Raw genomic sequence first — 72,089 nt, 5'->3', positions numbered from 1 at the left:
GTTGAGCCAAGCGTCGGCTGTGTACCAGCCATGAAGATCGCGACCCTATTCGGCGGCTCGTAGGGGTCCGGAATACCGTCGCCATCGGAACAGCCCCCAAGTCGGTCGTCTTGCAGTTGATACATTGAATTAGTCTCGCATGTGGACGATTCACCGTCAGAGTAGATGAGTGTCTCACCACCAGACACAGATCCTTCTTCAACTTCCGCCCCATGGATGAACCCAACAAAGGCACATTTCACGGCGGGTTGAACTCGGGCGGGTCGTGCACGCTGAGCCGTCTCGATGATGTTGGTGTAGACGTTCAGCTCAGGGCCCGATTCGCCGATCTTTCCGATGAAGAAATGGATTCCACCGAAGGGGACCCGGTACCCGTACTCCATTGAGCCGGCTTCAGGGCCCCAGCCTGCATCATCGATGTAGAGCTTGCTGCGGCGACTCTTGGTCATCGGGCCCACAGCGTATCCCTTGATCCCTTCAAAGCTGCCATGTAAGAACACGAAACCACCATGCGCTGGCCCCATGGTGGGCGCCAACTGTCGTGGAATTGTCACGGCAGATGTCCTAGCGGAAGGACTTAGTCATGGAGCCATCGCAACTAGGTTAGCTTAAAGGGGTTAATCAGGACAAAGGACACATAGTTTTATACTGGTTCGGCCCCTTGCGGTGAAGGTAAAAGCCTAATCCATTTTGAGGTGGTATTGCTAGGGTTTTGATTACCAGGGAGCGAATACGCTTGACCTAGTTCTCGATCTCTTCTTTCTTGCCCTAAACCACCGTCGGGTCGTCCCTTTATATACACAGGTTGATGCCCGGTGGTCCACAGAGTCCCGTCCGGCTCATACACAACATGTCCGGCTCGGTGACTAACTACATTTGCCTTACAATACAAATCATACATACATGGCGGTTCATCCCCCTGGGCATTAAGTCACCTCTGGGTCTTGGGCCATCAACGGGCTCGCATGATCCGCCATCTTCGTTGGTAAGACGCCAGTGGTATGACCCGGCCCCTCCTAGGCGGTTCATATCTAGTAGTCATATCCCCAACAAGAGGTATGAGACCTCTGAGAAGTACTTTGCCTACAAGATGGAGCAGAATAGCTCAGGCAGTGAGCATGTGCTCAGAATGTCTGGGTACTACAATCGCTTGAATCAAGTGGGAGTTAATCTTCTAGATAAGATAGTGATTGACAGAGTTCTCTAGTCACTATCACCAAGTTACTAGAACTTCATGATGAACTATAATATGCAAGGGATGACGAAAATGATTCCCAAGCTCTTCGCAATGCTGAAATCGGCGAAGGTAGAAATCAAGAAATAGCATCAAGTGTTGATGGTTAACAAGGCCACTAATTTCAATAAAAAGGGCAAGGGAAAGAAAGGGAACTTCAAGAAGAATGGCAAGCAAGTTGCCACTCCCGTGAAGAAGCCCAAAGCTAGACCTAAGCCTGAAACCGAGCGCTTCTACTAAAAAGGGAATGGTCACTGAAAGCGGAACTACACCAAATACTTGGCGGATAAGAAGGATGGCAAAGTGAACAAAAGGTATATTTGATATACATGTTATTGATGTGTACTTTACTAGTGTTCATAGTAACCACTGAGTATTTTATACTGGTTCAGTTGCTAAGATTAGTAACTCGAAACAGGAGTTGCGGAGACTAGTTAAAAGCGAGGTGACGATGTGTGTTGGAAGTGGTTCCAAGGTTGATATGATCACCATCGCACACTCCCTCTACCTTCGGGATTAGTGTTGAACCTAAATAAATGTTATTTGGTGTCTGCGTTGAGCATGAATATGATTAGATCATGTTTATTGCTATACGTTTATTCATTTAAGTCGGAGAATAATTATTGTCCTGTTTACATGAATAAAACCTTCCATGGTCAGACACCCAATGTGAATGGTTTATTGAATCTCGATCGTAGTGATACACATATTCATAATATTAATGCCAAAAGATGCAAAGTTAATAATGATAGTGCAACATACTTGTGGCACTATTGTTTAGGTCATATTGGTGTAAATCGCATGAAGAAACTCCATGCAGATGGACTTTTGGGATCACTTGATTATGAATCATTTGATACTTGTGAACCATGCCTCATGGGCAAGATGACTAAAACTCCGTTCTCCGGAACAATGGAGCGAGCCACTGACTTATTGGAAATAATACATCCGATGTATGCGGTCCGATGAGTGTTGAGGCTCGCGGCGAGTATCGTTATTTTCTGACCTTCATAGATGATTTGAGAAGATATGGGTATATATACTTAATGAAACACAAGTCTGAAACATTTGAAAAGTCCAAAGAATTTTAGAGTGAAGTGGAGAATCATCATAACAAGAAAATAAAGTTTCTATGATCTGATCGCGGAGGCGAATATTTGAGTTACGAGTTTGGTCCTCATTTAAAACAATGTGGAATAGTTTCAAAACTCACGCCACCTGGAACACCACAGCGTAATTGTGTGCCTGAACATCGTAACCGTACTTTATTAGATATGGTGCGATCTATGCTGTCTCTTACCGATTTACCACTAACATTTTGGGGTTATGCATTAGAGACAGCTGCATTCACGTTAAATAGGGCACCGTATAAATCTGTTGAGACGACCCCATATGAACTGTGGTTTGGCAAGAAACCTAAGCTGTTGTTTCTTAAAGTTTGGAGTTGTGATGCTTATGTGAAAAAGCTTCAGCCTGATAAGCTCGAACCCAAATTGGAGAAGTGCTTCTTCATAGGATACCCAAAAGAACTTGTTGGGTACACCTTTGATACGTCTCCAACGTATCTACTTTTCTCACGCTTTTCCTCTTGTTTCGGACTCTAATTTGCTTGATTTTAATGAAACTAACCCCAGACTGACGTTGTTTTCAACAGAACTACCATGGTGTTGTTTTTGTGCAGGAATAAAAGTTTTTGGAATGGAACGAAACTTTGCGAGGATTTTTTATATCAATAATAATAATTTCTGGAGCCAAGACCCACCGGAGAGGGGCCCCTGGTTGGGCACAACCCACCAGGGCGCGCCCCCCTCTCCTAGCGCGCCCAAGTTGGTTGTACCCACCTGGTGGCCTCATTGACGACCCCCTGATACTATAAAATCACATATTTTGAGAGAAAATCAGGGAGAAAGAATTATCGCGATCCACGAGACGGAGCCGCCGCCAAGCCCTATTCTTCCTCGGGAGGGCAGATCTAGAGTCCGTTTGGGGCTCCGGGGAGGGGGATGTTTGTTCTTCGTCATCACCAACCCATCTCCATCACCAATTCCATGATGCTCCCCGCCGGGAGTGAGTAATTCCTTCGTAGGCTCGCTGGTCGGTGAGGAGTTGTATGAGATTCGTCATGTAATCGAGTTAGTTTTGTTAGGGCATGATCCCTAGTATCCACTATGTTCTTAGATTGATGTTGCTATGACTTTGCCATGCTTAATGCTTGTCACTTTGGGCCCGGGTGCCATGATTTCAGATCTGAACCGTTTATGTTATCATCATTATATCCATGTTCTAGATCTGATCTTGCAAGCTATAGTCACCTACTATGCGTTATGATCTGACAACCCCGGAGTGACAACAACCGGGCCCACTCTCGGTGATGACCGTAGTTTGAGGAGTTCATGTATTCACTATGTTTTAATGCTTTATTCCAATTCTCTATTAAAAGTAGGCCTTAATATCCCTTAGTTTCCAATATGGACCCCGCTGCCACGGGAGGGTAGGACAAAAGATGGCATGCAAGTTCTTTTAATAAAGCACGTATGACTATTTACGGAATACATGCCTACATTATATTGATGAATTGGAGCTAGTGCCGTATCGCCCTAGGTTATAACTGTCACATGATGAATATCATCCAACAAGTCATCGATCCAATGCCTATGAATTTATCTTATATTGTTCTTGCTAAGTTACTACTTCTATCATCACTATTACACTTGCTATAAAATATTGCTATCACCGTTACTCTCACCGTTGTTGTTGTCACTACTATCAAAACTATCATATTACTGTGCTACTGATTACTTGCTGCAGATAATTAATCTCCAGGTGTGGTTGAATTGACAACTCAGCTGCTAATACCATCAAATATTCTTTGGCTCCCCTTGTATCGAATCTATAAATTTGGGTTGAATACTCTACCCTCGAAAACTGTTGCGATCCCCTATACTTGTGGGTTATCAAGACCTCTTTCTGGTGCTCTTGCCGGGGAGCATAGCTATATTTGTTGAGTCACTTGGGATTATTATCATATTATCACTATGAAGAATCTGAAGGATCCAAAGACTAAGAAATTTCCCTCTAAGATGAGGGGAGGTAAGGAACTGTCATCCAGTTATGCTTTAGATTCACCTTCTGTTATGAGTAAACTTGCAACACCACCACATTCTATTAATTCTGATATGTCGCAAGTTATTGATGATGCTACTTCTACTATGAATGATGCTTATGATGATGCTAGTACCTTGCTCGATAATGATGATGTGCCACTTGGTGAATTTCTTGATAAACAAATTGCTAGAGTAATACAACATGATGTTGATGATGAGCTTGAAACTGGAACTCCTGAAACACCTGCTAGAACTAGCCCTCCTAGATATGAATTGCCTAAGGTACCAAAAGGTTATGTTATGAGTGAAGAAACAACTAGAGATATTATTTTTGCTTGCAGAGATAGAGATGATCTAGAGAAATTACTATGCAAGTATAAAGAAAATTCTTTGAATGCTAGAATGAAATGTGATCCTAAGTTTGCTACTTCACCTATCATTATTGATGATAAGGATTATGAATTCTCTGTCGACCCAGAGTTAATTAATTTGGTTGAATCTGATCCTTTCCATGGTTATGAAACTGAAACTGTTGTGGCACATCTTACTAAGTTGAATGATATAGCTACCCTTTTTGCTCATGATGAGAAAACTCGCTACTACTTTATTCTCAAATTATTTCCTTTCTCATTAAAGGATGATGCTAAAGCTTGGTACAATACTCTTGCTCCTAGTTGTGTGCGTAGTCCCCAGGATATGGTTTATTACTTCTCTAAAAAATATTTTCCTGCTCATATGAAACAAGATGCCTTACAGGAAATATTTAACTTTTTTCAAACTAAATAAGAAATTATCCCACAAGCTTGGGGGAGGCTTTGCCAATTACTTCATTCTTTTCCTGATCATCCTCTTAATAAAAATGAAATACTTGGTATCTTCTATAATGGACTAACCGATGCTTCTAGGGACTTCATAGATAGTTGTGCTGGTTGTGTTTTCAGGGAACGAACTATTGCTCAAGCTGAAGAATTATTGAATAACATAATGAAAAATTATGATGATTGGACTATTCCTGAACCACCGCCTAAGCCCACTCTGAAGAAGAGGGGTATATTATATCTCAGTCCTGAAGATATGCATGAGGCAAAGAAATCTATGAAGGAAAAAGGTATTAAAGCCGAGGATCTTAAAAATTTACCTCCTATTGAAGAAATACATGGGCTTAATACACCACCACTGCCTAAGGTGGTAGAGGTAAATTCTCTTATGAAGTTCAGTGATAATGATAATCCTCACAATATGGATCCTATCCAATGCCTTGATGAGTTTGAAAACTACATTAGAAAACAAGATCACTTCAATGCAAATGTTATGAAACAATTGAAATACAATTCTGGTATGATTGTTTGCTTGAGTGACTTGTTATTTAGAGTCTCAAATGATGTTAGAGGTGTTGGAAAACATGCTTATATGGTTCAAACTCAACTAGAACAAGTTGCTAAATCACAAAGATAATTACTTGATGAAATGAATCATAATATGCATGACTTTGCTGTTAGAGTTGCAACTAGAGGAGGTAAAATGACTCAGGAACCACTTTATCCTGAGGGACACCCAAAAAGAATTGAACAAGATTCACAAAGAGCTAACACTAGTGCACCTAGTCCTTCTAAGAAGAAAAAGAAGAAGAAAAATGATAGGACTTTGCACACTTCTAGTGAACCTGAAATAGAAAAACCTCTTGATACTGGAAATGAAACTTCTATCTCTGATGCTGAAACTCAATCTGGTAATGAACGTTCACCTAGTGATAATGAAAAATATAATGTTGATGTTCATGAAGACACTCAACCAAACAATGATAAGGAACCAGAGAATAATGTTGACATAGAACCACCTGTTGATCTTGATAACCCACAACCTAAGAATAAAAGGTGTGATAAAAGTGACTTCATTGCTAGAAAACATGGTAAAGAAAGAGAATCATGGGTTCAAAAACCTATGCCTTTTCCACCCAAGTCAACTAAAAAGAATGATGATGAAGAATTTGAATGCTTTGCTGAAATGCTGAGGCCGGTCTTTTTGCGTACTCGCTTGACTGATACCTTGAAAATGCCTCCTTATGCAAAGTATATGAAAGGCATCATCACAAACAAGAGAAAAATACCGAAAGTTGAAATCTCCACTATGCTTGATAATTATACTTTCAAAGATGGAGTACCTAAAAAACTTGGAGATCCGGGAATACCAACTATACCTTGCTCTATTAAAAAGAATTATGTGAAAACTGCTTTGTGTGATTTAGGAGGTGGCATTAGTGTTATGCCTTTCTCTTTATATAAAAGACTTGACTTGAATAAACTCACACCTACTGAAATATCTTTGCAAATGGCTGACAAATCAACAGCCATACCTATCGGTATCTGTGAGGATGTGCTCGTTGTTGTTGCTAATGTTACTATTTTGACTGACTTTGTTATACTTGAGATGCCCGAGGACGACAACATGTCGATTATCCTTGGTAGACCCTTCTTGAATACTGCAGGGGCTGTTATTGATTGCAATAAAATCAAGGTCACTTTTCATATCAATGGTAATGAGCATACGGTGCACTTTCCGAAGAAACAATTCCAAGTGAATGGTATTAATGTTATTGAAAAATCTCCGACAATCACTATTGGATGTTTTCAAATACCTCTACCTACTGTCAAAAAGAAATATGAAATGCTTATTGTTGGGGATATCCATATCCCCATTGAGGTAACTTAGTGATTTACGAAAGTTCTTCGGTTTCATGCTAATCGAAAGTGGTTGTTAATCTGACCTGATCAACCTTATTAATGAATCATTTTTTAGCGGTATGAAGTTGATGAATTTAGTAAGCACTACCTTCTGTCTTTACCTTTTTTGTTTTTTCTTTCTATTAGTTAAATAAAATAAAATGTCATGTTTTATCTGTTTTGTGAATTTCCTGTGCAATAAAAAAATGACCTAAAAATAAAAGTTCTCAGAATGCCTTGAAAATTTTATATGATTTTTTCTGAATATTTCTGATTTTTTTGTGCGCATAATACCATAGGGAGGTGCACCAGGTGGGCACAACCCATCTGGGCACGCCAGGACCCCCAGGCGCGCCCTGGTGGGTTGTGGTCCCCACGTGGGCCCCCTCACTTATCCCTTCATCTCACATCATCACTTACCTCCCAAAAAAATGCCCATTGCTCTCTCTCACGTGTTCTTGAGCTCAAACCCATGGATTTTGATCTCTTTGCTCGAAGCTCTGATTCCGAAACTGTTTCGGGGGATTGTTGCTTGGTATGTGACTCCATCATTTGTTCAATTAGTTTTTGTTTTAGTGGTTTATACTTTGAATAATTAGCTACTCTTGGTGTTGTTGTAGATGTGCTTGCATGTTGAATTCTTAGTGTTCTAAGTAGTTTGAATGCTTGCTATGACCTCTATGTATCTCCATGAGCAGTTGCTATCAATTTTATAAAGTTTTGTTGACAAATTTTTGTCACCTGAAAAATTTTATTTTCAGAAAATTGTACGCGGACATGAATATCTTCAGGAAGTTTGGCTCTAAGAAGAACTCCAAGGGTGTTATTGGGGAGTCTTCTGACAGTGATCTCCACCCTCGGAGGTTGGCGGAGGTACGGCCGTGTGAATGGCCTCCCACCCCGTTCCTGCAAGAGGCTGGAATTCTTTCGGAGTTCATGCAATATATTGCTAATGCCGGCCTCATCGACTTCATCGCACATGAGTGTGACCAGCACCAAATCCTCACAAACATCTTTGTACACAGCTTTACTTTCTTGCCTAGAAATAATCTTCCTGAAGTGAGCTTTGATTTATATGCTAAAAACCATCAGATACCACTTACTGAGTTTTGTGACATATGCATGACCCCGTCTGATGGGAGCTTGGCTGAGCCTAGGATGATGACCCACAAGTGTAGGGGATCTATCGTAGCCTTTTTGATAAGTAAGAGTGTCAAACCCAACGAGGAGCAGAAGGAAATGATAAGCGGTTTTTAGTAAGGTATTCTCTACAAGCACTGAAATTATCGGTAACAGATAGTTTTGTGATAAGGTACTTTATAACGAGCAGCAAGTAATAAAAGTAAATAAGGTGTAGCAAGATGGCCCAATCCTTTTTTTAGCAAAGGACAAGCCTAGACAAACTCTTATATAAAGGAAAGCATTCCCAAGGACACATGGAAATTATCTTCAAGCTAGTTTTCATCACGTTCATATGATTCACATTTGGTATTTTGATAATTTGATATGTGGGTGGACCGGTGCTTGGGTACTGTCCTTACTTGGACAAGCATCCCACTTATGATTAACTCCTATTGCAAGCATCCACAACTACAACAGAAGTATTAAGGTAAACCTAACACTAAAGACATCTGCCACATAGATGCGTTGGCCTCGCGACTAAAGTCCTAACACTAAGTACATCTACCGTGACAATTCCACGACAGTTGGCGCCCGCCGTGAGGCTGACGCACGATGGTGTTGAGTTCTTGAAGGGATTTCTTCAGAGATCGAGAAGCTCGCGATGTGCCGGGGGAAAGAAGAGCTGGCACGGAACAATCGCGCTGGATAACCAGGCACGAGACAACCCTGGGCACAGCTGACAAATTCAAAGGAAACTAGGGTTATGTTTATGTGTGCATCTGCCGTTCATACGATCCGTCTAAATTAAGATTCAGCCAAGTTCGACGGAAGTTTTTTTCACGAAAATCATCGCAGATATCCGCTGCAGGTTCAGCGGCCAGGTCTGATTATTACTGATGCTGCTGTCCGACTCACGCGTCCGCGTGGTTGCTGCCCATGTACGTTTCAGTTTCCCGAGAAATTCCAAAGCGGCGGCTGGAGGCGAACCAAAGGCGATCTGCTGTGCTATTTGGATATACTCATCGTGGTGGAGAAGCCAACTAGTATTGGTATGCCACAAACGGACAATCCTAGTACCATTCGATCTGGGAGATCAAACAAATATTAATTAAGTGCTAGTTGCAGCGTTGGGAGCTGAGGATTACTAAATGCTAGTACTGGTTTTGCCTGGTGGTATGTTGCCTCCGTCTCGCAGCCGGCTTTCTAAAATCATCGTTTCTACCACGGCCGGCCAACTTTGCTTTGCATCGCTGTGGGCTCCCGCTGAACCACCGAGGCCATGACCCGCCGACTTCAACCCTGCTGGGCTGCTGCATCAATTCCTCGCCTTTCCACGACCCCGCGTCACCAAAACGGACTATGCGCCGGCCAGGTTTGGATGCACGACTGCGTATTCTTTTTCTCGGGCGGATCAAGACCCGAGAGACTTTCGCTTCCTTGGTGTACGGACGCAGCGTCGCGTGCATACCTGACCGGCTGACTGATGCTGCTCCTCGATTCGTGATCCACTCCCATCAAGGAAAAATTGTGTGGGTCAAGTACTCAGGCAGTCACTATCTCTTGGGTGAAGTAGCACATCCTCAAATACTAGTGGAAACGTGGGGCACATCCTCAAGTACTAGTACATATGTACTGATTGATTTTGGAGAAGTCTGTTAAACGTGAAGGTTACTGGTGATTCAGATTTTGTTCTTTCTTACTACATCTGCGCAGGAGATACTCTCAGGTGTTACATCAACAAACAACGGCGAGTCAAAATCTCCAGGGGCTCGCCTCTGCCATAACTGCGCCTGAGCCGTCGCGTTTTTACTTCTGCCAAGGGTGGATATTATATGCTACAATACATATGGGAAAAGAAATCGACGACCCGGAAGCGGATGTACTGCGACCGGCCCGAGCCGCCCATCTTTGACAATTTAAGCCGCCCGCGCGCCCGGGCAAGTCGCCGCTGCTGGCTGCATCCGTGCGACCCGGCCGTAGCCACTGCCGGCAAGTCGCTGTCGCGGTCTCCAGTGAGCCGCCTCTTGTGGCCGTCTCTCGCGGCCCTGCCGTTGCCGTTGCCAAGCATCATCATTTTGTTTCAACCCGTTTAACCTCTCCGCGGATGACCCGCCTCTGGTTGAGTCGCCCCTGTGGCCTTGTGATATCTTTCATCAAAATACACCAGGTGATATCTTTCCTCTGTATTTTATTAGTATTTTAATTTGTCTAAAAACAATTACTTGACATATAATATTATTTCGCAGACAATTGTTCACCTCAGATAAGGCGTTATACTGCGGGTATGGAGCGCACTGGTAATATTCTTGTACCGGCGTTTCGTCCGTGCCATACTATCCGGTGAACGAACGTGTGCAAGTCGTTTACATCAATTAACCTGGATCGTGCCCGCAATTGACTCGCCGTCCGCACGGCTTACTGCACTTGTGATTGATTTTTCCGACAGCACCGTTTGCAATGCTGCGGCTGACTGTACCTACCGGCTATTTTTTATGGTCGCCTTGTTATCACAACTGGATCGACCTCCGACAAAAACCAGGTGTTATTTACCTTATTTTTAAGCGCATATTAATTCATCCGAGCAAAACTACTTTGCCCTGCTGTGTTTTATATGCAGAAGAATTGTTTATTAGAAAGCGGTATTATACCACAAAGATGGAGGCGTGCCAACATCCATCGACACAGGTGGTCGTCCTTACTCAATAGACTCCCGCACCAGCTTACAATGTTGTGGCCGACTCACCCGTCCGTGCCGCTTTACAACGCCACGGACGACTCGCTCATCTGCTCTCGTGGCAGTTCACGCGTCCGCACCGGCTTACAACACTGCGGCCGACTCATCTGTCCATGCCTCCTCTGATGTTGCGGTCGTTTTTACTGTCCGCCCTGCGGTTCGGCCTATTCAACGTGCCGGGTTGACTAACGGACACCGCTGAGGATCATAAATACATCAGGTGACATCTGTCCAGACTATTTTAAATATCGCGTATCAACTTTTTCCTTTTGAGAACAATTACTCCGGGTTATGATATTATTTATGAAGGACATTTGGTCACTGCAAGAGCGGTAGCGACTCACCTGTGTCCATACTACCTCTAATGTTGCGGTTATTTTTTCTGTCTGCCTCCGCGGTTTGGTGTATATCAACATAATGCGGCTAACTTGCCCGTTCGCACGGTTCACCATGCCGCTTCATCGTGGTGGTCAACTGATCATCAACTCTGTGACGGATAAATTTTGGCCTGATATGTCAGGTAAGATCCATCCAGTATATTTTTTATTGCTTTATTTAAAAGAGCAATTACTCTGGCTTGCAAGTTCTCCAGTGCAGGGCAAGTTATATCATTAAGATGTTGAATAACTCATATCGGTTTATACCACGGTCAAATATGGAGACTCTCAAGCCAACTCCTCGAGTAGTCTTAAGGCTCGGGGGCTACAATGACATGACTCGGAAACTCCGGGTCATTGGAGAGAATGATAACCCGGTTCCGAAGGACACCGCCAGATTGATGAAAATTTAAAGGCCGTCAAAAAATTGTCGGTTCAAGATAAAGATTCCGGTTTAAAATCCGATTCAAGAGACATCTCTCTCCTTCAAAGCTACGAAGCTCTCAAATCCGGTTAAAACATCCGGCTCAAGGACAATCTGTCTCCCACAAAGTTTTGAAGCTTTCAAATCCGGTTTAAAGTTCCTGTTAAAAAAGAATTAATCTCTCGCAAGATTCGAGCACTAGTAGAAAACAGGGCTATGGTCCAGGCTGGCTCAGCCCATTAGTCCCGGTTCAGTGTAGAACCGGGACCAATGTGGGCATTGGTCCCGGTTCGTGAGCCCAGGGGGCCGGCCGGGCCACGTGGGCCATTGGTCCCGGTTCGTCTGGACCTTTTGGTCCCGGTTGGTGGGACGAACCGGGACCAATGGGCCTCGCTCCTGGCCCACCACCATTGGTCCCGGTTGGTGGCATGAACCGGGACCAAAGGCTCCCCTTTGGTCCCGGTTCACGCCGTCAACCGGGACCAATGAGGTGCCTATATATACCCCCTCGCGCAAGAGCAGAGCACAGTGCTCTGTTTTTTCTGGCCGAGGGGGAGAGGGCTTTGTGGTGCTCTAGCTCACCTCCTATGCACATGAGGTGTTCGATGGAATGCCCGAGCCACACTACTTAAGCTTTCTCCTCTCGAAGCTCGACCTCCAAGCTCCATTTTCCTCGAGATTTGTACACTTCTATTAATTTGGACACTTAATTATATATAATGCACGCAGATGAACCGGCAATGGATGTACGGTGACAGACACACCCGCGAGTACATTAAGGGCGTGCATGAGTTTCTCGATGCAGCTGAGGCAAACAAGCAGAATGGTTTTATGTGTTGTCCATGCACTGAATGTGGGAATACGAGGTCTTACTCTAACCAGAAAATCCTTCACTCCCACCTGCTTTACAAGGGTTTCATGCCACACTATAATGTTTGGACGAGGCACGGAGAAATAGGGGTTATGATGGAAGACGGCGAAGAAGAAGAGTACGATGACAACTATGTGCCCCCTGAATACGGTGATGCTGCAACGGGGGGAGCTGGTGAAGATCAAGAGGAACCAGACGATGTGCCCAATGATGCTGCCACGGGTGAAGCTGCTGAAGATCAAGAGGAACCAGACGATGTGCCCGATGATGATGATCTCCACCGGGTCATTGTCGATGCAAGGACGCAATGCATTAGTCAAAAGGAGAAGCTGAAGTTCGATCGCATGTTAGAGGATCACAAAAAACGGTTATACCCCAATTGCGAAGATGGCAACACAAAGCTCGGTACCGTACTGGAATTGCTGCAGTGGAAGGCAGAGAATGCTGTGGCTGACAAAGGATTTGAGAAGCTACTGAAAATATTGAAGAAGAAGCTTCCAAAGGATAACGAATTGCCCGACAGTACATACGCAGCAAAGAAGGTCGTATGCCCTCTAGGATTGGAGGTGGAGAAGATACATGCATGCCCTAATGACTGCATCCTCTACCGCGGTGCATACAAGGATCTGAACGCATGCCCGGTATGCGGTGCGTTGCGGTATAAGATCAGACGAGATGACCCTGGTGATGTTGACGGCGAGCCCCTCAGGAAGAGGGTTCCTGCGAAGGTGATGTGGTATGCTCCTATAATACCACGGTTGAAACGTCTGTTCAGAAACGAAGAGCATGCCAAGTTGATGCGATGGCACAGTGAGAACCGAAATAAAGATGGGAAGTTGAGAGCACCCGCTGACGGGTCGCAGTGGAGAAAATCGAGAGAAAGTACTGGGATGAGTTTGCAAAGGACCCAAGGAATGTATGGTTTGCTTTAAGCACGGATGGCATTAATCCTTTCAGGGAGTAGAGCAGCAATCACAGCACCTGGCCCGTGACTCTATGTATGTATAACCTTCCTCCTTGGATGTGCATGAAGCGGAAGTTCATTATGATGCCAGTTCTCATCCAAGGCCCTAAGCAACCCGGCAACGAAATTGATGTGTACCTAAGGCCATTAGTTGAAGAACTTTTACAGCTGTGGAATGGAAACGGTGTACGTACGTGGGATGAGCACAGACAGGAGGAATTTAACTTTAAGGCGTTGCTGTTCGTGACCATCAACGATTGGCCCGCTCTCAGTAACCTTTCAGGACAGACAAACAAAGGATACCACGCATGCACGCACTGTTTAGATGACACTGAAAGTATATACCTGGACAAATGCAGGAAGAATGTGTACCTGGGCCATCGTCGATTTCTTTCGACCAACCATCAATGTCGAAAGAAAGGCAAGCATTTCAAAGGCGAGGCAGATCACCGGAAGAAGCTCGCCATGCGCACCGGTGATCACGTGCTTGCTATGGTCAATGATTTACACTACGTAATCTTTCGAAAGGGTCCTGGTGGACTAGCTGTTCCGAATGACGCTGAGGGACACGCACCCATGTGGAAGAAGAAATCTATATTTTGGGACCTACCCTACTGGAAAGACCTAGAGGTCCGCTCCTCAATCGACGTGATGCACGTGACGAAGAACCTTTGCGTGAACCTGCTAGGCTTCTTGGGCGTGTATGGGAAGACAAAAGATACACCTGAGGCACGAGAGGACCTGCAACATTTGCACGAAAAAGACAGCATGCCTCCGAAGTAGTATAAAGGTCCTGCCAGCTATGCTCTTACAAAAGAAGAGAAAGAAATCTTCTTTGAATGCCTGCTCAGTATGAAGGTCACGACTGGCTTCTCGTCGAATATAAAGGGAATAATAAATATGCCAGAGAAAAAGTTTCAGAACCTAAAGTCTCATGACTGCCACATGATTATGACGCAACTGCTTCCGGTTGCATTGAGGGGGCTTCTACCGAAAAACGTCCGATTAGCCATTGTGAAGCTATGTGCATTCCTCAATGCAATCTCTCAGAAGGTGATCGATCCAGAAATCGTACCAAGGCTAAGGAGTGATGTGGCGCAATGTCTTGTCAGTTTCGAGCTGGTGTTCCCACCATCCTTCTTCAATATCATGACGCACGTCCTAGTTCATCTAGTCGACGAGATTGTCATCCTGGGGCCCGTATTTCTACACAATATGTTCCCCTTTGAGAGGTTCATGGGAGTCCTAAATAAATATGTCCGTAACCGCGCTAGGCCAGAAGGAAGCATCTCCATGGGCCATCAAACAGAGGATGTTATCGGGTTTTGTGTTGACTTCATTCCTGGCCTTAACAAGATAGGTCTCCCTAAATCGCGGTATGAGGGGAGACTGACTTGAAAAGGCACTCTTGGAAGAGACTCAATAATATGCAGGGACGGATATTCTTGGTCTCAAGCACACTACACAGTTCTACAGAACTCTACCTTGGTGACCCCGTATGTCGATGAACACAAGAACAGTCTGCGCTCCAAACACCCGGAGCAGTGCGACGACTGGATTACATGTGAACACATCAGGACTTTCAGCAGTTGGTTGGAAACATGTCTCAGAGGTGACAACACTGTTTGTGATGAGTTGTACTTGTTGTCCAGGGGACCATCTTTGACTGTATTGACTTACAAAGGATACGAGATAAATGGGAATACATTTTACACGATCGCCCAAGATCAAAAGAGCACCAACCAAAACAGCGGTGTTCGCTTTGATGCAGCAACCGAGAGCGGAAAGGACACATATTATGGTTACATAGTGGACATATGGGAACTTGACTACGGACCTGATTTTAAGGTCCCTTTGTTTAAGTGCAAATGGGTCAATCTGTTAGGCGGCGGGGTACAGGTAGACCCACAGTACGGAATGACAACAGTGGATCTGAAAAATCTTGGGTACACTGACGAACCGTTCGTCCTAGCCAATGATGTGGCACAGGTTATCTATGTGAAGGACATGTCTACCAAACCGAGAAAAAGAAAAGATAAGGAAGCGAATACATCATACGATGAGCCAAAGCGCCACATAGTTCTTTCAGGAAAAAGGGACATCCTAGGAGTGGACGGCAAGACAGACATGTCTGAAGATTATGAAAAGTTTCATGAAATTCCTCCCTTCAATGTCAAGGCTGACCCAAGCATCCTGATAAACAATGAAGATTATCCATGGTTACGGCGCAATAAGCAAATGACACAAGCGAAGAAAAAGTGAAGACTTTCTCCCATAATAAGCAAATGCTATGTGGGTGAAATTATGATACCATCCCAACTTTCAACTTTTTCAGAGTTCATTTGAAATGCTTTCATGTCTTATGGTTCGAAACTTTGATACTTCGAAAGTGATTGTCCATTTTGTACACGAAGTGCATCAAGTTTTTGTCGTAACCCTCTCTACTTTTATAGTAAAGTTATTCATAAACTAGTGATTCACACAAATTTTATAAAATTCCAATTTAAACTATTCAAAATTTTAAAACTAATGGCACTAACAGAAAGTTTATAATTTTTGTGACCTAAAATCAAAAAGAAATCACTAAAAAACTATAAGTATTTAGTTGTAAGTATAAATAAAAATAAATAGAAAAATATTTCTATTTTTATAGTAAAGTTATTCATAAACTAGTGATTCACACAAATTTTATAAAATTCCAATTTAAACTATTCAAAATTTTAAAACTAATGGCACTAACAGAAAGTTTATAATTTTTGTGACCTAAAATCAAAAAGAAATCACTAAAAAACTATAACTATTTAGTTGTAAGTATAAATAAAAAATAAATAGAAAAAAAATTCTATTTTTATAGTAAAGTTATTCATAAACTAGTGATTCACACAAATTTTTAAAAATTCAAATTTAAACTATTCAAAATTTAAAACTAATGGCACTAACAGAAAGTTTATAATTTTTGTGACCTAAAAGCAAAAAGAAATCACTAAAAAACTGTAAGTATTTAGTTTTAAGTAGAAATAAAAAATAAAAAACCAAAAAAATGTAGAAATAAAAAAGAAAAAACCAAAAAAAATGCCACCTACTGGGCCTCCACGGCCTGAATACGACTAGAAACCCTACATGGGCCAGGATTCAGGCCCGCAGAGGCCCAATAGGCCCACAGGCAGTAGCAAGTTTAGGCCCGAAAGTCTGCATTAGAGAGGAGCTCGAATGGAGAGGCACAGCAGGGCTTATAAACCAGTGCCGGCGCCCTTCCGCTAGCGATGTGGGACTAAACTTTTGGGCGCGGGCAGTACAAGGGCATTGGTCCCGGTTGGTGGCACCAACCGGGACTAAAGGCTGCATTGGTCACGGTTCATGCCACCAACCGTGACCATTGCACCCCTTTAGTCCCGGTTGGTGCCACCAACCGGGACCAAAGGCCGCCGCTTCCCGCCCTTTGGGCTGCCGAAAATTGGCCTTTGGTCCCGGTTGGTGGCACCAACTGGGACTAATGCCCACCTTTAGTCTCGGGTTGTGCCACGAACCGGGACTAAAGGCTTTGCTATATAAGTTCAGACTTTGGAAATTTTCACTCTCGTCTCTCGCAGTTGCCGCCCCGACACCGACGCCGCCAGGCTGCCCCGCCGTCGCCGTCGCCTCGCCCGTGCCCGTCGTCGCCCGCGCCCTCGCCGTCGCCCGCCGTCGCCCGTCGTCGCCCGCGCCCTCGCCGTCGCCCGGGCCCCTGCCCCGGCCCGCCCCCGTCGCCGTCGCCCGCGCGCCGCCCCGGCCTGCCCCCGTCGTCGTCGCCCGCGCGCCGCCCCGGCCCGCCCTCGCCGTCGCCCGCGCCCCTGCCCCGACGCCATCCTCGCCGCTGACCTCTCCTTAGCTTGGTCCGGCCGCCGGCGCCATCCCTTTGCAAATTTTTGTTCATAGATGATAGAGATCAAATGATGATTTTTTTTTGTTCATAGATGCATGATAGATGATCAAATGATGTTTTTTTGTTCATAGATGATCATATGTTTTTTAGGTTATTTTCATTTGTAGAATTTTTTTATGTATCTAGGAATATTTTTGTTTATAGATGATAGATGATCAAATGATGAATATTTTTGTTCATAGATGATAGATGATCAAATGATGATTTTTTTGTTCATAGATGATAGATGATCAAATGATGTTTTTTTTGTTCATAGATGATCATATGATTTTTTTAGGTTATTTTCATTTGTAGAAATTTTTTATGTATCTAGGAATATTTTTGTTCATAGATGATAGATGATATATATGATGATGATATATATGATGATGTTTTTTTTCATATATGCATTTTTTCATATATATGATGATGTTAGTGGAGAGGAAAAAGTAAAATAAGGAAAAGGAAAATAAGTAGAGAAAGAAGGAGAAGAAGAAGGAGAAGACGAGGAGAGGAAGAAAAGGAAGAGGAGAAGAAGAAAGGAATAGAGGAGAAGAAGAGAAAATTAGAATATATATTCTATTTTCTCTTTTCTCCTCTATTCCTTTCTTCTTCTCTTCTTTTTTTTCTTCTTTTTTTTCTTCGACACATGGGGGGGGTCGAGAACGTCGGACATTCATGAGAGAGGCGAGGAAGAAGGGGAAGAAGAGGGAGAAGAAGAGGAGAGGAAGAAGAGGAAGTCTTCTCCTCTATTCTTTCTTTTCTTCTTTTTTCTTCTTCTTCTTCCTCTTTATTTTATCAGGAACGAGGGTCGTCGAGAGGTCGAGGAGCGGTAGAGGAGAAACCCTAAATAGAAAGTATCGTCGGTGTGAGATACATGTACCGTCGGTGTCGGACACTACACCCACATCCCACAAGTGGCGCGGGCTTCGACGCCCACGTCACTTGTGGGACGTGGATGTAGTGTCCGACACCGAAGGCCACATGTATCTCACACCCACGATACTTGCTAGCTATTTAGGGTTTCCTCTACCGAAAAGAAGAGGAGAAATAAATAAGAAGAAGAAAAAAGAAGAAAAAGAAGAGGAGAAGAAGAAAGGAATAGTGGAGAAGAAGAGAAAATAGAATATATTCTATTTTCTCTTTTCTCCACTATTCCTTTCTTCTTCTCCTCTTTTTTTTCTTCTTTTCTTCTTCTTCTTCTTCTTCTTCTTCTTATTATCCGGAAGTAGAGAGAGGTTTCCTAGTGTCAAAGTATTGAAGAAATCCATGCCTTCATCATTAGCCGAAAGTAACCAGGGCATGTTGGTACGAAGTTCTGCAAAGTTATTCTGGAATGGAGTCCCGGATAGAATAATCCGCTTTTTGGTACGAATTCAGCAAAGGCCTTCCAAATAGCGATATTCGGAAGGCTCTTGCTGAACTTTGTACCAAAAAGCGAATTATCCTATCTGGGACTCCGTTCCAGAACAACTTTGAAGAGCTTCGTACCATCATGCACATGTTACTTTCGCCTAATGATGAAGACATGGTTTTGTTGAATCCTTTGACACTAGGCAACCTCCCGACCCCTCGGCGATCCTCTCGAACATGAGAGGAAGAAGAGGGTCGTCTAGGGGTCGAGGGTTCCAGGGTCGTCGAGGGTTCGAGGGGTCGAGGATCGCCGAGGGGTCGAGAGAGGTTTCCTAGTGTCAAAGTATTGAAGAAATCCATGCCTTCATCATTAGCCGGAAGTAACCAGGGCATGTTGGTATGAAGTTCTGCAAAGTTGTTCTGGAATGGAGTCCCGGATAGAGTAATCCGCCTTTTGGTACGAATTCAGCAAAGGCCTTCCAAATAGCGATATTCGGAAGGCTTTTTCTGAACTTTGTACCAAAAAGCGAATTATCCTATCTGGGACTCCGTTCCAAAACAACTTTGAAGAGCTTCGTACCATCATGCACATGTTACTTTCGCTTAATGATGAAGACATGGTTTTGTTGAATCCTTTGACACTAGGCAACCTCCCGACCCCTCGGCGATCCTCTCGAACATGAGAGGAAGAAGAGGGTCGTCTAGGGGTCGAGGGTTCTTCTCCTCTATTCTTTCTTCTCCTCTTATTTTTCTTCTTCTTCCTCTTTTTTTTATCGGGAACGAGGGTCGTCGAGGGACATAGATGTAGTGTCATCGTTGTCGATATATACCCCCTCCCGATAGCTTACTATGATTAGGTAGCTAGTTCTATGTTTGGCACTAATATATCCATCTGTCATGTTTGAATAATAATTGCCATGTTGTAATTATTTGTAGAAACTATGGACACCGCCCTAGACGAAGCAACAAAAGAAGCGTTGTTGAGGGACATAATCGCAGAAGGAAGTGATGCCATCTCGTTGTTTCTCAACGAAACCGATGGTCTGGAAGGAGAGGGTGAACAAGATGGCTACGGTGACCTAATGCCGGTGCAAGAAGAAGAACATGAGGACGGCTCCGGTGACCCAATGCCGGTGCAAGGAGACCGTGATGACGGCTCCGGTGACCGAACCGAGTCCGGCCAGGTATATATATTAGTTAAGCCTATGCTGATTAGCTGATTGATGCATTCATTGTTTTGGTATGTACACATATTAATTAAGTCTTTGTTCTTTTTTCTAGCCCTCCGAATCGAGCACAACTTCGGTAAAGAGACGAGGCCCGAAGAAAAAGTTGAGCTCGGATGAAAAGTTTGAGATCATAGCAATCGCGCCCAACGGCCAACCTATTGAACCCCTCCAGACAAAGAGCGCATTTGTTGCTCAGTGCGGGGTTCTGGTTAGGGACAAGATCCCGATAAGCATCCAGCAATGGTTTAAGCCGGCTACAGAAGACCCTGAGGTGTCTTATGTCAATGATATGCAGAAAAATGATCTTTGGGCTGAGCTGAAGTCAAATTTCACCCCTACCGCCTGAGGATAATCCAGAGAACCCAGTTAAAGAGAAATTAATCAAGTCTTTTGCTCTGAAGAGGATGGCAGAACTATTCAGGAGGTGGAAGAAAGAGCTGAATAAGTTTGTCGAAAATAATGAGACACCAGAATTCAAGGGCAGATATGAGAAGATCAGAGATCACTGGCCCGCATTTGTGGCCCACAAGACATCAGAAAAGAGTAAGAAGATGTCGGCGACAAACAAGCAAAATGCTGCGAAGAAGAAGCTTCACCATCGCACGGGGTCAGGTGGCTACCTCGTAGCCCGGCCTAAGTGGTCCAAGACTGAGAATGATCTGGTTCATAAAGGGATCGAACCAGAGACAATTAACTGGCCAGACCGTTGCCGGACTTGGTTCTTCGGGGCTGGCGGAACACTGGACCCTGTAACAGGGAAGTGCATTTGGACGAACGATCAAATGGACATACCAGTCAGTAAGCTTAAGCAGTATATCGAAGCAGCGTAGGAAGGGACGTTCTTTCCAGACAGAGAGAACGACGAGCTCACAATGGCCCTCGGGAATCCTGAGCACCCTGGACGGACACGAGGCACGCCAGGCTCCATTCCGTGGAAGGTTGGGTTTCCGGACGCAGGCAGTTACAAATCCCATGAGAGGAGGAAAAAAGTGCAGCAGACCCAAATACAGGCGCTGCAAGCAAGGGTAGACGTGATAGAGGAACGAGAAGCAAATCGCAGCAAACGTACTGCCGAAGCCTCCCCCGAAGCTACCCCGCCATCTCAGCGCAGAAGCAGCGTGGCTTCCACCGAGCTGCTTCAGCTGGAGCATGCCTTGACGGCTCCTGCCAGCTATCCCGTGGATGCTATAACGGAGTCTCAAAACTGCCACCTTATGACGCAATGGATGAATTTGAAGGTCAAGGCGGCTGTTGGCTCTGTTTATCCTACTGAACCCGGTGCAACTTTTCACTGCCGGCCGATTCCAGAAGGATATGCTAGGGTGATGGTGGATGAGATAACGGAGGGATTTGAGGACCTCCAGCTTGACCACCCTACCGGTGAAGGGGAGACTCGGCTGGGGTCTGCTCTGAAGACTCCATGCCTATGGCGGAAGGAGCTCATCAACCTTCCGAACTGGACGCCACCGCCTCCTCCTCCTCCTCCGGCGAGTCAGGGCACTCCGCCTCCACCGCCTCCTCCTCCGGCGAGTGAAGATCAGGGCCCTCGGCCGGCTCCTTCTCCGGCGCGTGGCGGCACTCCGCCTCCTTCTCCACCTGCGCCGACGCGCCCGAGCAGCCAGCCTCCTCCTTCTCCGCCTCGTCAGCAAGGGCGAAAGAGACCTGCCGCCGCTCCAGCTGCTCCGGCGCGTCGTAGTCCTTCTCCTCCGCCGCTTAAGCAAGTAAAGAAGACAACCGCTCCGTCTGCTCGGTCGGTGTCTAGCAGTACAACCAGAGGCGGGAGGACATACAGATTCGGTCCTTCTCTGAAGACTCCAGAGAAGTTACCATATGAGAGGACCCTGGAGGAGAACGCCGAGATCACGCGAGAAGAAGTGAGGAACTTCTTTGAAGGGGTGAAAGCAAAGAAACATCCACCTCCGGAGGAGAAGGTAGATCGGGTGAAAGTGAAGCGCACTCTGGCTGCCCTGACAAAACCACCGAAAGGGAACTATGACCGCATTATTGGAAAGGAATTTGCCGAAGCGGAGCGGTCGGGAAGTACTGTCAGTGATCAAAGGCTGAAAGAACGACGAGCTGGGAAACAAATTGCCCAGCTCGGCGAACAAGCGAAGCAATCGTGCCCCCCGCTCAAGGTGCCTAGCCACAACGTCGATAATGATCCGAGGATGGTGCCCGGTTATAGCAATCTTGCAGATTACCTGCCCGACGAAGTACATTATGAACCCATGGAGGTGCAGATACAAAGATACGAGTACGGGAAGCCTCTCGTCAAAGATGAAAGATCTCTATGAACGATGATGTGAAGATTGCATGATTGGTACTTGAAAATCTGCAGAGACTCTGGGGGGAGGAGTACTTTGTATGCGAGAGTTAAACCGGAGCATGACCTCGTTGGAATTGATCTGTTGCCTGTTCCATTTGAGGAGTTCTATCAGTTTTTCAATCAATTGGCCCTCGATAAAACAACGGTCGCCTGCTACTATCTGTAAGTAGTACTACTTCTGTCATTAAGTTTCTCTATATAGCTTAGCTCTTTCATTGCATGTATTTATAATCATCCTCACTATATTATGCAGATTGAAGATCGCCGAATTGAAGAAAAGACAAGTCGGTGATATTGGGTTCATTAACACATATCTCATAGATGCAACTGAGGTTAAACTTCATGTCGCAGCTACCGAGGCCAACTTGCTATGATCGTTCGTAATAAATCAAAACAAGATATAATACTCTTTCCTTACAACTTCAGGTTAGTGTTACTGTCTTGTGCATATTCGGTTTCCCTTATATATTAGTCAAGGTTATAGTAATGTAATTGATGAGTATGCATGTGTGTGCAGTTACCACATATTCTCCTAGAGATTAAGCTTGAGCAGGGAGTAGTAACCGTCTTGGACTCTAAACGAAAAGATCCCAAGGAGTATGCGGACATGACTGAAATCCTCAAGAAGTAAGTTAAATCAATCATTATCCACCATATCAGCAACTTTGTTCATTTCCTGATATCAAGTAATTGTTTTCTTTGTCCGGCAGGGTTTGGAGAAAATTCACCAAAACAGTTCCGGGACTGCCGAAGGAGCTGGAATTTAGACACCCGAAAGTAAGTACTATAGTAGCATGTTCCGCGCATCTCCTAGTGATTCAAGCGCTAGTTTCATCAATACCATTTAGCATTCTTGCTTATCAGTTTGATTGACCTCTATTTCTTGTAAAGTGGTTGTGGCAGGAACAAGGGAATGATTTCTGTGGATACTACATCTGCGAGTCCATCCGCCACACGACCTGTGAGCGGGGCGGGTACTCTAACGAACAATATGAAGTACGTAAATAACAACATTCACAATTTTATTTTATTACCATCATTTGTGTTGAGTTTCATTCATTTATATATATATATATATATATATATATATATGTATTGACCCCCTTCTTCAAATTAGATGTTTCAGAAGCGGGATGACTCCTAGCACCAGCTCGCATGCGAGCAATTCAAGAGGAATTGGCGGCATTCTTTCTTGACCACGTGATCCCTGAAGACGGAGAATTCTATGTGGACCCTGAGTCCGTATGATTATATTTGTAAGAGATAATTATTGTATATATGTAGCCGGTAGTGTCAGATAGATATACGAGAACTTGTTGTTCAACCAATCTCTCGGAGAAGGAGAGGTGGTCGATATCACTTCTCTCTGTATATATGCATATATGTTCATGACGATCTTCTGTTTCCTTCGTTTGCTTACTAGCTAGCTAGCGTGTCTAGTCCTCTCTATATACGTATGTATAGTACGTAGCGTCGACCAAGCACGGACATAAGAGAGGACACTTCTCTCTATTAATTATAACTAGCTAACACAATATATGAAACACCTAAATTAACCCCGCAAAACCCCCAACCCCCCCCCTTTCAAAAAAAAACCCTAGCCACAGAAGTGCTGACGCGTGGATGCCTATTGGTCCCGGTTGGTGCCACCAACCGGGACCAAAGGGTCTCCTGACTGGGCTCTGCGCACTGCCCACGTGGAGGGCCTTTAGTCCCGGTTCTGGATTGAACTGGGACTAAAGGGGGGAGGTATTAGTACCGACACTTTAGTCCCGGTTCCGGAACCGGGACTAAAGGCCCTTACGAACCGGGACTATAGGCCCTTTTTCTACCAGTGGAGTTCTCAGAAAAATTAAAAGTTGCCAAAGAGAACTTGCTGCCATGATGCGCGGTTCAAACATGGGTACCATGCCTTACGTCTTACCTCATTATGGTCACTTGGGGGCTTCCTGTTCAAACATAGGTCGTATTCGAACCAAAGAGAACATGCCTGTCGTAACCCTCTTGATCGGCACACTGCCAAACTCACTAGGGGGCTTCTTGATCGTATCCGAATCATAGCTTAACCCCTTTTGGGCCCGACTTGGATCGTATTCAAATCAGGGTCGTTAAAAACCTCTCAAGGTCATTTGGGGGCTTCCTGTTCAAACATAGGTCGTATTCAAACCAAAGAGAACATAGCTGTCGGCACCCTCTTGATCGGCGCAACGCCAAAGCCACTGGGGGCTACATGCTCGTATTCGAATCCTAGCTTAACCCCTTTGGAACGGTTTACTGATCGTATTCGAATCAGAAGCCTCGATTTTTATTTGGTTTAAGTTTTTGCAAACAATCTTTTGGGTTTTGATACTTTTTGCTCATATCTGAAGCATATAAGTGTGGTTTCGTTTAAACCTGGCTTGGCTTTTGACGATAAGTCGCCAGCATGTGACAATTATCATATATTTGGAAGTTTTGGCTTCTAAGGATTGGGTTATCACCCTTACTGCACAGGTCATGTAAACCGGCAGTACAAATTCAATATTACATTGGTTATATGTGGGGTATTATGACCCGCCCTGCCGTAAACCGCCAAGGGATCTTGTGATTTACTTGTGGGCAGGATAAGACTACATTTGAGTAGTTACCCGCCCTAGCTTTTGACGTTAAGTCGCCAAGGCATATATTGTTTAAACTCTATGCAGGATTTACAGAGCTATGATTTACATAAAGGATTAAGTTCCAGCCCATCATCAAAGATTGAAATTGGTATCTCAAAAGGGTTATCAATTATTGATTTTCTCAAAGACTATAAGCCGTCGGGTTACAAAAATTCCGGCTTACAATGGAGGCATATTAAATCGCCATCGGCCAAGAGCCGCCGGGTATCTAAAACTCCGGATTTATTTGTCAACAGATAAGGTATTGAATCTTTAAATAGCCAAACTTGGCTGGATTTTCATTATGATATTGAATGATTGAGGTTTTCAAACCGGGTTATTCAAATCTTTAATAGCCAACATGGCTGGATTTTTATTATGGTTATCAGTAAATAATATTATGATTGAGGTTTTCAAAGTCGCTTCAGCGTAATGGCTAGTATTTTATCAATGGATATGATTTATTCTACAATGAAAGGAATAGTCCCGAGTCGCTGCAGGCTTACGACCCGACACTTGGGGGCTACATTATTCAAATTGAGATTACATCAAATATGCAAGTCCCATGTCACTGCCAGCATGCACCATGGCACTTGGGGGCTAATGCAAAGTCATTTTTTGCTCAACTTATTAAAGACCCGACTCATCACATTTTAAATGAGCCGGCCCTTGGGGGCTACCAATTGCTCCTGTCAATAATTCAAGGTACACAAGTTTTATTCCATTATATTGAAGGGTCCACTGCTCACTTGGTAAAGCACAAAGCTCTTAACCTTGTGGACGTGGGTTTAAGCCCCATGATGGGGGTTACATCATATGATGTTCTTTTTAAAAGAAGTATATAAAGTCTCAGCTCAATATTATCTTACTGAGCCGGCCTTTGGGGGCTATACGTTGTTGTTCAAGTCTATATGATCATATTTATAAAGTCCCTGCTCATTATTGCATAATGACCCGGCCCTTGGGGGCTACACCGGTTGAAGTTTTTTATGAGTATAAGGCAATTACAAGTCCCAGGTTGCTGCAAGCATGACAACCCGGCACTTGGGGGCTACATATATGGAGTATTCAGTCTTTACTAGTGACTAAGATGAACAACATGGATTTCTTCAAAGTGGCAGTATTTATATTGAAACAAGTCTTAAGCCATCACTTTGTTTCTGCTCAAGACTTGAGGGCTACAGGTAATATGGATATCAGGGAAAAAATCTTCAAATTCTCAGTTTTGAATAAACCAGATTGACCCGGCGTCACCAATAACTATGACCCGACGTCGGCAACAATTATGACCCGGTACTATCAATATTTACAAACCGGATATTTTGGCAATGATAAACCGGCATAATTCTACAAGCCGGCTGAAAGTCAGATGATTATTTCAAGACCAATATTTTTTAAGCCGGCGCTTGGAAGCCGATTCAAGTGGATTATTTCTTACAATATTTCTCTACAAGAGACCAATGTCAGCAAATTGACTCTGAAGCTGGCCTATTGACCCGGATTTTTCAAAAGAAGTATCTGGATTTTTTGCATTCACAAAGTTTGAACATATCTACTAAAGGAGATTTGCTATGAGTTCATGGGCATGTATCAAGAAGGAAATGACAAGGACTTAAAGATGACCAGGTGCCGGCTTACAAGAATTTTTAACCCGGATCACAACCTGTCAAATTTGTTCTTGTGTTTATTTTGCAGGATCAGTTTAACATGGATAAATCCAAATTAAACTGGGGGCTAATGTCGGGGATATACCCCACGGTATGACCCGGCCGGACTTGGCGATTCACTGGTGACCCGCCCTGACTTGGCGACTCACTAAGTGACCCGCCCGGATCTCTCCACTCACTGATGACCCGGCCGAGCCAGGTGACTCATTGGTGACCCGGCCGGTGGAACAGAGGAGCAACAAGACCCGGTGGCCCAAGCAGGCGGTTCATGGAAGGTCGGCTTGTATTATGGTGGGCCAGCTTAAGAGGAAAGCATAAGGAATATTCCCTTACAAAGGAAGCAAGACTAGGATTCCACTTATAATAGAGTAATCCTAATTCTAATAGGACTAGTCATGTAAACTGCCCCTTCAACATATATAAGGAGGGGCAGGGCACCCCAAAAGGGACACGATTCACAAATTCCACAAGTTGGACAAGTTAGGTTTAGACAATAGCTCTCGAGTTAGAGCACCCATGTAATTGTGACCATGATCATCAATATCAATGAAGCAAGATATAGGCTTTTACCTCCACCGTGAGGGGCCGAACCTGAGTAAAACATCGCGTCTCTCGTCCCGCTCAACCCCTCTCAAGCTACCACATAGATACGTTGGCCTTGATGAAGCTACGCACTAGGGTAGGGGCACGGACCTGTCCAAAGAGCCCTACCCAAGGACGTCCCTAGAAAAAGTCACCTTTCAATCGACTTGAAGGTATCCCACTCGACAGATTCAAGACACTCGACCAAGAAGCTATCACTCGACCACGAAGCCAACCACTCGACTGCCAGAAGACCTAAAGTCACTCCGTAGGCAAACGGTCGGCTATTGAGTAGTCTTTATGGTCATTGTAGCACTTTATTAGGGGCGTTACCAGTAACGCCCAACCTTAAATGTACCTTAAACCCTGCGTTACTGAGGGCAGGAGGGGGCCGGAGAACTCTATATAAGCCACCCCCCTCCTCAGTATGAAGGGTTCTCACCCCTGTTATTCACACGCCAGTAATCCAATCGACCGCCTCCGGGCACCGAGACGTAGGGCTGTTACTTCCTCTGCGAAGGGCCTGAACTCGTACATCTTGGTGTGTTTACAACTTCCCAATAGCTGAGATCTAGCCTCTCCATACATACCCCCCTACATCACTGTCAGAGTTAGAACCACGACAGTTGGCGCCCACCTTGGGGCCGGAATCTTAGCGCCTAATTGGAGAAGTTGCGATTTTTTCGATCCCTTTGATCATGGTTTCGTGCGGAGTTTTGGTGGAGGGCCGCGAGATCCGCCTCGGCGCACTCACGTTCATCACCGACGACTCCGCCTGGCTCCAGGAGGCACCACTCGACATCGACGCGCTCCCCGTCCGCGGCGCGACGCATTTCCGCGCATGCGTTCGTGGCGTCCTCCTGCGACAGCCGTCGACCCAGTATCGGTCGGCCCCCGTATCGTCCCCTCGCTCGGTCTCCCACCGGCGTAAGCGCTCCGGTCGGTCGAGACTTCAGAGGTGGGTGAGCCATGCCGTGGCTCGCCAATCGGCCACCCCGCAAGTCGCGACGATCGAGCCCGACGAATCCCTCTGCGGCCTGTTCGACCTATCAACTGGCTCCGCGGAGACCGCATCCGAGTGCGACAGCAGCGACCCAGCGGCTGAGGTTCTGGCGGTCGATGGGACGCACAGTCCTCCTGGTTTCCCTCACGCTAGTGGAGGCGCGGGTGGGGGCGACCCGTCGCATCCCCACGATGAGTATCTCCCCGAACCTCTCACATCATCGCAGCGAGAGGAGCTTCGCCGTCGGAACATGGACGCGCTCCACACTCCTATTGTCGGAGAAACCCCCGAGGCCCGGGCCTTGGAGGACGCGCGCTTGGCTAACCTGGCCGAGCGCACTCGACTGGAGAATCTCCAGCGGACACTCGACGAGCAAGCGCGTCGGCGGGCTCCCGAGTCCAGTCGACGTCAGCAAGCTCCCGAGTCCAGTCGGCGTCAGCTTTTCCCGCCGCCGCAGGTATACCGAACCCTAGTTCAGAATTTGGCCGCTGCGGCCCGTATAGCAGAATCAATTCAGCCCTCCCAGTCGGAGGCGGGCAGGGGCTTGTTGCAGATCAGAGCGCTGCTCCGGGCGGCAAGAAACCAGAATTCTGCTGTCTCTCAGTCGTGGAACAGGATCCATAGTCGATCCGTCGCGACGGATACAGTCGAGTCGGCTCACAGCCCGAGATCGCCCCCGAGGCGTGAGGGACATGGTGACCGGCATGATCAGTACAGGAAGAATGAGCAGTATGATCACCGATTCGACCGTGATGATCGACGTCGAGTGCCAACCCCTCCCCCGAGGAGTGGGTCATATGCGCCTCGACGGCAAGATGACAGACGCCCTCATAGTGTTGGGCAGAGGATTCCAATCGACCCCAGAGACCCGGGCTTTGATGCGAGATCCATCCTCGTTCAAGGTTTGGTTGACAGGAACAGAGCTCATCGAGAGGGCCACAACAGAGATGCGCCTGCCAGCAGCAGAGCATGTGCTTCAGGGCCGGAGTGTTTCAGTCGAGCCATCAGAGCCGCATTGATTCCTCCCAATTTCAGGCTGGCGTCTGGAATCAGCAAGTTCACCGGCGAATCTAAGCCTGACACTTGGCTCGAAGATTACCGAGTGGCTATCCAGATTGGCGGTGGCAATGATGAGGTGGCCATGAAGCATTTGCCTCTCATGTTAGAGGGCTCAGCCAGAGCGTGGCTGAATCAGTTGGCGCCCAGCAGTATTTACACCTGGGAGGACCTCTCCCGAGTGTTTATCACAACCTTTGAAGGAACATGCAAGCGACCCGCAGGCCTTACAGAGTTGCAGTCTTGCGTGCAGAAGCCGAATGAAACTCTGAGGGAATACATCCAGAGGTGGATCACACTGCATCACTCAGTCGAGAATGTGCCAGACCATCAAGCAGTTTGTGCCTTCAAGGAGGGCGTTAAATACAGAGAGTTGAATCTGAAGTTCGGTCGAACTGGAGAAATGTCTCTGAATCGGATGATGGAGATTGCCACCAAGTACGCTAATGGTGAAGACGAGGACCGACTCCGGAGTGGAAAGCACAAGGCAGCCGCCCAAGAAACCGGAGGAAACTCCAGTCGGAAACAGAAGCGGAAGGCCAAGCCAGCCGCTCCTGGGGAGGCCCTGGCCGTAGCCCAAGGAAACTTCAAGGGAAAACCCAAGGGCACCTGGAAGCCCAAGAAAGTCAAGGATCAGGATGGAAACGATGTTTTGGATCTACCATGTCACATCCACACCAAGAAAGATGAAGAGGGTAATTTTATTTACCCAAAGCATACCACTCGACAGTGTCGGCTCCTGATCCAGCAGTTTCAGGGCAAACAGCCCAAGGATAAGGAAAAAGAGTCGGACAGAGTCAGGGACAAGGAAGACAGTGATGATGGATACCCCCAAATCAATTCCACCCTGATGATTTTTGCTGATGTCGAGAGCAAAAGTCGACTGAAAGTCATTAACCGTGAGGTGAACATGGTTGCTCCGGCGACACCCAGTTATCTGAAATGGTCGCAGACTGCCATCACCTTCGACCGGTCCGATCACCCTACGCACATTGCCACCCCTGGGAGGCAAGCTTTGGTGGTCGACCCAGTTGTCGAAGGCACTCGACTGACCAAAGTCCTGATGGATGGTGGCAGCGGCTTGAACATACTATATGCTGAAACATTGAAAGGGATGGGCATTCCGATGTCTAGACTCAGTACCAGTAACATGAGCTTCCACGGAGTCATTCCTGGGAAGAAGGCCGTGTCACTCGGACAGATTGCTCTCGATGTGGTTTTCGGCGATTCAAAGAATTACCGCAAGGAAAAGTTGACATTCGAGGTTGTTGACTTCCAAAGTGCCTATCATGCCATTCTGGGCAGGCCAGCTTACGCACGCTTCATGGCTCGGCCATGTTACGTGTACCTCAAACTGAAGATGCCTGGCCCCAAAGGCGTGATCACCGTTACCGGCAATAGGAAGAAAGCTGAGGAGTGTTTTCAGAAAGGATCGAAGATTGCTGACGCTCAGATGGCAGTTGTTGAGCTGCAAGAGTACCAGAAGACTGCTGATCCGAATGAATTGCTTCGAGCCAAGAAGCCTGCTTCAGAATCTGCTTTTCAGTCATCCAGTGAAACTAAGACAGCTCACATTCACCCGACCGACCCCGACGCTGCTCCGACTCACATCTCGACGACGCTCGACTCCAAATAGGAAGAAGCGCTCATCCAGTTCCTTCGTGAGAACTGGGACGTCTTCGCATGGAAGCCTTCTGACATGCCTGGAGTTCCCAGGGGGCTGGCTGAGCACCGTCTACGAGTCGACCCGAAGTTCAAGCCCATGAAAGAACATCTTCGACGGTCCGCCGCCCAGAAGAGGAAAGCTATCGGCGAGGAGGTGGCTCGGCTCTTAGCAGCGGAGTTCATCCGAGAGATCTACCATTCCGAGTGGCTCGCCAATGTTGTCATGGTCCCCAAGAAGGACAAGTCACTTCGCATGTGCATTGATTTCAAACATATCAATCGGGCCTGCCCGAAAGATCATTTTCCCCTCCCTCGCATCGACCAAATAGTCGACTCGACTGCGGGATGCGAGAGATTGTCTTTTCTAGATGCCTATTCCGGGTATCATCAGATCCGTCTGTATGGACCCGACGAGATCAAAACAGCTTTCATCACTCCATTCAGATGCTTCTGTTACGTCACCATGCCGTTCGGCCTCAAGAACGCCGGAGCCACGTTCATGAGAATGATTCAGAAGTGTCTACTCACTCAAATCAGTCGGAATGTGGAGGCATACATGGATGATATTGTGGTCAAGTCACGGAAAGGTTCCGACCTGCGGGCTGACCTTGCTGAAACCTTTGCCAACCTCAGGAGGTATGATATCAAGCTCAACCCATCAAAGTGCACGTTCGGAGTTCCAGGTGGAAAGTTACTCGGTTTTCTCGTTTCCAAACGAGGGATCGATGCCAATCCTGAAAAGGTTGGCACCATACTCCGGATGAAGCGTCCTGTACGCGTGCACGATGTCCAAAAGCTTACAGGCTGCTTGGCTGCTCTAAGTCGATTCATTTCTCGTCTCGGTGAAAAGGCGTTGCCTCTTTACCGACTGATGAAGAAGTCTGACAAGTTCGAGTGGACTCCAGAAGCTGACGCAGCATTTGCAGAGCTCAAAGCTCTGCTCACCACCCAGCCGATGCTCGCTGCCCCAATCAGCAAAGAGCCTCTGCTGCTTTACATTGCAGCCACATGACAAGTTGTCAGTACAGTACTTACGGTCGAGTGGGAAGAAGAAGGAAAGGCCTTCAGAGTTCAGCGCCCAGTCTATTATTTGTCTGAAGTTTTGACCCCTTCAAAAAAAAGATACCCTCACTACCAGAAGCTTGTATATGGGATTTACATGACCATGAAGAAGGTTGCACATTACTTCTCTGACCACTCCATTACAGTAGTCAGCGACGCCCCACTGTCAGAGATTCTGCATAACAGAGATGCAACTGGTCGAGTGGCCAAATGGGCGATTGAACTCCTTCCCTTAGATATCAAGTTTGAAGCAAAGAAGGCTATCAAGTCCCAAGCAATCGCGGATTTCATCGCCGAGTGGATTGAACAGCAACTTCCGACTCAAGTTCACTCGGAGCACTGGACCATGTTCTTCGATGGATCTAAGATGCTGAATGGTTCCGGTGCTGGAGTAGTTCTAGTCTCCCCCCCCCCCCCCCCGAGGAGATAAGCTCAGATATGTTCTCCAGATTCACTTCGATTCCTCCAATAATGAAGCAGAGTATGAAGCACTTTTGTATGGGTTGCGCATGGCCATTTCACTCGGCGTTCGTCGCCTCATGGTCTATGGCGACTCAGATTTGGTGGTTAATCAGGTGATGAAGGAGTGGGACGTCAGAAGTCCGGCCATGACTGGCTATTGCAACGCAGTGAGAAAGCTAGAAAAGAAATTCGAGGGGTTAGAGCTTCATCACATCTCCCGACTGAAAAATCAAGCAGCTGATGATCTGGCAAAGATAGGCTCCAAGAGAGAAGCCATTCCCAGCAATGTGTTTTTGGAGCACATCCGCTCGCCATCAGTCCAGGAGGATCCTTTCACAGAAGAAGCCCCACAACTGAAAAGTGCCACAGATCCGACTGAAGTCAAAGTTCCTGCTGTGGTCGACCTAATCATGGAAGTCTTGGCAATCACTCCCGACTGGACGATACCGTACATCGCGTATATCCTAAGGAAAGAGCTCCCAGAGGATGAGGAAGAGGCTCGACAGATCGTCCGCCGATCCAAGGCCTTCACAGTCATAAATGGGCAGTTGTATAGAGAAAGCGCGACTGGAATCGGTCAGAAGTGCATAACACCGGAAGAAGGTCAGGTAAACCTTGACGATATCCACTCGGGGACCTGTGGTCACCATGCGTCCTCTCGGACCATTGTGGCTAAAGCATACCGAGCGGGATTTTACTGGCCTAGAGCAAATGAGATGGCAAAAGAGATAGTCGACAAGTGTGGAGGGTGCCAGTTCTACTCCAACATGTCACACAAGCCTGCATCAGCCCTAAAGACCATTCCACTCGTTTGGCCCTTTGCTGTTTAGGGACTAGACATGGTTGGTCCACTGAAAACAGGCAGAAGTGGTTTCACTCATGTGCTTGTGGCAGTCGACAAGTTTACCAAATGTATTGAAGCTAAGCCTATCAAGAATCTTGATGCTTGAACTGCTATCAGTTTTGTCAGAGGGCTAACATTCAGATATGGAGTCCCGCATAGCATCATCACTGACAATGGGTCAAACTTCGATTCAGACAAGTTCAGAGCTTTTTGCGCCTCTCAAGGCACTCGAGTCGACTACGCATCGGTCGCCCATCCCCGGTCGAACGGACAAGCTGAAAGAGCAAATGGTTTGATTCTCAAAGGACTAAAGCCTCGACTGATGCGTGATCTCAAGCACGCGGCAGGTGCTTGGGTCGACGAGCTTCCGTCTGTTCTGTGGGGATTGAGGACCACCCCTAACCGGTCGACTGGAAGAACTCCATTCTTTCTGGTTTATGGAGCCGAAGCGGTTCTGCCAAGTGATCTTCTTCACAACGCGCCCCGAGTCGAGCTTTACACCGAAGATGAAGCAGAACAGGCCCGGCAAGACGCAGTCGACCTCCTAGAAGAAGAGAGGGAGGTGGCCATGATCAGATCGACCATTTATCAGCAAGACTTGCGTCGATTCCACGCCCGGAATGTGAAGAGTCGAGCCTTCCAAGAAGGAGATTTGGTCCTCCGAGTGGATCAACAGAAACCACACAAGCTTGCTCCTACTTGGGAAGGCCCCTTCATCATCACCAGAGTCCTCCACAATGGAGCGTATCACCTCTACAATGTTGATCGCCAGGTCGATGAGCCACGAGCTTGGATGCGGAACTACTCCGCCCCTTTTACACTTGAGCTCTCCCTTGGACGAGATGTAATAAGAAAAATTGCTGCAGTTTATTTTTATCAAAGGCAAGAGTGTTTTAATAATTGCTGTCACTCCTGTTTGCTTACGAAATCCCCCAGTGGGTGACTTAGCTGCGAATCCGCTTCGCCTAAGTTTGAAAAAATCCTACCGAGTGGAGAGCGATCCTCCCACTCGGGGGCTTAGCTGCAGTCCAGCACTCGCCTAAGTTCTCTCACCTAGAGACTTAGCTGCAGTCCGACACTCGCCTAAGTTTGAAAAAATCCTACCGAGTGGAGAGCGATCCTCCCACTCGGGGGGTTAGCTGCAGTCCAGCACTCGCCTAAGTTCTCCCACTTTGAGACTTAGCTGCAGTCCGGCACTCGCCTAAGTTTGGAAAAATCCTACCGAGTGGAGAGCGATCCTCCCACTCGGGGGCTTAGCTGCAGTCCAGCACTCGCCTAAGTTCTCTCACCTAGAGACTTAGCTGCAGTCCGGCACTCGCCTAAGTTCGAAAAAATCCTACCGAGTGGAGAGCGATCCTCCCACTCGGGGGCTTAGCTGCAGTCCAGCACTCGCCTAAGTTCTCCCACTTAGAGACTTAGCTGCAGTCCGGCACTCGCCTAAGTTTGGAAAAATCCTACCGAGTGGAGAGCGATCCTCCCACTCGGGGGCTTAGCTGCAGTCCAGCACTCTCCTAAGTTCTCTCACCTAGAGACTTAGCTGTAGTCCGGCACTCGCCTAAGTTCGAAAAAATCCTACCGAGTGGGGAGCGATCCTCCCACTCGGGGGCTTAGCTGTAGTCCAGCACTCGCCTAAGTTCTCTCACCTAGAGACTTAGCTGCAGTCCGGCACTCGCCTAAGTTTGAAAAAATCCTACCGAGTGGAGAGCGATCCTCCCACTCGGGGGCTTAGCTGCAGTCTAGCACTCGCCTAAGTTCTCCCACTTAGAGACTTAGCTGCAGTCCGGCACTCGCCTAAGTTTGAAAAAATCCTACCGAGTGGAGAGTGATCCTCCCACTCGGGGGGCTTAGCTGCAGTCCAGCACTCGCCTAAGTTCTCCCACTTAGAGACTTAGCTGCAGTCCGGCACTCGCCTAAGTTTGAAAAAATCCTACCGAGTGGAGAGCGATCCTCCCACTCGGGGGGCTTAGCTGCAGTCCGGCACTCGCCTAAGTTCTCTCACCTAGAGACTTAGCTGCAGTCCGGCACTCGCCTAAGTTTGGAAAAATCCTACCGAGTGGAGAGCGATCCTCCCACTCGGGGGCTTAGCTGCAGTGCAGCACTTGCCTAAGTTCTCTCACTTAGAGACTTAGGCGAGCACTTAGCTGCAGCCCAGCGCTCGCCTAAGTGTTTAAAAACCCTACCGAGTGGAGAGCAAACCTCCCACTCGGAGGCTTAGCTACAGCCCAGTGCTCGCCAAAGTACAAGACTCAACCCAATCCGCGAGTCGACTGCTAACTCCGAGTGAAGATCAAGTTCCACTCGACGAATCAAACCATGAAGATGTCCAACGAGAAATCAATTTCAGATAAAGCCTAAAAGGTCCCAGACCTCAAAGTACTCGAGCCCTCGGCTCGGCAAAGTATAACTGTTACAAGTCCACTCGGCATCCCGAGGCAAATTTAGGGCAGAGTTTAACGGTTACAAATCCACTCGGCATTCCGAGGTAAATTTAAAGTTTTTTCACTCCTCAGGAGGAGGACTGGAAGGGGCGACGAACTCGTCCAAGTCGATCCCGTCGGCAATACGGGTAGCAGCAGCGATGAAGGTCTCCATGAAGTCTTGAAAGCTGTGCTTCCTGGTATTGGCGACTTGGATGGCCGCCAGCTTTTCTTCTCGCGCCTCCTTGCAATGGACGCGGACCAGGGACAGAGCGACATCAGCACCACATCTAGCTGAAGATTTCTTCCACTCCGCCACTCAACCTGGGACTTCGTTAAGTCGAGCCATCAGAGACTCGAGGTCGTTTTGAAGCGTCGTCCTAGGCCAGAGGGATGCGTCGATCCGCGACATCGCAACTTTCAGCCGAGCCAGATAGTCAACGACGCTGGCAGTATGAGACTCCAGACGGAGCACGTTCATTGCAGCCTCGTCCTTCACGAGAGAGTTAACAGGGTCCAATCCTGGTTCCACTCGACTGGTCTCCTCTTCAAAGTTCTGGCAGAATTCTGCAAACACGATTCAAGGGTAAGACAGTGGCCGTACGCAAGCTCGACAACTACAAGACAGCCGGGTTGGAATAAGTACCTTCGAGCATGACAAACAGCTTCTTGGCGAGTCCACCAAGATAAGCCTCCAGATCTTTTACCTTCCCCGACAGCTCACCCGCCTTGTCGTGCAGTGCCATCTTCTCTTTCTTCAGTCGACTGGCGTCCCGATTAGCTGCCTCGAGGGCAGTCTTCAGTCTGGAGTTCTCCTATTCAAGAGCTCCGACCGAAGACAGTTTCTCTTCCGCGAGCTTCGTTTTGCTCGAGGCCTCCTTCTATGCCTCTGCAAGATCTTGGTCCTTCTTCTTCAGAGCTTCCTCCAGTTTATCTGCGGCGCGTCGAGTGGAACCAACATCAAGAATGGACGAGAAAGAAAAGTCACCCGTTAAGAATGGAGAACCTCACCAGCCATACCTTTTGCTTCTTCTTGCGCCTTCTTCAAGTTCTCCTGAGCAAGCTCCAAGTTAAGGTTGAGCTGGATCTGCTGATTCTCCAACTCAGTATAGCGAGCTACAAGTTCGCAAGATTTCTGTAAAAGAAAAATCAGTTGACAGACGTCCAAGATAAGTTGCTTCCGAGTAACTAAGAGACAATGGTGACGTTTCTAAGACCACAGCCGAATCAAAAACATTCGACAGTAGTCTCGGGGACTACACCCAGTGGGTGCACTCAGCGTGCCCCCACTGGTTTAAAAAAACAGAGAAAGAGAGAAAAAGTCGACTGCCCGCAGTCGACCGGATACAGTTCCACTCGACCTGGACCGACCAAACCTAGTGAAGAAATACAGCTAGAGCAACACAATGTAAAGACTACAGTCGACTGCCAGCAGTCCACCGTAGTCTCGGGGACTACACCCAGTGGGTGCACTTAGCGTGCCCCCACTCGTCCAAAGATTGGCAGACACACCCAGTGGGTGTACAGATACAAAAGATCTTCGGAAAAGAGACTCTTCAAACAGCATATCATAACAGACCAAGTGTTGAGTCGACTGACCTGGACGTTGCTCTGAAGAGCCGAACTCGCGTCATAGGCTGCTTGGCTGGCCTCCCGAGCCATCTTCACTTGCTCCATCATGATCCCCGCCTGGCGTATAGCCTCCTTTGCAGCAGCCGCTTGGTCCTCAGGGACGGGGTATGCGGCAAAAAGTGAAGACGGATCCGCAGTCGACAACGAGGGCCGCGCACTCGCCAGAGGAACGGCGAAGGTCACAGAAGCCCGAGCGGCGTCACCACCATCCCGAGCCACGGCCTCGGACGCCGGAGCGGATTGGGGGGTCTTGTCAGCCGACGCCCTCTTGTGCCTCCTCACTCTCAACGGACCGTTGTCGTCGTCATCCGGAAGGTCGATAACATGAGGAGGGGCTACAAAGGAAAAGTTCAGTCGACCAGAGTTGCAGTAAATGATCAGTCGACTCAATACAGAACGTCAGTAACCGTACCAGGGTTGGAGGTAACAGCATCCTCCATCTCTTGGTCATCGCCCTTGGCGGAGACTTCAGAAGTAGCAGCACTGCAAAACTCAAAAGTCAGTCGGTTGGCTCAATGAATCGACCAAGGATCTGTCCATGGTCGACGAAGGAAAAGAAGTCTTATTATTACCCGGAAATGGTAGGGACAGCTATCTTCATCTTGGGTAGAGCCTTGGGCGGCTTGGGCAGCGTCGTGCGTGGGAGCTTGGGGACCTTCCCAGTCGGCGTAGGAGAAGAGGTCTGAGGGCGTTTCGACGACTGCCCAACAGAAGCAGTCGCCTTGCCACGTTCCCGCGTTGGGTCGTGTGTGTGCTTGGACCGCCCCTCTGGGTGAGGGGGTTCGGCCTCCTCCTCCTCCTCTTCGCTGGAGTCGACATTGTCGTCTCCCTCTCCTTCACCGTCAGACTCCCACTCGCCTTGGTCGTCCCCGCTCTCACCTCCGCTCGCCTCCCCTTCCTCGGTTAGCCCCTGAGCCTCGTTGGGCGTCGAGTACATCTCGGTGGTCGCCTGGAAAACAATGGACAAGACGAAAGTCAATCGACCAACTCAAAGAAGACCAATGCAAAAAGCAAGATTTCAGTCGGGAACATAAAGACATACCTGGTCCACCTCGTACGAATTGTCGAGTGGAACCACCCTCCTGGCTCCTCGGGGGTTGTCTTTGTTCCCCGTAATGCTCGACAGCCACCCCTCCAGCATCTCGTCGGTGACCTCCTCCGGGTGGACCCGAGTGGTGTCGTCGAGGCCCGTGTACAGCCACATCGGGTGGTCACGGGCCTGGAGCGGTTGGATACGCCTCCGGAGGAAGACCTCCAGCAGGTCCATACCAGTCACGCCCTCTCGGACGAGCTCAACCACTCGACCCGCCAACACTTTGACCTGGGCCCTTTCCTCCGGCGACACTTTCAGAGAAGCGGGCTTTACAGCTCGGTCGAGAGAGAATGGAGGAAGTCCAGTCGACTGCCCTGGGGTCGCCTGGTCTTGACAGTAGAACCAGGTTGCCTGCCAACCACGAACCGACTCCGGGAAAGTGATGGAAGGAAAACAACTCTTCCCCCTCGCCTGGATCGCCAGGCCCCCGCACAGCTGGATCACCTGCGTCCTTTCGTCACTCGACTTGGCCTTCTTGACCGATTGAGAGCGACAGGTAAAGATGTGCTTGAAGAGTCCCCAGTGGGGGCGGCAACCCAAGAAAGCCTCGCACATGGAAATGTAAGCGGCGAGGTATACGATGGAGTTGGGAGTGAAGTGATGGAGCTGCGCTCCGAAGAAGTTCAGGAAACTCCGGAAAAAGGGATGGGGCGGCAGAGAAAACCCTCGGTCGATGTGGGTGGCTAGGAGCACGCACTCACCATCACGGGGTTGAGGTTCGATCTCTCCCCGGAAGACGCGCGGCTTGGTGGGGGATGACTCCCCCCTCGAACATGTCATCGAGATCCTCTTGACGGAGCACCGACGGCATCCAGTCGCCCTGAATCCAACCTTTGGGCAGAGCGGTCCTAGAGGAGGATCCGCCCCGAGCTGACCTCTTCCCTTTCCCCGCCGCCGCCGCCTTCTTCGCGCGCTCCAGAACGGAGGTCTTGCTCTTCGTCATCGTCGCCGGCGAGGTCTCGCACGGGCCTGCTGCGCTGGGGCGGGAACGGAGGTGGCGGAAGGACTTGCGAAGCGAGAGAGGCGGAAGAAAGGAGGAGAAGAGAGCGCACTGCTTGGAAACCCCGACCAGCGATTTATAAGGGACCGCTTTCGAGTGGCTGACTGGTAGGCCCAGGCTATCCAGTCAAATCCCGCAACAGACGCGCGTGCAGTATGTGGCGAAAAAGGCGACGCGGGGATCGAGGAGCTTCCGCTTTATCGCTTCCGATTACTGCGGCCGCTCCCGCCCCGCGCGCTTCCCAAAACCCGAATCCTGCGACATCCGCAGGCCACAGAACAACTTGTCAAAACAGAAGACCCCGATCGTGCCGGCGCTCAGTGCGTCACAAGCAAAGAAATTCACTCGACGAAAGGCCTGGAATGGATCAAGGCGACTGAAAAAGGTTGGCAACGTCATCCGTGACGATTGACCCAAAACGAAGCACTCACGTAGCCCAAAGGGCCAGTCGAAAAGTTCTCCAACTCTTTCCCCACTCGAAACCTCGATCCATTCGGGGGCTAATGATGAAGCTACGCACCTAGGGTAGGGGCACGGACCTGTCCAAAGAGCCCTACCCAAGGACGTCCCTAGAAAAAGTCACCTTTCAATCGACTTGAAGGTATCCCACTCGACGGATTCAAGACACTCGACCAAGAAGCTATCACTCGACCACGAAGCCAACCACTCGACTGCCAGAAGACCTAAAGTCACTCCATAGGCAAACGGTCGGCTATTGAGTAGTCTTTATGGTCATTGTAGCACTTTATTAGGGGCGTTACCAGTAACGCCCAACCTTAAATGTACCTTAAACCCTGCGTTACTGAGGGCAGGAGGGGGCCGGCGAACTCTATATAAGCCACCCCCCTCCTCAGTATGAAGGGTTCGCACCCCTGTTATTCACACGCCAGTAATCCAATCGACCGCCTCCGGGCACCGAGACGTAGGGCTGTTACTTCCTCCGCGAAGGGCCTGAACTCGTACATCTTGGTGTGTTTACAACTTCCCAATAGCTGAGATCTAGCCTCTCCATACATACCCCCTACATCACTGTCAGAGTTAGAACCACGACAGGCCTCGCGACTAAAGTCCTAACACTAAGGACATCCGCCGTGACAATTCCACGACACATAGCATGAAACATATGGATCCAAATCAGCCCCTTACGAAGCAACTCATAAACTAGGGTTTAACCTTCTGTCACTCTAGCAACCCATCACCTACTTATTACTTCCCAATGCCTTCCTCTAGGCCCAAACAATGGTGAAGTATCATGTAGTCGATGTTCACATGACACCACTAGAGGAAAGATAACATACATCTCATGAAAATATCGAAGGAATACCAAATTCACATGACTACTTATAGCAAGACTTCTCCCATGTCCTCAGGAACAAACATAACTACTCACAAAGCATATTCATATTCATAATCGGAGGGGTATTAATATGCATAATGGATCTGAACATATGATCTTCCACCAAGTAAACCAACTAGCATCAATTACACGGAGTAATCAACACTACTAGCAACCCACAGGTACCAATCTGAGGTTTGGATACAAAGACTAAATACAAGAGATGAACTAGGGTTTGAGATGAGATGGTGCTGGTGAAGATGTTGATGGAGATTGACCCCCTCCCGATGAGAGGATCGTTGGTGATGACGATTTCCCCCTCCCGGAGGGACGTTTCCCCGGCAGAACAGCTCCGCCGGAGCCCTAGATTGGTTCCGCCAAGGTTCCGCCTCGTGGCGGCAGAGTTTCATCCGGAAAACTTGCTTATGATTTTTCCTCGACGAAAGACTCCATATAGGCAAAGATGGGCATCAGAGGGCCACCAGGGGGCCCACGAGGCAGGGGGCGCGCCCAGGGGTGTAGGGCGCGCCCCCACCCTCGTGGACGGTGGATGGCCCCCCTCTGGTACTTTCTTCGCTCAATATTTTGTATATATTCTAAAAATAATTCCCGTAGAGTTTCAGGACTTTTGGATATGTGCAGAATAGGTCTCTAATATTTGCTCCTATTCCAGCCCAGAATTCCAGCTGCTGGCATTCCCCCTCTTCATGTAAATCTTGTAAAATAAGAGAGAAAAGACATAAGTATTGTGACATAATGTTTAATAACAGCTCATAATGCAATAAATATCGATATAAAAGCATGATGCAAAATGGACGTATCAACTCCCCCAAACTTAGACCTCGCTTGTCCTCAAGCGAAAGCCGAAATCGAAAAAATATGTCCACATGTTTAGAGATAGAGGTGTCGATAAAGTAAAATACGGACATGAGGGCATCATGATCATTCTTAGAACAACAACATATAACAAGATAATAAGTGGTGCTAGAGGTGTTCTAACGCAGCGCTAGGCGATACTGGCGAAGGAGGATAACATCCGGGAAAATTTTCCCAGTTCCAAACGTCTGTGAGAAAGATGAACCGGAGGGGAAAAGTTCAATGTTTGCTATACTAGGGACGTGTGATAGACGAACAGAGGGCGTATTCAGATTCGTCTCGTCGTTCTGAGCAACTTTCATGTACAAAGTATTTTCATCCGAATTATAATTTATTTTATATTAATTTCCAAAGTTTTATTAGTATTCTGAAATTTTGTAATTAATTTTAACCCAAATTGACCAAGTCAACTTGACTGGTCAAAAGTGGAGGTGGTGGCCCGCATGTCACTGTTTTATTAATTTCCAAAAAGATTATCTAATCTAACTAGGTGGACCCATATGTCATCCACACATTATACTAATTAAGCGATTCAACTAACATACCTAATCCTAGACTAATCTAATAGGCCAGCCATTACTGGGCATAGCCCAGCCAGCCACACGCATGGCGCACACACACACCACACTGCACGCACACACACCACGCTGCTCAAGACACCCACACAACACAGGGGCGCACACGGCCATGGCCAGCTGCACGCACACACACCACGCAAAACACACACACACACAGCTCGGCCATAGCTGGCCGTAGCAACGGCGGCATCGACGGACAGTAGCGGCAGCAACAGGAGCGACGCAGCAAGCAGCGGCGGCAGCGGCAAACAACAGCGACGGCACAAGGGGCATCCAACAGCAGTACAACGACAGTAGCAACAGCAAGCAACATAGCGGCAGTAGCTTACGAGCAAGGGGCGGCAGTAATAGCCAGCAGCACAGGGTGGCCGAGAGCGCGGTAGCACGGTCGCGCGGCCGTCGCACCACGCCCAGGCGGACACGGCCAGGGGATGGCTTGGGCGTGCGGGTACGGTAGCGGGAACCCAGGTCGCGGGCTAGGCGTTGTGAGCACGACCAGAGGCGAGCGGGCACGCGGAGCTCCGAGCGAGCTCAAGGGCAACTGCTACGGCACGGATTCTAAGTGGTAAAGAAGGGGAATTGGACGAGGGCCTCACAGCGGTTCTTGATGACGTGCTCGGGAGGCCGGGGAGCGCTGGGGGAGGAGATCCGGGGCGGGGCAGCAGCGACCGAACGCGGGGAAGACGGCTCGATCCCGGGCGTACGGCGCGACCCGGCTCGATTCAGAGCACGTAGGCGAAGGAGACGAGGACGGGGAGGCTCCTGAACATGAACTCAGGCGAAGGGGAGGTCGGTGGCCGCGATGACGAAGGGGGTCATGAGGATGGTGCCTCGGGTGTGCACGCGGTAGAGGGAAACGGCGCGAGGGAGAGAGGGAATCGAAGCTAGGGTTGCACGGGGGCTCGGGGTGGCCTCCTTATACACCAGAGGAGCCGTGGGATGGCCTCCACGGCACCAACGGTGGCCATGGCGGCCTGGATGGTCGCCACGATCCCCCCCGTGTACAGGAGGTAGTAGGCGAGGGGAGATGGGCTGGGCATCCTAGTTTTGCTAATTGGGCCAAACATGTACCATGGTTCTTTTTGTTTCTTTAAAAAAAATTATAAGTAGCTATGTCCTCTAAAAAGTTTAGTGATCAAACGAATTCTGTTAATTATGAAACTTTGCATAAAATTCCAGGGCAAGATTATTGAGCCACACACAAGTCTCTAGAATATTTGGAAAAGGATAATTATTTTTAGAATTCAAAAATGGCCAAGTTACGTGTTGCCCACTTTAAATATTCTTAGAGACATTTGGGGAATTCAAATTATGTTGGTTTCTTCATGAAAAATAGTTAGTGAATATTTTCAATCCAACGAACATTTTTTTTGCAGTCGGAACAAATATTATTTTTACTTTATTTTATATTTGAGTTTGACTTGAATTTTGATCAAGTGACCATTGGCTTAGTAAAAAGGGGATGACATGGCATCATTAGGGGGAGATTACTGTAACATGATTATCGGTGTGTTACAACCGTGCTCTTCGTCCACAACAACTGAAACTTATTTCCTGTACAAGGATCGTCGTTGTTGCCTAAATTCAGCAGCGCACTCACCAGATCGTCGACGAACCACTACGTACCTAGTAGTATTTACGTTTTGTCATCATTCCCCTATGCATCTCCTAGTAAGTGCTGCTTCTTCACCTACCACGTAGGCAGCGTGTGTTTATGGGTTGTCCACTAATAATTGAGCTTTGCAACGTTGTACTTAAGATCCATAGCACCTGCTTGTCTTGGTCACAACCGGTAATCATTCGTATATAGTATATTACAAATCTCCATCTTTCCATACAATCAGTATCAAGGACATGACATAATTAACTGTTCCTAGCAAAACAGCCATAAACGGTCACATGCGGTTGACAGATGTTTAATTCGCGTGCAGTTAGTGTTTAATGCTTGCAGGCTGTCAATTCACCCAGCATGAAGTCATTATGTTATTTATCAAGCGTAGCTGCTCAACATGGTATGCTGCCAGTCCTAGGCGTCCTTAGAGATTAATAAGCTTCCGCTTCTTTCTTCGTCCAACCGAGCATCACACATTTAGATAAAAGTACAATATTGTAGTGGAGATCGTTTGAATTCAAAAATCATATGAAAGTACCTTCTAACCTACCCAAGCTTATCATCTAGAGCTATATAACTTTCAGGCATTCTTGGCTCTTTACCCTCATCAGGATCCAGGTCTGTTTCTTGTCTAATCTCCAACGAATCCAATCTAGGTAAACCGTCAAGTCCAATGATCTCAATGAACAACTCAATCCAGAACTCTCCACCAACATTCTAATGTCACGCAGAAAAAACAGAAGTCAGCACATACATGTCCAACAAGGAATTGAATCCAAAGGGTCGAATCGAGGATGAAACTAACCTGCAACTACTGGACGACGTACGCATACGAAATAAATGATACTGTCCCACACCCTGCCTACTAGTATACCTCTGCGCATTCATATGCATTACTGGATAGAAATTATTGTATATCATAAATGCCTATATTAAGTTTTTTTGAGTAATAAATGCCTATATTAAGTAGTAATCTTGATGCGCGGTGTGTGGGCGTCCCAAATTTCGGCATCGCGTGACTCCCCTCTAAATTTAGACTAGCCACAATGGGTAGTAACATAGAGTAGTAACATGTCCGTGTTACTACTCTATGTTACTACCTTTATAGTGTGGAGTAACATATATGTAGTAACATGCAACACTTCATTTATTAGGTTATAGACTTATTTTGTCTTGATATGTTACTCATACTAGTTATGTTATCACATAATTTTTTTTCTTTATTTATTGCTTGCCACATCATTTATTTTATTTAGATATGTGTGATGTTATTACCTATATTATTGAGTAGTCTTAAAGAACTCAAGCCCACGAGGCCGATGCGGTTTAACCGACTCCAAAGCTCAGGACAAAATGAGCGAAGCGGCCTGCATCGAAAAAAAAAACAGAAAGCAAGCCCGGCCCGAATGAAGCTAGCCCTAGCCCGGCGGCGTCAGCCATGCCCATGGATGCGGGGAACAACGGGAAACAGCGGCCGCAGGACAAGTTCGACCTCCTTGCGAAGGAGCAAGGGTACCGGAGTCGCGCGGCCTTCAAGCTGCTCCAGCTCGACACGCTCTTCCGTTTTCTCCCGACGGCTCGCGCGGTGCTTGATCTCTGCGCCGCGCCTGGGGGGTGGGTCCAGGTGGCCGTCAGCCGCGCCGCCCCCGGCGCCTTCGTCGTCGGCGTCGACCTCGTGCCCATCCGCCCCATCCGCGGCGCTCTCTCTCTCAAGGAAGACATAACTGCCAGTGCCAGGTGCGGCGCCGCCGTGCGGCGGCTCATGGACTCGAGGGGCGTCGCGTCATTTGAAGTCGTCCTCCACGACGGTGTTGGACGAAAGAAAAAGGGAGGAAATCGTTCCGTGTGTGGTGGCACCAGTGCATCGGCTGCGCAGGAGGCCACAGCCACGCAGTCAGCGCTTGTCATGGACGCCGTGCGCCTAGCTACCATGTTCCTCGCCCCCAATGGCACCTTCATCACCAAGGTATGAATGGTGTATTTGTTTTGCGGGGTGAATTCATGATGTGAGGCTTCTTACACGAACATGTGATAAATATGCTTTTTACGTGTTTTGCAGTGTTTATATGTAATAAAAGTTTATCGGATATATTAGCTAGTGTAACTAAGCTTTCATGGTGGATCAGTACTTTACCTAGTGTGATAAACATAGTGGATCATATTTTTTTCTGGTAGCTTCTTGGTACTACCTCCGTAACTAAATTTAAGACATTTTTACCATTCAATTTGAACTGAAAAAAGGAGTTACGGAGGTAGATAGTTTTTATGTTGATGCCTTCTTGCAACACTCATTTTCTTAATCTCCATCAGTTCTTCAATCCGTTATGATGCAAATTATGACTCTTGATGTTGTTCCCCTGTGTGAAGTGCACATCTCAAATCAGTTTTTATTCTCTTCAATAGTTCTTCAGGTGTCAAGATTACAAGGCTATAATGTTCTGCCTGAAACAGGTGTGTTTTGATCACAGGTTTTTAAAGTGTTTGTTTTGCTAGTTATTTTATACAAGTTGCTATTAATGCATCAAATGTACCCATTTACAGCTATTTGAGCGTGTTCATCTGAGTAGACCTGTAGCAAGTCGGTCCACGCCTGCTGAAATTTATGTTATCTGTCTGAGATATAAAGCCCCTGCAAATATTCAACCAGAACTTCTTGATTTGAAGCACCTGCACTTGCTGAGTGTGGATGCAGAGAAGAGCAAGCGGTAGGTATTTTTTCCCACATCATTACTGGATTTGTCTTTTTTTTTTTTGCATATCTTAGTGGCTTATGTTATGTGATATCGTTTGTCACAATATTGTTGCTGGCTGCTGCAAAGGTATGACGCTTCCACGCGAAGGTGTTGGCTTGCCTCACAATGTACTTTGTCATATGGTCTCCGCCATACCTTTGTGGCATCAATAGAATGGTGTGCGCCATCTGACATAGAGGGAGAGTGAGAGGGAGAGGGAGGATGAGCTTATTTGTAAAGTCAGAAAAGCAGTTAAGCATGATTATTTTAGAGCAGTAAATAGGCATTAAAAATAGCTGGCATTGCTGTTCTTTTCTTCAGGATCTGTACTTTCAAAGTTTGAATTGTAGTACAGTTTGGTGGGAGGTACACTGTTCTAAATTTGTATCATATACTATTTACGTAGGCAGGAAAGCACAGAATTCTGGAAAACTGGTCTAGCATCAGATTTTATATGGTCTGAGGCCCAGACACCACTAGAGTTTCTTGGTTCCTTTTTGACAATTTCATTTGACGATCCAGCATCTCTGCCTATCAAGAATCATGAGCTTACTACAGATGAGGTAGTGGAGTATTGCCTGCCTAGCTTCTCTTCTGTCTTAGTTATGACCCTGGTTGCTTGTACCTTTGCTGTCTAGCAGATAAAACAACTCTGTGAATATTTGTTTGTGCTACGTGAAAATGGCCACAATCATCTCTTGGAGTAAGTATCTTTCTTCAGTTCCTTTTCTATCTTGTAATTTACTTCTAGATTATGATTATCCAAACATGTCTATTAGTTACGCGTCCACAGAAATTGGTCCTGTCAACCTCATACAAAATTGATTTACAATGTTAGATGGCGCATGCGCGTAAGGAAAGCACTGTCATCATGTTCACAGGTGACACCAAGGACTGATGGGACTGCGACGGACAACAAGGGCAGAGAAGGTGACCAAGTTTTACATGAAGTGGAAGATTTGAAGAATGTTTTTGATAGAAAGAGAATGAGAGTGAAGTGTCAATCAAGGCCTCATGCAAGGGTATTGCCGTTATGAAATGTAATTGTAATATTTGCTGCGATGTGGGATTAATTTAATTGTCTGCTATATGTCTCTTCATTCCAGGGTAAAGCACACGAGGCATCGGGAATGCAAATTGATGCTGCAGAAGATGGTTATGGTGATCCTGACTTGTTCCCTACTTGTGCTATTGAGGTATCTTGCTGTTTACATAGTCCTATTTGTCTATCTTTGCATCTGCAACATTCCTGCTCCTGAAGTTTTCTCTTCGGCATTAAGCCTTTATTATAACTAGAGAATACCCCGCACGTTGCTGCGGGAATTACTAATATATGAACTAAATTTTAAAACAAATTATATATTGTATTTGATTATTGTGTAATCAAAAAATATTTTTAATATAAGTGGCATAATATAATGGAAAACTTTTTCCCATGCATGTTGAGTGGACCTTTGATGAGGTGGCATGTGTGCTGGTGTGGGATGTGTGCATGGGATCAACTAATAATGGAAAACTTTCTCATGCATGTTGTGGTGGACCTTTGATGAGGTGGCATGTGTGCATGTTAAGATAATAGAGGTAGTGGGTATGGACTATTTAGGTATATAGGATTATAGTCAAATATTACAGCAAAAATAGTCGATTGAGGCGGTTTTATACTAATGTAGCAACGGGTAAAACTCTGGCTACAGATGCTAGATATGGTTTTTGCTCCCGTGTAAGGTGTTGCCATAGCCTCCGTCTCAACATTTGAGATGGGTTTGACAACCGTAGAATCGGTTGATAGACATGGAAAACTCAAATTCAAATCAATCTGCTTGAATTTGAAAATACATTCACAATTTGAGTTAAAAAGTATATGCATTGGGTAGTGGAGGGCATGTACCGCCGGTATCAAAGGTGTTGTAATTGTCATTGAATAAATAAATATAATCGTCATATGCAAGTGTAGCAAAAGCCCACATTTTTATTCCTTGTGAAATGTTATTGCAATTACACTCGAGCATGAGCATGGTTACACAGTCCCTATTACACTGTCAAGTAAAAGAGTCCACCTAGTAATTTAACTAGCAAGCAGATTGTTCTTGTCCTTCAAGCGAAACACATTGAGCTGCTTCTTATGTTTGTCTTCCTTCAAGCTGAAACTTTTTTTACTCCATAAATCTGAAAGAACAAACAAACAATTGGTTGTGATTAAATAAGCGTTTAGTTAATTACACGGGATCAGCATTTATTGGACAAACGAGTCTATTCTGACTTCAAAGAAGGATTAAACGAACAGCAATGGAAATTGCCACAGTAGAAGAGTGAATGTTTAAAAACCTGAGAACAAATTCGTACAAATATTAAGCATTCTTTTGCCAATATCAAATTGAACTACTACGGAGCAAATAATTTCTCACATTAAGTAAACAAATAGAAGGAAGAATATCATGTTCTACTTGATACTTCTTCGGAATGATAATTACCTGATGTCAGGTACGTGCACATGGCAAAGCAAACGTTTTTTATGGGAATTTTAGTTGACGTGAGGATGGCAATTTTTGTTTACAAGCATGGCAATTTCCTGGCAAAAAATAAACTAAGACAGATTTCCCATGCTTGCCCACTAAAGTTGCCATCCTCGACAAATATAAATTGCCACAAAAAACGTTCATTTTGCCATGTGCACATACCTGACGTTCGGTAGTTATCGGTGTCCTACTTCTTACCAGGACGTGAGGATGACAAGTTAAAAATATCTTTGGCAGATAACTTGAAGTTTTTATGATCCGGATAAACAAGTACAAGTACAAAGGGAAAACAATTTACTGCTGAGACTAAAACTGAGAGGCTATTATGTCCTCAGCAGTTAATCAGCTAGTTGTGGTTGCAAAGGTGAATCTGCTAGGCTGCAGCAGCTACCTCGCGCCATGTTCATCGGCATCTGGGAGATGAATTGCATCAGGATGGAGGCAGTGGATCAAAACCAAAAAAGGAAAGAATCGATGGACTTGAGCCTGGAAGTAGTAATTAGCCACATATATAAACTCCTACTTTTATGTGACTTGCGTGTTTTGTGCTCAGCTGACTTGCACAGAAATACCCCTATTGTTTAGTAATTTGGCCCACAATGGGGAGGACTAACCTCAAAAGTACTAGAAAAGCCCAAATTGCAAATAGGCCTATCCCGACTTCCGCTTCCAGTGGGAACTGCACCGGCTGAACCGGACGCGCTCATCACTCCACGTCGCTGTCGTGCAACGCTTGAGCCCACAGCAGCAGCTGATCACTTGTAAGCTGTCGTGTGCCATGGATGTGATCTGATGGAGGCTGGAACACTGGGGAGCTGGTGAGATGCCACTGATGCTGCAAAGTCCTGGATTTGTTTTTGGTTCTCATTAGGAGATCAGATCGTAGTTCCTTCCATACAAGTCGATGGCTATTTAATGGGCATTTGGATAACTTCCTCAAATAAAAATATTTAAAATAGTGGATAACTTATTCCAGTGCGGGTGGGTGTTGTAGAGACGGTTTACACGTCCGTGTATTGGGGGTGTCTCAACAAAGCGGTGGGTGCTGCTTTCCGTTAGAGGTGAAGATATGGTCTTTTTACCCATATCTCGGATCACTGTTTTGTTGCAGTGTAACACAGTTGGGGAAGTGAATCTTGTTCTATCATGATATTTTTATGTTATCTTCCCAGTAGGACATGCCTTTTTTAGCTTCTAGTAGTACTTGTTTAAATATTTTTGTGCTTGTGAGCTCAGTGAGATTTGTGTTTGTGCTTTTTATAGGGTGGAAAAGAACTTCGAGCTGTTGAGTCACCACTGCTAGATTCGGAAGAAGACATCAGAAACAGTGAGAACGAAGAAACTCAAGCTTATGAGGACTCTGGTGAGGAAATGGATTATAATCAAGAACAACAGAGGTAAATTTTCAGACACGTACACCCACACATAATACAATAAACAGGTCAGATATAACTTCATATCATTTTCAAGAGTTACTGTAAACCCCACTGATATGTAGCAACAACCAGGTATGGCGCTCAGATCAAGGGGACGCTCGATGAAGCTCATGTGCCTTTTGTGACTAAAAAGTGTGGAGAAGTCAGACGTCCGAGCAAACGTGCAAAGCAAACCAATCCCTATGACAATACAGAGGTAATATTGACCCTAATTCACATGATCGTTAGCCCCAAGAAGGATTGATAGTAAGAGATGATGTGCCCTGCGAAGGGGTTCCATGTCATTATGGATTGTAACGGGAAGGTATTGGTGGATCCACAGATGAAGGACAACAGGTCTAGCGGGTCGGCTCAGGGAAGAAGGGTGGGCAGTGGAGGCTCCAAAGGAGGGAAAGGGAAGAAGGGCGCTGGTGGCCGGAAAGGAGGCATGCGACGGAAAGCTAGGCAGAAGGCCGGCAAAGCAGAGGAACTGGAAACATGACCCCTGCTGAAATTTCCAGCTAGCCAGCATGTCAGATAGCTAGCTGTTGTTTTTTATACTCCCTCTGGCTCTGGAAAGCCCAATAAATTTTCTCCGAAATCAAACGGAGGCTAAAGTTTGTAATAATAATCGTCAACAACTACGCTACTAAATACTCCCTCTGTCCCAAAATTCTTGTCTTAGATTTGTCTAAATATGAATGTAATAAGTCATGTTTTAGTATTAAGTACATCTGCATCTAGACAAATTTAAGACAAGAATTTTGGAACCGAGGAAGTAGATCTCTACCTATTCATAATGTATATATATATATATAGTAAACTGGTATTTGCTTCTACAATTCCAATTATATCAAAACTTTATTTAATTTACACCTGTTTATTACTTCTGGAATTATCTATTTATTGGAACAGATAATACCAGATTCCAGATTCTACTCCTATTAAAAAAGCAAACATTATTTTTCCTAGCCGCACCCCATCTATAATATACACACAACGGCCTGAAAGAATTAGAGCCACACGATTAGACCCACTATTATATCTAGACATCAAAATAACAACTAAGAGCAACTTGAATCGCTGACTCATTTTGTCCGCGCGTGTCCGTTTTGATTGGGGGGAACAGAAAAGTCGGCTCAATGCACCGACCCAAACGGACGTGTGTCTGCTTTTTATCCGCTGCCGATCCATTTCTGACCTAATTTTGAACCTCATTTGCGTCGGCGCGGACACGAAGCGAACGCGCGCGGAGCGCGCCTAGTCCTCCTGGCTCGCTAGCCGCCGGTACATTGGCAATCCTCTCCCTCCCCATATCGAGAGCAAACCCTCGCCCGCCCCTGCCCCGTCGCCCTCGCCGCCCATTTCCTGTGCCTCTGCCAGCAGCTGGTGCCGACACCCCCCAACACCACCACCTCCCACGTCGCCGCCACCACCGCCTCGCTGCCAGGGCACCGAAACTTCCTACCCCACCCACTGACATCGCCGCGAGCAGGAAGCCGCCTCCCTGAGCCCGGCCAGCTCCTTCGTCCAACAACGCCCGCTGTCCTGACGCCGCCAGGCCATCCAGCTGGTCCAAGGGAGGCGCGTGTCTCTTCACCGGCCAGCTTCTTCGTCGACGCCCGCAAGCTGTTTGACAGTTTGCCAAGATACAAAATGGACTCTGCCGACGAGTACTTTTTCCACATTTTCCTTTGCGACTCCGACGATTCCTCGTGTGATGATGATGAGGAGATCTTGGCTGCCGTGTTGGTCCATGACCATCTTAATAGGCAGCGGTTGTTGTTTCGTGGCTTGATCCCATGGCACCTTCTAGCGTTGAATCGCAACCGAGAGAGTGGCCATTTCCTTCTTTGGAAGGACTACTTTGACACAACCAACCCGCTGTTCAAACATCAGAAATTTCGGCGGCGTTTCCGTATGGGCAGGCATATTTTCAACCGTATTAAAGAGGGGGTGGTCAGATACGATAATTATTTCAAGTGCAACGAGGATGCCCTTGGAAAGATTGGCTTCTCATCTTATCAAAAATGCACTGCAGCCATCCGGATGCTTGCATACGGAGTGCCTGGTGATCTCATTGATGAGTATGTCCGTATGAGCGAGTCTACATGCCTCCATGTACAAGTTCTGCAAGACTGTGTTGTTGTGTTTGGTCCTGAGTACTTGAGAGAGCCGACTGCTCAAGATATAGCCCGCTTGTTGGCGAAGAATGCCAACAGGGGCTTCCCAGGGATGCTTGGCGGCATAGACTGCATGCACTGAGAGTGTAAGAACTGCCCTTCTGCTTGGCAAGGGCAGTATAAGGGCCATGTCAGGGCTTGCACTGTTATACTTGAGGCTCTGTCCTCACAATGGATCTGGCACTCTTTCTTCGGCATGGCCGGATCACACAATGATATCAACGTGCTTCAACGCTCGCCGGCGTTTGCAAGGCTTGCTGAAGGCAACAACCCGCCGGTGAATGTTACCATCAACGGCCACAACTACGACAAAGGATACTACCTAGGTGACGATATCTATTCTCGGTGGACTACTATTGTGAAGACAATACCCAACCCTATCGGAGAGAAGAGGAAAAGATTTTCCCAAGAGCAAGAGGGTGCTAGGAAGGGCGTCGAACGTGCCTTTGGTGTTCTGCAATCTCGATGGGGCATCGTTCGGTATTCTGCTAGGACTTGGAGCACCAAGTTGTGGAGGTGATGACTGCTTGTGTGATCATGCACAATACGATCGTAGAGGATAAGCGCCTGGAACGTATCTACGATCAAGGGTTTCAGTTTCAGGGCGAGAATGTTGTGCCTGAGCATGGATGAGCGACAACGTTTGCACAGTTCACCCAATTTCATCATGAAATGCGTGATTGGGAAACTCACATGTAGTTGCAAAATGATTTGGTTGAGCATATGTTGGCTCATGTTGACAACCAATAGATGTATCTTTTTTTCACATGTATTCGAGACAATTTAATTTTTATTCAGCTTGTAAAACTATGCTATTTTTGTTTGCTTGTGAAACTATGCAAAATGTGTGCATATTTGTTGAAAAAGGCGGTCAGCCGGCCACACCGGTAAATATGGGTCGGCGCATTTGGCGCACTGCCGACCCAAATGATAAACAGGGCGGACGCCGAGCGGACGGTCGATCCAAACGAATAAAAAATGAACAAAATCGGCGTCCGTTTGAGTCGACGCGTTGAAGTTGCTCTAATCCTCCCCGAAAGTGCACTTACCAATTTCATGGGGCAGACAAAAACACTACCATCCAACTGTTGCAGCCCACGCCACCTCGCCTCTCCGGCCGCACAAGTCTCTTCGGTAAGCACAAAATGGACGCACGTGGGTGTTGAGGAACGTAGTAATTTTAAAAAAATATCCTACGCACACACACAGGATCATGGTGATGCATAGCAATGAGAGGGGAGAGTGTGTCCACGTATCCTCGTAGACCGAAAGCGGAAGTGTTAGCACAACGCGGTTGATGTAGTCATACGTCTTCACGATCCGACCGATCCAAGTACCGAACGCATGGCACCTTCGAGTTCAGCACACGTTCAGCTCGATGACGTCCCATGAACTCCGATCCAGCAGAGCTTCACGGGAGAGTTTTCTCAGCACGACAGCGTGATGATGGTGATGATGATGCTACCGACGCAGGGCTTCGCCTAAGCACCACTACGATATGATCGAGGTGGATTATGGTGGAGGGGGGCACCGCACACGGCTGGGAGAGATCAATAGATCAACTTGTGTGTCTAGAGGTGCCCCCTGTCCCTGTATATAAAGGAGCAAGGGGGGAGGCTGGCCGGCCCATGTAGGCGCGCCAGGAGTTGGAGTCCTCCTAGTAGGAGTAGGACACCCCTCTTTCCTACTCCTACTAGGAGGGGGAAAGGAAGGGGGAGAGGGAGAAGAAAAGGCCCCCCCTCTCCTAGTCCAATTCGTACCAGAGGGGGAGGGGCGTGTGGCCTGCCCTAGGCCAACCCCCTCTCTCTCCACTAAGGCCCATAAGGCCCACTATTTCTCCCGGGGGAGGGGGTTCCAGTAACCCTCTGACACTCCGGTTTTCTCTGAAACCACCCGTAACACTTCCGGTGTACGAATATAGTCGTCCAATATATCAATCTTTACGTCTCGATCATTTCGAGATTCCCTTCATGTCCGTGATCATATCCGGAACTCCGAACTACCTTCGGTATATCAAAACACAAAAAATCATAACACCGATCGCCATTGAACTTTAAGATGCGGACCCTATGGGTTCGAGAACTATGTAGACATGACCGAGACCCATCTCCGGTCAATAACCAATAGCGGAACCTGGATGCTCATATTGGCTCCTACATATTCTACGAAGATCTTTATCAGTCAAACCGCATAACAATATACGTTGTTCCCTTTGTCATCGGTATGTTACTTGCCCGAGATTCGATCGTCGGTATCTCAATACCTAGTTCAATCTCATTACTGGCAAGTCTCTTTACTCGTTCCGTAATACATCATCTCGCAACTAACTCATTAGTTACAATGCTTGCAAGGCTTATAGTGATGTGTATTACTGAGTGGGCCCAGAGATACCTCTCCGACAATCGGAGTGACAAATCCGAATCTTGATCTATGCTAACTCAACAAGTACTATCGAAGACACCTGTAAAGCACCTTTATAATCACCCAGTTACTTGTGACGTTTGATAGCACACAAAGTGTTCCTCCGGTAATCGGGAGTTGCATAACCTCATAGTCATAGGAACATGTATGAGTCATGAAGAAAGCAATAGCAGTAAATTAAACGATCAAGTGCTAAGCTAACGGAATGGGTCAAGTCAATCACATCATTCTCCTAATGATGTGATCCCGTTAATCAAATGGCAACTCATGCCTATGGTTAGGAAACTTAACCATCTTTGATTAATGAGCTAGTCAAGTAGAGGCATACTAATGACACTCTGTTTGTCTATGCATTCACACATGTACTAAGTTTTCGGTTAATACAATTCTAGCATGAATAATAAACATGTATCATGATATAAGGAAATAAAGAAAAAAAGTCCATTTTACTACCCTGAACAAAGTTGCTAGTTCACATTACCCCCTGATCTATTTTTTGGTTCCCTTACGCCCCTAAACAATCCAATACCGGACAAAAGAAAAACCCTGGATGGTTTTCCTAGACCGGATGCTGACATGGACACGGTCAAAGGTGGTATTTGACCTACGGGTGGGTCCCACTCGTCAGTTTTTCCGAAAAAAGTCTAAGAAATAGAAAAGAACTACCGCACCTGGGCCTTACCTGTTGTATGTTTCGGCCCAGCCCAACCCAACGAGGGGCAGGGGCGTCTTCAACCCCTCGCCTGGAGGACGTTGCGTTGTGGGCGTTCGTGCGTCGACGGCCACCTCATGCTTCGCATTGTCCCATGCGTCCCCGGGCCTTTCTTCACGCCATAGAGACGTGCACGACCTCCTCTACCTCTTCCCTCTTTTGCAGCTTCCTCTGCCCTTCTCTAGCTCTCTCTCCCGAGTGTCTCCGAGAGAAACCATCGCCGCCGCCCTCTGTCCTCATGTCCACCAGCCACCTCTTGCCACACCAACATGTCCAGGAGCTCCTCCTAGACGCCTTGAACATCTCCATAGAAGAACTCGAGCTCAGACACACTGCATCATGCTAATCGCCATCTTCTTCCTCGTTGGCATCCGAAGATCGCCGTTGTCGATTCGGGCACTTCAGAGCCTCCTCGAGCCAGAAAAGATGCCCTACGACTTCACTGTGAGCTCGTACACATTTACCTTCTTCCCCCTTCGCCGATTTGGTCCTCCAACTAAGGTAGCCGCCATGACCGAAGCCGCCGTCCGCCATTGCCGATGAGCTCGTCGCTGCCAAGCTCTCCCAGCCGCCATATGTTGTCCAACAAGCTTCTGCTACCCCGTGGTTGCCACCCCGCTACTCATCTTGCTCGTCTGCATGCTCCATCACAGTTGCCCGCATGCACCGAGCGCCACCGCCGCCCAGCTCGCTTCCGCCGCCAGCACCAGCCACCCCAGCACCCGCTGCTACAACCAGCCAACGTGCCTCATCGCGCTGGTCACACAAAGCCCACGCGCGCATCCATCCTCCGCCGGAATCGGCTGGACGGCGATGTCCGCTGTGCCCCGGTTAGCCATCGGCTAAACCTATCGTTAGAACTTAGTTAATCCACCCCTTGAGTCACTGCCAAGCATGTCCCACTGCCTAATTAATCATAGGGCTAATTTTCTGTTTAGATTAAGTTAATCATCATGGCCCCACCCGTAGGTCAAAACCACCATTGACCAGCGCCACGTCAGCTGCAAGTCAAGACATACCACCCAGGGTTTTTTTTGTCCGGTATGAGATTGTTTAGGGGGGTAAGGGAAGTGAAAAATAGATCAGGGGGTAATGTGAACTACCAACTTTGTTCAGGGTAGTAAAATGGACTTTTTTCGGAAATAAATAATAACTTTATTATTGCCTCTAGGGCATATTTCCTTCAGTGGGGCGACCACCAACGAAGGAGGCCGCATAGGAGCCTGCGGCGCCCACACTCCCTCGCCTTTTCGGCCACATCGGTCTCCTCCCTAAGCACGTGTGGCGACAACCGGCGAACGAGTCCGCGCGCGAGACTGCGGTGCGGTGGCGCGGAGCCCTCTACTCCTTGCCGGGAGTTAAAAGCAGAAAACCACCACATTTGGGGCTTCATTTGCGGAAAACTACCTGGTCTCTAATTTTTTACAAAAGCCACCGCGTTTCTCGTAATTTTTTTTGCAGAAAACACTGATTGGACGATTTAGCCTATTTGATCACTTTCTGATAAGTGGGACCTGGTTGTAAGGAGCTGACTCAGGAAACAATTAACACATACACCCCTATCTCTGAAAAATAAAAGCAATCAACCTCTCCCCCGTGGAGCAGCGCTACTGTCGAAGCAGCGCGAGCTCGGCCGACAAGGCGGCGCCTTGACCCTGCAGACCGTCTGGATGCCGTGGCGGGGAGCGTGAGCCCCGACAGGGCGGACACGGAGACGAGGAGGAGGTGGAGCAAGGAGGAGATGGGCAGTAGCGAGCAGTCAACACGTCCGCGACACAGTGCCACGACCTCCTGCTCGGCGTGCCCACGACACAGCTCCTCAGCCTCCTGCTCGGCGTGCCCGCGGCAGCCGCAGCGACAAGGACCTGCGGCGGCGAGTAGCAGCAGCCTCCGGGAGCAATGGCGAGTAGCAGCAGCCACACCGGCGGGGAGCTGCGGTGCCGAGCAGCAGCACACAACGGTGCGCGGGGCGGAGCACTCGCCGGGCAGCGGAGCTCCGGCAGCACAGCGGCAGGGCCGGGTGAACGCGTAGGACTGGAAGCCACTTCGTGCCGGGGCCGTGAGCTTCTGGCTAGGGCGAGCCGCCGGCCAGCTATGACAGCCAAGGAGGAGGGAGGCTGCCCCGCCCCACGAGCAAGGCCAGGGAGGAAGGAGGCCGCCTCGCGGTGGCCAGCCACCACTTCGGAGGAGGCAGGGGACGAGGGTGGGAGGAGGACTGATTGCTTTTTCATTTTTTTAATAAGGGTGTCTTTGTGAAATCCACGGAGGTGTATGCCAATTTTTTTTACCAAATCATTTGCTTACAATCCGGTCCCTCTTGTCAGAAAGTGATCAATCAGGCTAAATCAATTGATTAGTGCAATTTGCAAAAAGTTTACTAGATACACGATGACTTTTGCAAATAATTAGAGATCGAGTATTTTTTCACGAACGAAGCCCCAAATGTGATGATTTCTTGCAACTAACTCCCCTGCCGGTTCAAGATCTGCACAGGTTTCCTCCCTGGCGTCGTCGGTCTTTTCTGAAGGTATTCTTCCCCGGTCTTGTCGTTCTGCAAGAGATGAGTGAATGCTTCGGTATGGACTCCAGAAACAAAGTTTTGCACTTAGATGGCGCATATTTTGTTTTACGTTACACCTCCATTTTGTTTGGACTGTATTTGCCTGAGAAACCATGGAGGAATATCGCCGTAGCATTTACTTCTGCAAACGAGAAATTAATTGTCAGAACTGTTGTTTATATTTGTTTGAGCCTGATTAATCGAAGCTATTCTTGAAACCTAATCTAATGCTTATAGTTGCATTTCCATATCACTTTTTCATACTTGCACAATTATCAGAACTGCTATTTATGCTTGTTTGAGCCTGAAAGTGGTACGTATAGACGCCACAAGCCTGAGCGGGCACAATTGTCCTACGACACGTAATTCAAAGTTTCACTTTTTAATACTTCCTTCATTCAAAAATACTATTCATTAAAATGAACAAGAAGGGATGTATCTAGATGTATATTAATTCTAGATACATTCTTTTTTATTCATTTTGATGACAAGTATTTTTGAACGAAGGGAGTACTTGAGAAATGCTATTTTTAATACACGGCACACACATTCAGAGTACTGAGAACGCCATAATTGCATGTCATAATTGCAACAATTATCAATAATAAAGTTTTATTTTTTTTTGTAATTTTTAGGCCCTCCGATCATCTATTATGCAACAAAAGTCCCGCTCATCTCTGAAAATTTCCGCTGCAGTCTCGACCGTACGTGTACTTCAATTTATTTTCATGTTGTTTTCTTCGGCCTTAGTGTATTGATTCTTGGGTGTTTGACAAAGACTTCACAAATTAAGCCTCTGTTGACAATTTCAGAGGTGTAGGTTGGCCTGCAGCTCATGTGCGTGGAGGAAATGCACGTTTCAATGGGCGTGTTTGGTTACCTGTATAAGGCTTAACTAGACCCGCACGGAAAGGGAACTATTTGGTTATCTGATTTTACTGTTGGGCCTGTATGGCATGAAACTTAAAGCACCTCTGGGCCTGGCTCACTAGAAATGCTCAGATCGGCAGTTTCTCGCGAGCCAGGCCGAGCCGAGCACAAGCGAGTGGGCCCTTGCACAAGCGGCACAACGGTACTTCAGTTTGAGGTAAGCTCTACATAAAAAAGATGCACTTCGATACTACGGTTTCATTCAGGCGATCGGTTCGTAGTTTTATCGGCCGTAAGTTCTTAATCTCGTGTTCCTGTTTGGAGCTATTCTGGATGAGTTTTGTCAGATTCGTCGCACACGATCGATCATTTGAACTTTCCTTTGACCAGCAACCTAATCTCGCAGTTCCTCACAACATTCGTGTTGTAATTTTTTGATTTCGACGATCATAGCTTCATCTTTCTTTGAACATCAGTCTACTGCACTGACGCCGCCATGTCGAGCTCCTCTGTCCTCTGCTCAGAGTCCTCCTATTCGTCCCTCTTGAGGCCGAAGCCCTTCCCCTTGATCTCCTTGCCCGCGTGCTACTACACTAGAGACGTTTCCGGCGTCGCTCATCTCGGCCTACTCTCTGTCGTCCTCCTACTGCATTGGCACTGCAATGGCGCGCACACTGCTTTCTTGTGTCCTCTGCCTCCATGCAACTGTAGTTCGCTGCGCCGCTGACGGGGTCGATCATCTTCGCCTCCTCTCTCTCGCCCTACTACACTAGAGTCGTTTCCGGCATCGATCATCTCGGCTTCCTCTCTCGTCCACTGCACTGACGATACCATGGCGTGAGCACTGCATTCTCCTCCTCTGTCCATTATCTTTGCGCGAGCACCGTAGCTAGTTCGCCGACGGTGTCGCTCGCTGAGCCGCCAACGGGGTCGCTCGTCCACGACTCCATACTCGTCATGTTGGACACGACGCCACAGCCACTATCCATCACAGTCGCCATGGTCCGGCGCACACCGCATTTCTTCTCCCCCTTCCTTTGCTAGCTCTTAACCCTGTGTGCTAAGTGCAAGTGCTAGCTCTTAATCATACCCCATGCGGGCAACCAGACAACGTGTAGTTGTATGCGCCGAGACAATGCAGACAACCAAACAATGTGCCAAAGTTGATCTCCTAATGCAGGAAGTCCATATGCAGGCAACCAAACAACTCGCAGATGTCGCATATGAGGCTGTTTTTTCAGAGCCAGGCTGAGTGGAGAAGGATATGCAATGCAGGTACTGTAGCGCACGGCAACCAAACACGCCCAATATGTCCCTCAAAAGTTGTTGCCGCCACCCTCTCTGCCACAGCTGGAGATGAAACTTGGTGGTAAGCCTCTTCTCCCCCCTCTCATTTCTCCCGCTTTGCTCTGGATGTTCTCCGTTCATGCTATATTGTTTATAAGTACTAGTCGCCAACCCGTGCGCCTGCACGGGCTAGCAATTTTAATATTAGATATAACAAAGTTTTGAGAGATTTGAAATGTCAAACAATAATTTGCATATGTTGATATAGATTATTATTATCACACATGCACATAGCTTGCAATGAAGTTACATTGGTTTGACTATTTTGTGATTAGATTGTTTCCATCCAATTATGTCACAGCGATCCACGTCAGATTTATGGCCGATATGTGGACATATGGATGTCCTACTTATCAAGGTTACATAAGGGTATATGTGTTATGTTGGTAGAAAACATGGTTAAGGACCTAGAAGTTGTTGCATGTATCATGTACTCATGATCTAAAAGTTTCTAGAAGGTATAAAGATAAATTGCCCAATTGCAACATATATATATATATATTACTTTCTCATTAAGCCAAAAAAAGACAGACGTCTTCTTTTTTTTGCCACGGAAGCATGGTAGAATTATAAAAACTTTGTTTCTATATAGAATAATGGATACATACATGAACGGCTTTTTATCAACATACACCACGTCATAGCTAATAATGTACATATTTCAAAATAGGCAGTTGTATATTCTCATTATACTATAAGCACCATAGATTATTCTAATTATAAGATCCTGTCTGTACCAATTTTTTTTAAAGAATTTCTCTTATGATTGACATGTATAGGAATTTTTTTAATATTTTCTACCCATACTATACATATGCATATCACATAGACAATCATGTTTATATGAGAGGGACAGTAGTGGCTGTAGAAAAACGATACTGTTTATATGAGATCTTTGTGGTGCATGATACGATCAAATTCTTTTTTTAATAATTCAGCGATTTATATGTATATAATGATGTTTTATAGCTATTATTTTTCTCTTTTATTAGAATAAAAAATACATGTACATACTTACTATATATGACAATCTACACCTTCAAAGAATTATGTTAATCCTTTTTATACAGGATTAAGTGGCCATGTACAGGAGTTGAGGGGGATATTTTCCTTTTTTTTTGAGGATGAGATGTCGTTCCTTTCTTAGGTTTGATCTGTTTCTTTTTTCTTTCCATCGGTGAAGTTTTTATGTAAAGAAGCTATCCCTTTTCATATAAGGAACCATCTATATGAGGTTGATTTCCTACTTTCTTTTCACCAACATTACATGTAGGTGCTTGTTTTTTGGCCGGGCCATCTATATATAACTTTCATCCAAGTATGGAAGCCTTGTGTGGCTGTTTTTTTTCCTTTTCAATCAGGAAAATAAAGATTGGTTAGTCAAACATATCTTTTTTTTCATCCCTGGAGTTTTTTATGCAAGGAGATTAGATCTGATTTTTTTTTCATCGGTGCAGTTTTTATAGAAGGATATTATTCTTTTTTGAGGGAACCGTGGAGTCTTTCCTAGTTTTGGTTCACCAAATTATAACGTGACAGATGTGATTTGTTTTTTTCTTTTCTAGATGCGATCTGTTTTTTCTTTTTCAGCGCCCAACTTTTATGGAAGTGAGCTATCCTTTTTTATGGAACCGTGGCTGATTTTTTTTCTTTCAACCAATGTTGAACGTGAGGAAGCTGGACTACAGGTGTAACGTTTCATCTAATTGATATGGTCGCTCAGATTTTTGTTTTTTATAGGAAATAGAGAGAGTCCCAAGAGATCAAGACTTTAGTATAAGACAACATATGGCCGCTCAGATTTTTGTTTTTTTAGGAAATAGAGAGAGTCCCAAGGGGTCAAGACTTCATTACGTGGTAGTTTGAGACAACATGTTTTGTATTTCATCAGATGGCTACGGATAGATTATATATTAATCCAACTGTCAAAATTCTTTAATTCTAAAGATTAACGTGGTGCCTCGTATGGTGCCTTCAATTAGTAAATATATAAGATAAGATATTCCGTCGATCTACCCATGATTTGCAGGCCAACCTATTATGTCAGGTTGCAGTCTATGTAGCTATGCCGACCTTCACTAACCGATTGATAAATTATTATTTTTTCCGGACAAAGAATGGATTTGTTGGCTTAAATGGAGCATCAAGATGATACATCACAATGAGCACACACCCGACCTCTGTATAACTAAGATGCACACAGTCAACCCACACATACAGAAACACACCGACAACTAGCGAAGTCATAAGACCAAAAGCTATGTGCATGTGTGGAAAAAAGAAAAAGAAACAAGAAATATGCCCCAAAGCGATCAGATGAACGATCGACCAACTACAACTAAGACCATATGCGCACCAACCATTGGCACCACATGGATGACAAGGATCTTGAACAACAACGCCTTCAGGAAAAAAGCGACACTCAAGCGACGCCCTTCACCGGATCCAACCACAAAGGTCAGTATCAAAGTTTTCACCCTGAAGAATCAGTCCAAACATATTCGAGCAATGCCTTCAACAAGGTGACGACGTAAAAAAACATCGCCATTGCTAGGAATAACCACTGGGTCTGTCCTAGGCTTTCGCCCCGGAGCTCGAGACCGGGTGCACATATCACCACCAACCAAATCTCACATTTGTTGTCTCCATCGCTTTTCCGCTATCCGAGCAGCTACAATTGGATCGCCGCTACTCCACAAACAACCCTCTGCCTCAAGTCATTATCTATAATTTGTAACCCACCACTGAAGTCATCCACCGGATCAGGAGATAAAACCTCTCGAAGTCTTTTTGATGATGTCGTGGATCCATATGAAGTCGCTGCAGAACAATCTACATACGCCACCATCCGGCCAATCAGATCTAAATCACCTCATCCATCCAGCACATCACCGCAGCCCCAACAATTCAAAGACTGCGTGGCCGGAGCAATGCCAAGACCACCGTTGCCTCAACGACCGCCACGCCAAAGCGACCACCACAGATCGAGGGAGGTGGGCGCTGCCAGGAATGAGGGCCGCCATGCATGAGGCATATTTGCGACTGGCCGCAGCTAGGTTGAATCTTGGAAGACGTCAGGTGCAGCTCATGGGGAAACAGACCGCCGCCACCATGGCCACTGCCAGTATGCGACTCCATCCGATACCAGCTGCCGCAGACCACTACGCCATCTTGGGGAGGAGGTCAGGGGCGCGGGCAGCAAGCTAGGGGATTAATGGTCATTTTTCCTTATTTTTCTCTGAATCATGCTTTGGATTAGGCTATAATTAGCAACAGATTAATATTACTCTTTGCCTGGGCAAAGATTTCTTAGGCAAGCATTTAGGAATAAGTTGTTAATTCACTTTTATCTCTCTAATACTATCTGCTACCAAAAAAACTGCCCTGAAGGAAGAAAATAAATTTAGAATGCTAAACATATTCAACCTTCTTCCTCTCAGGTTTATCCTTTACTCTACACCACTTTTAGGTTGCCTAAATTTTTGTAAAATCTGAATACCTGGCAGAAATCCCAATACCCAAAACAAAACGCCCAATGTTTCATGTCATAATTTTACATTCTCGCTATCTTTTTTGTGTCTAGAATGGTGCACAGACGCTTGATCTCCGACGGCCGGCTTAGGCGACGGGCTGGCCAGACGCGCTCGGCGGCAGACCGAGACAAAAAAGCCTATCACTTCGTTTGAATGTTGATATTCAAGCCTAGATATTGATATTGGCATGGGATACCCCGAATTCCGCTGTTTATATGGACAAGGAATCAGTCCACCGAATTGGCCTCAAATATTGGGTGGCCCGCTTTGAAAGCCAGCGTCTCTATTCCTGAATTCGGAGGGGGCGAGCTCGATTTTCGCTGATATTCGGGAACCAGCCTGCAACTTACCGCTTCGACCGCTCCAGAAAAGGAAGAGGTGCACTCGAGCGGGAGAGGAGGCGAGCACAGCGGCGGCGCGAAGCTCTCGGTGGCGCAGGTCAGACAACTACGCTCCACTCAGGAAGGTTCAAATTGAATACTGAGCTATGTTGCCAAAGATTAGAATGCATTATTTTCATAGAAGTAAGATTATTTGATCCTATTTTGAAGCATTTTTTTCTTTCAAAAAGACACCTTTCTAAAGGAATGATCTGATTTTTGGTATATAATTATGTATTTTAAAAAGTTACCGACATGTACTTTTTATATTATCACTATAATCTTTAAAGCTATATTCCAAGATATTTCATTTTTCACATGAGCTAAGGCACTATTTTTTTGAAAATACTTTTTAATTAAAATTTATGAATAGACTGCATGATGTTTCATGTGTTTGAATTGCATTTTAGGTCAAAATAAGAGAGCAAGGTGCACAGGAGCTATGAGAAAAGTTGTCCAAAAACCAAATGAGCTTATTATTTCTCTATGATCCAATGATTTGTACTATGCTTTACTTTACTACTAGCAAAACGGCCCGTGGGTTGCAACGGAAGGGAAAACAAATCATAATCTCCAATGTCCATGACCATATTTTATTGCATCACCGAGATACACTATCCCTCTCATTTTCGTGAAATCGTGAACAATTTTTAAATTCGTGATCATATCTGAATTCGTGTACATTTTTAAAATTCGTGACATTTTTCTAAAATCACGAACATTTTGTAATATTTTCAAACATTTTTCTAAATTTTATAAAAAAATTGAAACATTTTTCTTGAATATGCGAGCATTTCTAGAATCAACGAACATTTTTGTGGAAATTGGTGGAACAAAAATTTGAAATTCATGAACATTTCTTTAATTTAACGATTTTTTTGAATGGATGATCATGTTTTGAATAAGTAAACTATTTTGTAAGTCAAAATAGTTTTTGAATTTTTAGAATGTTTTTGAATTTATGGATATTTTTTAATACATGAACTTTTAAAAAACCGTCAACATCTTTTGATTTCCCGAACATTTGTTTTCAAAACTGCGAACATTTTTTGAATATGCAAACATTTTCTAAAAATCGTGAACATTTTCTAAAGCCACAAACATTTATGAATTATTAGAAGACTTATTTGAAAGTTCTCATTTTTTAAATTTTCGGAACATTTTCTGAAATCCCAAATTATTTAAAGTAGAAAAAAATGAAGACGAAAAATAAAAAAACGAAATTCTAAAAGTAGGTCGCCTGAATATGGGCCGGTCCAAACAAGCACTCTGTCTCTTCTCCCAGCACGCAGAGCGCAGTATATAAGGTTCCTACTGCATGGGATATAAAAAATGAAATTGAAAAAACTGGTCGCCTGGACTTGGGCCGGCACAAACAGACACTCTGTATCTCCTACCAGCACGCAGAGCGCAGTATAGAAGGTTCTTACTGCATGGGCCGGCCCAGTTGGGGATTTCCTGTGTGAAATGTTTTTTTTATCATTTATAGGTGACATCGGTGAGTAATATTTTACAATTTTAAAGACAATTTCGGTGATGTACCGCTAGAATCAATAGCCCTTTTTTATTAGGGCTACTGCATGGGATATATATAATCCATACGTTTTAAGATGGTTGATACATCGAGTAAGGAATGAAACCACAGTGGTCAGAACTTGTAGCCCTTAGCCCCCCCCCCCCCCCCCCCCCCCCCCTGCAAAAAAAGAACTTGCAGGCCTTAGCGCTTCGTCAACATGCAAAAATATTGCATGTTTCTTGTCCAGTCTTATTCGCAGCGAAAACTATAATTTGTGCTTGGTGATCATTAGATTCTCTTTGAAAATAGTAAATGAAAGTTGAATAGCTCTTTTTATACCATTGGTGGAAACACGGTTGGGTCGCTAGAGGCATGCAAGGATGTGTTTCTCCCGTTGATCATACATTTAAGACATGTGTGTGGATCGTGTGTTACACGCACGGTCATATAGTTGGGCATAAGACACATTTAAATGGCTATGTAAAATATAATTGCAACAGAGAAATAAGATTCATCATATACCTATTTATTATAGATTATAATAGGTGTGTTGCACGTGGACGTTTACTATTACTGTAAAAGAAAGAAAAAAGAAAAGGAAAAACAAAAGAAAAAGTGCATTGGTAACCATATGTGCTATAAAAATAAGCATTGTTGCTTAAAAACAAGATTTCATTTTCACTCGCACCTCTCTAAGCATCTTGCGGTGTACATGGACTTACTATGTTAAGAATCAAAACACATAGGCTCTACTCCCTCCGATCCAAATTAGTCGACGCACACTTAGTACAATTTAAGTACAAAATTCTACTATGAAGTGCGCGTCAATTAATATGGATCAGAGAGTGTGCGTCAATTAATATGAATCGAAGAGCGTACTATATTTTATTGCATCAATATTTATTGCTATATAATAAATTTCATGGTCAATAAACTAGAACCACCGTTTGGGCAGAAATTTCATTGTTTGGTGTTATTAAACACTCTATTTGCAATCACACGTGCATTGATGGAGACGTGCGTGCACACTTACTAGTAAATTTAGAAGATATGCCCACCTTCTTCTTTCCCGTCTTTGTAAAAAAAGGAGTTTATTCCTTTATTTTAGGAATATTGGAAACATTTCGGCAAAGAAAGTCTTGCACAGGTCAAACAAGATGTTAGACTTAACCTAAAAGAAATTACTAGCGAGTGGCCGTTGGTTCGTTAGGCGTTAAGAGTGGCTACCCATATTTGGAAATAGTTTGAACCCCTTAATTCATATTAGGAAATTTACCCATGCGAGTAGGAAAAAGGAAAAAAAATTCCATGTGAACAAGTGTGAGCATTTAATTTGAGTTTTATTTTTTTAAAGTCATAACTTTTGAACCGAACATCAAAATTAAGATTGTTTTCATCGTTGGAATTGAACTAAGCATTGAAGCTAAGATCCGTTTTCATCGTTGGAATCCCTGCGGCATGCTCTTCAAAATTAGATGTGACATAGATATATTTCAACGAACTTTTGTGTGTGCAATTTAATCCCCATTTGATGCAACTATCATTGATGTAAAACTAGCTGACAGTCGATATGCAACCTTCTGCCCAATTATGGATGTGCAGTTTGCACTCATGCAAATAGGTGCGAGCGCATTTAATTAGGGTTTCCATTTTCTAAAAAAAGCCATAACTTTTGAACCGTACAACGAAATTAGGATCCGCTTTCATCATAAGAATCCTCTTGACGTGCTCTTTAAAAAGCTAGATACATATGGGTATGTTCAGAAAAAAATAATTGTGTGCAATTTAGTCACTCTTTGGTGCAACCTTCTAGCAGTCAATGTGCAACTATCTCACAGTCGATGTGCAACTTTCCATTCTAACAGTGGGCGCGCAGTTTTCACTAATGGCACCTACAACCCAAACTACCCCTAACTCTGAGATGTGCAACTTCGTCTGCTACCCCGGCTAAATGTCAGGTAGTCGGCACACACGTGCCACTCCCAAAGTTGTGCGTTAGCTACTATCCGACGAGAGTGTGCACCCCAGCAGTCTGTGTGTGAGAAACTATGCCGACCAGGGGGTGCAACTCCATGATCGCGCGTCAGCAACTACTCTGTTGTGCGTGTGCAACTCCCGGAACTTGTGCGTGAGCAACTATGCCAATGAGACCATGCAACTCTGCGGTCGTGCGTGCGCGACTATGAGGATGAAAGGGTGCAAATCCCACAGCTGTGCATGAGCTACTTGAAGGAAATATGCCCTAGAAGCAATGATAAAGTTATTATTTTATATTTCCTTATTCATGATAATGGTTTATTATTTATGCTAGAATTGTATTGATTGGAAACTTAAATACATGTGTGGATACATAAACAAATACTGTGTCCCTAGCAAGCCTCTACTAGACTAACTCGTTGATCAAAGATGGTTAAGGCTTCCTAACCATAGACATGTGTTGTCACTTGATAACAGGATCACATCATTAGGAGAATGATGTGAATGCCCATCCGTTAGGGATTTTGTGAGCAAACAACTTATAAGAACAAGAATCAACTAGCATAGGAAGGCAAAACAAGCATAACTTCAAAACTTTCAACACATAGAGAGAAAACTTGATATTATTGCAATTCCTACAAGCATAAGTTCCTCCCTCATAATAATTTTCAGTAGCATCATGAAGAAATTCAACAATATAACCATCACATAAAACATTCTTTTCATGACCCACAGGCATATAAATTTTACTACTCTCCACATAAGCAAATTTATTCTCATGAATAGTAGTGAGAGCAAACTCAACAAAGTAACTGTCATGGGATTGAAAATTAAAATCATGGTGACAAGTTTCATGGTTATCATAATTCTTTGTAGCATACATGTCATCACCATAATCATCATAGATAGCAATTTTGTTCTCATAATAATCAATTGAAACCTCTTCCGAAATAGTGGATTCATCACTAAATAAAGTCATGACCTCTCCAAATCCACTTTCATAATTATTACAATAAGATTCAACACCCTCCAAAATAGTGGGATCATTAGTACCTAGAGTTGACACTCTTCTAAACCCACTTTCATCAATATAATAATCATAAATAGGAGGCATGCTTTCATCATAATAAATTTTCTCATCAAAACTTGAGGGAGTAAAAATATCATCTTCATCAAATATAGCATCCCCAAACTTATAGCTTTGCATATCATTAGCATCATGGATATTCAAAGAATTCATACTAGCAACATTGCAATCATGCTCATCATTCAAATATTTTGTGCAAAACATTTTATTGACTTCTTCTTCTAACAATTGAGCACAATTTTTCGAACCATCATTTTCAAGAAAGATATTATAAAGATGATCAATAATGTGATGCAACCTCAATTCCATTTTTTAGTTTTGTTTTATAAACCAAACTAGTGATAAAACAAGAAACTAAAGGTTTCAATTGCAAAATCTAAAGATATACCTTCAAGCGCTCACCTCCCCGGCAATGGCGCTAGAAAAGAGCTTGATGTCTACTACGCAACTTTATTCTTATAGACTCGTGTTGGGCCTCCAAGCGCAGAGTTTTGTAGGACAGTAGCAATTTTCCCTCAAGTGTATGACCTAAGGTTTATCAATCCATGGGAGGTGTAGGATGAAGATGGTCTCTCTCAAACAACCCTGCAACCAAATACAAGAAATCTCTTGTGTCCCCAACACACCCAATACAATGGCAAATTGTATAGGTGCACTAGTTCGGTGAAGAGATGGTGATAAAAGTGTAATATTGATGGTAGAAATATATTTTTATAATCTGAATAACTAAAAACAGCAAGGTAGCAAATAATAAATGGGCACAAAAGCGGTATTGCAATGCTGGAAAATGAGGCCCAGGGTCCGTACTTTTCGCTAGTGCAACCTCTCAATAGTGCTAATATAATTGGATCATATAACCACCCCTCAAAGTGCGATGAAGAATCACTCCAAAGTTCCTATCTAGCGGAGAACATAAGAATAAATTGTTTGTAGGGTATGAAACCACCTCAAAGCTATTCTTTCCATTCGATCTATTCAAGAGTCCGTACTAAAATAACACAAAACTATTCTTTCCGTTCGATCTATCCTAGAGTTCTTACTAAAATAACACCAAAGAGAATTTAGATTCGTAATATTCAATCCAACACAAAGAACTTCAAAGAGTGCCACAAGATTTCTACCGGAGAAACAAAGACAAGAACGTGCATCAACCCCTATGCATAGATTACCCCAATGTCACCTCGGGAATCCACGAGTTGAGTGCCAAAACATATATCAAGTGAATCAATATGATACCCCATTGTCACCACGAGTATTCAATTGCAAGACATATATCAAGTGTTCTCAAATCCATAAAAGTATTCAATCCGATAACAACGAAATCTCAGAGGAAAAACTCAATTCATCACAACAAGGTAGAGAGGGGAAAACACCATATGATCCGACTATATTAACAAAGCCCGCGATACATCAAGATCGTGACATATCAAGAATATGAGAGAGAGAGAGACATAGAGATTAAACACATAGCTACTGGTACAAACCCTCAGCTCCGAGGGTGGACTACTCCCTCCTCATCGTGGTGGTCGCCGGGATGATGAAGATGGCCACCGGAGATGATTCCCCCCTCCGACAGGGTGCCGGAATGGGGTCTAGATTGGTTTCTCATGGCTACAAAGCCTTGTGACGGCGGAACTTCTGATCTAGGTTAACCCCGAGGGTTTTTGGAATATTTGTGAATTTATAGGGTAAAGAGGGGGTGCGGGAGGCCACAGAGGTGGGCACAACCCACCTGGGCGCGCCTGGGCCCCCAGGCGCGCTCTGGTGGGTTGCACCCCCCTCGGGGCACCCCCAGGTGCTGCTCTGGCCCATTGGTGGTCTTCTGGTCCATAAAAAATCCACAAAAAGTTTCACGGTGTTTGGACTCCGTTTGATATTGATTTCCTGCGATGTAAAAAACAAGCAAAAAATAGCAACTGCATTGGGCACTGGGTCAATAGGTTAGTCCCAAAAAATGATATAAAGTTGCTATAAAATGATTGTAAAACATCCAATAATGATAATATAATGGCATGAATACTGTTGGGAAACATAGCATGCAATTTCAAAAAAATTCCTACACTCACGCAAGATCTATCTAGGAGATTCATAGCAACGAGAGGGGGAGAGTGTGTCCATGTACCCTCATAGACCGATAGCAGAAGCATTTGACAACGCGGTTGAAGTAGTCGAACTTCTTCTCGTTCCGACCGATCAAGCACCGAAAGTACGACACCTCCGAATTCTGCACACGTTCAGCTCAATGACGTCCCTCGAACTCTTGATCCAGCAAAGTGTCGAGGGAGAGTTCCGTCAGCACGACGGCATAGTGACAGTGATGGTGAAGTGATCCGCGCAGGGCTTCACCTAAGCACTACGTGAATATGACCAGAGACGTAAACTGTGGAGGGGGGCGCCGCACACGACTAACAATGTTTGTTGTGTGTTCTAGTGTTGCCCCCCCTCATATATATAGGTTGGAGGGGAGGAGAGGCAGCCAAGGGGGCGCCCCAAGTAGGAGGAATCCTACTTGGGGTCCTCCTAATTCAGCCTCCCCCCTTTCCTATTCCTATTCGGAGTAGGAAGGGAAGAGGGGGAAGGGGGAATCCTATTCCCTTTTTCCTTTCCTTCTTCCCCTTCCGTTCTCTAATTTGGCTAGCCCATATGGGGAGGGCACCAGCCCCTTTGTGGCTGGTGTGTTTCCCCTCTTGGCCCATTAGGCCCATATAGCTTGCCCGGGGTTGCCCGGAACCCCTTCCGGTGACCCGATACGTACCCGGTACCCCCAGAACACTTCCAGTGTCTGAATACTATCGTCCTATATATGAATCTTTACCTCTAGACCATTTCGAGACTCCTCATCACATTTGTGATCTCATCTGGGCCACCGAACAACATTCAATCACCAAATCACATAACTCATATAATACAAAATCGTCATCGAACGTTAAGCGTGCGGACCCTACGGGTTCGAGAAC

The 72,089-nt window shown here is 45.9% G+C and overlaps 1 protein-coding gene and 1 long non-coding RNA gene across 3 annotated transcripts; one reads left to right on the top strand and one right to left on the bottom strand.

Moving 5' to 3' along the window:
• Positions 1-40,864: 40,864 nt before the first annotated feature.
• Positions 40,865-43,537, bottom strand: LOC147960788 (uncharacterized). Its single transcript, XR_015611702.1, has 2 exons — positions 42,868-43,537; positions 40,865-41,532 (listed from the first exon to the last, which is right to left on the bottom strand). It is a non-coding gene; the product is annotated as an uncharacterized LOC147960788 (long non-coding RNA).
• Positions 43,538-45,280: 1,743 nt separating this feature from the next.
• On the top strand, positions 45,281-51,332 carry LOC125523548 (adoMet-dependent rRNA methyltransferase spb1-like). Of its 2 annotated transcripts, XM_048688575.2 has the most exons (10): positions 45,281-45,849; positions 46,287-46,334; positions 46,425-46,588; positions 47,022-47,178; positions 47,257-47,318; positions 47,454-47,637; positions 47,722-47,811; positions 50,395-50,528; positions 50,640-50,763; positions 50,890-51,332. In XM_048688575.2, exons 1-10 carry the CDS (start codon positions 45,322-45,324, stop codon positions 51,046-51,048), a joined length of 1,650 nt encoding a protein of 549 aa, XP_048544532.1. In that variant the 5' UTR covers positions 45,281-45,321; the 3' UTR covers positions 51,049-51,332. The 2 variants fall into 2 exon arrangements, with proteins under 2 accessions (XP_048544532.1, XP_087392084.1); XM_087535958.1 differs by lacking the exons at positions 47,022-47,178; positions 47,257-47,318.
• The last annotated feature ends 20,757 nt before the right edge of the window (positions 51,333-72,089 follow it).

Source organism: Triticum urartu, chromosome 7A (assembly GCF_056163025.1).
Source record: "Triticum urartu cultivar PI428250 chromosome 7A, HENAU_Tu73, whole genome shotgun sequence".
Taxonomy (NCBI): domain Eukaryota; kingdom Viridiplantae; phylum Streptophyta; class Magnoliopsida; order Poales; family Poaceae; genus Triticum; species Triticum urartu.
Note: the sequence above shows the minus strand (reverse complement) of the source record. Positions and strands in the feature narration are given on the sequence as shown.

Bases quoted from the DNA above. Each gene is read 5' to 3' on its own strand.
- LOC125523548 (XM_048688575.2), top strand. From the start codon at position 45,322: ATGCCCATGGATGCGGGGAACAACGGGAAACAGCGGCCGCAGGACAAG. The intron at 45,850-46,286 runs GTATGAATGGTG...TCTCTTCAATAG, and splicing joins ATGGCACCTTCATCACCAAG to TTCTTCAGGTGTCAAGATTA. The intron at 46,589-47,021 runs GTAGGTATTTTT...CTATTTACGTAG, and splicing joins GATGCAGAGAAGAGCAAGCG to GCAGGAAAGCACAGAATTCT.